Raw genomic sequence first — 72089 nt, forward strand, 5'->3', positions numbered from 1 at the left:
ATGCCTTCATCTGCTCATGCTGGATCTTCTTTAACCGTAGTAGTAAGACTTGCATGCGTTGTGTGTTCCAGCATTTGCTTCTTCCCGGATAGGATCACGAAGTGTTGATGTGAGATACGACGAGTTCTCCGACAAGTGCTTCTGCAGCTTTTCACAGGCGAGCCCTCTCTCTTCACCTATGTCCTATTTCACTTGTTTACCATAATAATCCTATATGTATAATTCCTTACTCTCGCCTTTCTCTTTCTCTTTTGCTTCCTCCCTTTTGTCGGCAACCGATGGCCCGACTTCGACAGGTACAAGATGACGACGTTATCAAGGTTACCCTTCCGGCTTGGCCTGGGCAGGGTTATGGACGCCACTGGTTATCTTTCAGGACTCTTAGTCCAATTTGTATCTTGTACGTACTCGGACGTAATTGATCTTCTGTATGATTCGGATCTTTGTATTGTATATTTGTATCTTGACTCGTTGGAGTCGATGTTGTAATATATGTATCTTGTGGGCTCTATTGTAATCATGTTGTAATGTTACCACTCGTGTTAATTCCTCTGGCATCACGTGTGTGATTCGTCGCGCACGTCGTGTCGGAGGGCGTCTCTGAATCGATATCGTTCGGATTTCGGCGGGATCGCTGAAATCCTCAGGATACCGGTTTGGGGGCGTCACATTTTTCTTTTTGTTGAGTCTTGGAAGTTATTACCTCTGTAATAACCTCTGCTTATCATTTTATTTCGTTTTTCTGTCAAAAATAGCCTCTAATATGAAGAAAGTAAGATTTGGGGAAGTTGTTGTCCTGAAAACAGATTCTGTGCTGTCACCATACGAATTCGTAAAAATAGCCAGAGCTGAATTTTGAACTGCAATTTTTTATGCATATGCACCGTGTTATTATCTAACTTTATTTAGTTGACCACTTTTCTAGATGAGAAACAGAAGATTTTCGGAAATTCGATCTTTACCTGTTGTTCTGTTTTGACAAATTTCTGCATTATTTGCATTTGCCTCTTAAATCTCTTTATTTTTTTCGTTTTTTTATCAAAGAGATTATTGAAGAGTTTCTTCAGTAGCTAATGCTTTAATAGGTGTTTGATATATGTTAGAACTGAACCCAAGTGGATTTTTTTATATTTTGATTGTACTAATGCTGCTAATAGAGAATTGTGTGAAGTTTTGTATGAAGGAAATTTTCAAGTGTAGGGAGAAAAAAATGATGTGATGAGATGAAGAGTGGACAAAAGCTCAAGCTTGGGATGCCCCTGCACATTTGACCATCTGGGAGAGAGAATCAGAAGTAAATTGCAAGGGATTGAGAGGATGGTTTCCTGTGCTGGACGCGAGGTGTTCTTGAAGGCAGTTATTCAGTCTAAACCAACCTTCAGTATGTGCTGCTTTCATCTAACGAAGAAAGTGTGCAAACAATTGGCTTCCTATATGGAAAAATATTGGTGGAGCAGTTCGATCAATCGTCGATCTATGCACTGGATCTCATGGGATCTGATGACGGCATCAAAGGGCAGAGGAGGAATGGGCTTTCGAAATCTCGAGATGTTTAATGTTTCCTTACTAGGCAAACATGGCTGGCGGTTTATTACATAACCTGAATCGCTGTGCGCGCGAGTTATGAAGACAAAGTACTTCCCAGACACTGATTTCAAGCATGCTACAGTACCAAGCAGGTCATCAGCGACTTGGCTAGCAATAGTGGCTGGGAGATAAGCTTTATACACTGGTCTTATCAAGCGGATTGGTGATGGGTTATCAGTGAATATATGGATAGATAGTTGGATTCCTGGCATCCGAACAATGACTCCTTCAGCGCAGATCGGTGATGAGGAGGTACATGGAGTTTCTGATCACATTGACACGGAAAACTGGTCATGGCTGGTGGATCTGATTAGAAGAAACTTCACCGCACCTGGGGGAGATGCAATATTGAACATACCTCTGAGGCAGGGTGGGTTGAAGATTTTTGGGCTTGGGGACCTGAGAAAACTGGCATCTACACTGTCAAATCGGCGTACCGATCTCTAATGACGCAAAACGAGTACATTACTCTAGCGGAAGGGGCGGGCATGGAAACTTCATTGACCGAAGCACAGATGTGGAACAAACTATGGAAACTACATGTCATCCCAAAGGTTAGGGTGTTTTGGTGGCGCATGTTGCATGGAATTTTTCCTGTCGAGAGAACACTTCAACACCGACACATTACACCTTTAGGCCGATGCAAGGTGTGCCTTGATGCTAATGAAGATATGATGCACACTCTTATTAATTGCGCTCATGCAAAAAGATTCTGAAATGAAGCGATACAATGGCTTGATATCAAGCTCCCAAGGCTTCATTCAGCGACCTGGGCCCGGGATATTCTCTGTGACCCTATGTTTTCTGAGAAGGATCGTCCTAAGCTAATCACTGTGATGTGGGCTATTTGAAATTCTCGGAACAATATTGTTCATGACAAGGGGAACTTGAACCCGGTGCAGCCGATGAAGAACATTCGTGAGACGCTAGCCTTGCTTGATGTTACGAGCAGCCATGCGAGTATTTTACCAGGGCATGGGTGGGACCTCCAGAGGATGATTATGTGAAGATTAATACAGATGCAGACATATCGCTGGAGGCGTTTAAGGGTGGAGCGAGAGGAGTTGCAAGATCTTCTACCGACTTCATTGGAGCTTGGAGCAAACCATACCCGGGAATCACAGATCCTATGATTGCTGAGGCATTAGCTCTTCGGGATGGTGTGATATTCGCCAAGTTTCGAGGTTTTTCGCGAGTGGTGATAGAAGTGGTCTGCTTGGAGGTTGTTAACCTTTGGGACTCGCGCGCGGTTTCTCGCTCTGTTGCAACGCCTACCTTTCTATAGATCGAAGGGCTAGCCTCGATTTTTTACATCTTTTATTATTCATCATGTAAGGCTGGTGCCAACGCAGGCGTGAGGACGGGCGGTAGCGGCGGCGTCGGGGCGAGAGGCGGGCGGTAGTGGGGCGAGACGAGATGGCGGGGCGGTGGCGCGGGCGCCCGGCGGTAGCGCCCGCTATCGCCCGGCTGCCGCCCCGCGCTGGGGGCGATAGCGGGGCGAGAGGGAGGCGAGAGGGAGGCGGCAGCGTTGGCGGGGCGGGGCGAGAGCGCTGGGGGCGAGAGGGTGGCGAGAGGCGGGCGAGAGAGAGGCGACTGGCGGGCGAGATGCGGGCGAGAGCGGGCGAGAGGCGGGCGAGATGCGGGCGATATGCGGGCGAGAGGCGGGCGAGAGCGGGCGAGAGGCGGGCGAGATGGTGTAACGGCTAGCTGACGTGGCGCGATCTGAAAAAGAAATGGTGATGTGGAGGAGAGAGAAGTGAGAGCTGACACTATAGCCTGTGCACTGGCACCGTAGGGTGAGAGTGGGGTGAGAGTGGGGTGAGAGTGAGGGAAAAAGCTGACGTGGCGGGTGAGAGTGGAGTGATGCATTGGCACCAGCCTAAGTAGGGCAGCCAATATGCCGGCCCATCTGTGTGCAGAGCATGCATGCAGGCAGGAGGGGACGTGCGTATGGATGAACCTCGTTCCTAGTCTTCTCACTACCAGTCTTAGGCTGGTGCCATTGCAGGCGATAGGCGGGGCGATATCGCCCGGCGCGGGGCGGGCGGCGGGCGGGACGCGGGCGGGACGAGAGCGGCAGGCGACGGCGGGGCGCCGGCGGTATCGCCCGCTCCCGCCCGGCTACCGCCCGCGTTGGGGGCGAGAGCGAGGCGGGAGCGAGGCGAGAGGCGGGCGGCAGCGCTGGCGGGGTGGGGCGATAGCAGGGGCGGGCTAGAGTGTGGTCGAGAGCGGGCGTTAGGCGGGCGTTAGGCGGGCGGTAGGCGGGCTAGAGGCGGGCGAGAGCGGGCGAGAGAGGGGCGATAGTGTGTAACGGCTAGCTGACGTGGCGAGAAATGCTGATGTCGAGGAGAGAGAAAAGCTGATGTGGAGGAGAGAGAGGTGAGAGCTGGCACTATAGCCTGTGCATTGGCACCGTGGGGTGAGAGTGGGGTGAGAGTGGGGTGAGAGTGAGGAAAAAAGCTGACGTGGCAGGCGATAGCGTGGTGATGCATTGGCACCAGCCTTATGGCTGCCAGTGAAGGAGTTGTTATCTCTGAATAAAGCCTTGAGATTTCCACGCAAAAAAAGTTGCTAGTTTGTAACATACTGTAAGTTTTTTTACGTGACTGTAACATACTCTAAGCTGTAAATCCTGATTCGATGCTACTCCCTCAGTCCCGGTTTTCTTGGTTGTAAGTTTAACCATGATAATATAAAATATATATTGTTAGTACGCTTAGATGTTCTACTTTCTAATGATGTAATTTTTGTGTTGTATAGCTATTTGATGAGGACATCCCTACTACAACACTACCTCCGTCATTGATAGATGAAGATGAACCTGCTGTGAAGCTCAAGTCCAATGAAGTTCGGATTGGACCTATTACAAGGGCTCGTGCGAAGCTACTTAAACAACAGGTGAACTTGTTGCTAAACGGTACTTTGATTGATGAGAACTTTATACTGCCTAAGTCCTATTACTTATGTATCATCAGGTATCAAGAGGAGACGAGCATCGCACGAGGAGGAGAGGAGCAGCTGGACATGAAGATATCTCATGGACGCGCGAGGGAGGAGCGGGAGGCATGCGCGAGAGGAGAAGAAGACGTCCAGGCCGGTCCAGCACCCGGTCCGACCGGCCGCCAGACCGGCCCACCCGGTCACAGACCCGGTCGACCGGGCGCCAAACCGGACGCGATTTATCGTACCGGATTAAAACCGGAAATCCTCGCAGAAATCCGGTTGTCGCCCGGTTGACCGGACCACAGACCGGCCCACCCGGTTGCCGCCCGGTTGACCGGACCCCAGACCGGCCGATCCGGTCCCTGGTCCGGTTGACCGGATTCCAGACCGGACCAGTCCGAGTCTGTCTCGACCAGATCTATTCTGGGTCGGTTATTTTCGTACTTTTTCGACCTGAGGTCGTCTTGGACGCCTATATAAGTTCCCAGGACGCCCCCCTAGCTGTTGGAGACCAAGTTTAAGATAAACCCTAGTTCTTAGTTGTTTGCTTATGCAAAACTATTGAATCCCTACACCATATTGCTTGATATTGTGTAGATCCTGAAAAAGTCTTGTGTGATCTGCTGTTCCATTGGGAATTAGACGGTTGCAACTTACCGCTTCGTGGTCGGCGGCTACGTGCGCAAGTGTGTGGAGTTGCGAATATCTTGCAGGGTTGAGAGCTGTTGCATTGGCGACAGGGACCAATCGAGAGATCTCGTTGCGTCATACAAGTTATCTTCCACTTCATCGTCGTGTTTCGCCGCTGCTATCACCCGTGATCATCATCACCACCGTTGCTTACTGAGAAGATCGGGCCACCCCCATATCACTATTATTATGTTGGGTCAAATTAACAACCTAAGATTACCTAGTACTAGTTCTTCTTTGGATGCCTAGACTAGTTCTTGTTCTTGATGCCTAGGCGCACATCCCATCGCCCATTAACTTTTTTTTTTGAACAAGAGATAGACCCCGAAGGGTTTAGGAACATCCATTCAGAAAACGTGGCAGGTTACATATTTGCAGGCCGGCCCCTTTACATCACTTGCACAGAAGAAACCTAAATTTGAACATAAGGCCTGCCAAAGTGCAAAAAACACCCTAGGACTAAAAATAGAAAAGCGATCAAGTCCCTGGGAGCCTCTGCCACCAGACGCCGGCGTCCTCAAGGCGTCGCCGCCGAGGAACTGGGCGCAGACGCCCGAACACCCCTCTCCGGCGTAGATCCTTCGCCGCCGGACACCTGGCCACCACCGGGGACGCACCACTTGATGGCGACAAGATGCCGAGCTCCAGCCACGAGGATGAAGAAGAGCCTCCTTACCGGAGGTTGTCGATTGATGGCCGCCCTTCCGGCCGAAGAAAGCAGAGGCAGAGCTGCCCCTAGCTGTGTAGCTCGAGTCGATGACGATTCGCCGTCGCCACCGAATAAGGAACCGCCGGAGAACAAGAAACACCTTATCCCCACACCTCCCCTCGCCACCACGGCAGGACAGAGGCAGAGAAGGAAAGGAGCTCCTCCTTCTCAGCACGGCCCCAGCAGGACCACCGGCTTTATTGACGAAGATGGTGCTCCTCCTCCTCGCCAGCACCTCCAGCCACTGGAAGAACCAACCAGAGAAGAGGAACCCTAGCCTGAACTCGATCTGGCCGAACAGATCGAGCCCCCATCTCCCTACCGGCATCACGCCAAGATCCACAGGGGTAAACAAAGAAACAAGGAGGGAAGAGGACCTAGACTACACCTAAACTACTCCGGCGCACCACCTCCACCGTCTCCGGCCGGCTACTCCGGCAGAGAGGCTTCGGATCGGCCCGGTTGAGGAAGGGGAGCAACCAGTTACTGTAATGAGAGGAGAGCTGGTGGGGGGGGGAATGGGGGGTGAACTTTGGAGTTTGGATGACTAGATGAGCACCCCATTAACTTTTTGTCCATTCGGTACGAGACCGAAGACCGAACCGAATCCTCAGAGGACCGAATCCTCAGTTTCGTTATTTACCATTGACCAATCGGTGTTCCTTCCTTGCTACCCGAAATTTCTTGTACACCGAAGTAACGAACCGAACGTCCAGCCTATAGCCCTATATAAATATCATAATTTTCTTGTAAAAAGAACTTCAACCTCATTTGGTTTCTTCGAAGAAAGTGACTTCAAAATTTGTATAGGGCTGAATGTTGGGTATTTGATTGCTAGGTGAAGACGCCCTAACAAAATGTGTCTTCCCATTTTTTTGGTAGTGCTCTCCCAAATATTTCATCTTATAGAAAACCGCTCAAGGAATTAGTGACTCGATTAATGTAAAATTTTGCAAGGGTTCAATCTAAATGAATTTTGCAAGGAAACATTTTCCAAAACGAAGTAGTAGAAAAATCGTATGAGGTATGTTACATATTTTTTGGTTGTGTTACAAGAAAAACATTTAAATTTTTGCTACGGAGTTATGTGTTGCCATACATGTCATAAAAACATAGAACTTTTTCCATGAGATTAGCTTAAGGAAATCCTTCTATGAAATTGTATACAAGGTAGATCATAGGAAATGTTTATATGGTTTCAAATATTATAATCCAAACAAGCTCCAAAGGAAATACAAAATCTAAGGAATGTGATTCCAAAATTACTTTAAACCAAGGAAAAAATTGCTAGGAGGACACAGTTGTCCGGCGTTTGCTAAAACACACCGTTCGATTTACCAGGTATCACATTACAATTTTATGACACAGTTGATAGACACCGTGTCTTTGCCATGTATCTTCAATTTTATGACACATTTGACAGAACACACCGGCGTTTGCTAAAACACACCGTTCGATTTACCGGGTATCACATTACAATTTTATGACACAGTTGATAGACACCGTGTCTTTGCCAGGTATCTTCAATTTTATGACACATTTGACAGAACACACCGCATGGCTAAATATAGAATGTTTGCACTTTTGCCTAGGATGACTATGCTATGACGGGTTTTGAAGATAATGTGTCAAACTTTTCCATTTTAGCCATGTGGTATGTTCTAACAAATGTGACACAAAATTATAATGATACCTGATAAAGATAAATCGGGCGGGCCCGTGATTTGGCAAATGCTAGAAAATAACAAATTTTCCTTTAAACCAAAGGAGCCCAATTCATCACGAAAAGGAAAAAAAGAACTAATTCCGAGCCATCAAATCAAACGTGCTTGAATGGCTCGCATGGTTTGGTTCCAACAAACTTGTATTTTCATATCGATTTTGCTTGACATATATATCAGCACATATATACTACAGTACCTAAATATATTACGAAGTATTAATAACCGCCCGTTATTTATATCACACAAATGACGACATGGCTTGTATTTGGTGATCACCGAAGATTCATGATGAATTTGTATACTACTACGCGATGGACTTGAGGTCCTTCCTGAAATGCGCGATCTGGACGTTCTCGACGGCGAGCTTCTTGAAGTTGCTGTTCTTTCGGGTGCTCAAGAACTCGCCCCAGTTGTACGCGTCGTACCTGGGCGGGTTCTCGTCGCTCACCAGCTCCTCCAGCGGCTCGATCATGGCGCCGCTGCCGGGGTGTAAGAAGTAAGGCATGGAGAACCTTTCCTTCTCGGAATTCACCGACACCCTGTGCTCCGCGCTCTCGTACCTGTCGTTGCTCCACACTTGGACGATGTCGCCGACGTTGATGATGAAAGAATCCGGGACAGGCCTGACGCGCACCCACTCGCCGTCGGACCGGCGCCGGACGTCGAGCCCGCCGACGTCGTCCTGGTAGAGGACGGTGAGCGCGCCGGCGTCCTTGTGGCGGCCGACGCCGAGCGCGAGGTCGGGGCTCGGGCAGGGCGGGTAGTGGTTGAGCCGGATGAAGGTGGTCTGGTCGTCCTTGAAGAAGCCCTTGAGCCGGTCCGGTCTCAGCCCCAGGCTCCGCGCGATCAGCTCCATCAGGTCCAAGGCCAGCTGCTCCATCGCATTGCCGTACTCCTCCAGCGCCTCTCTGCACGCTCAAATTCGCATCGAGATTAATTAGCATCTGATTCGTATGCACGTAGACATGTCATGGTTGCATAATTAAACTGGTGATCTACCTGAACCCGGGCAGGTCCTGCGGCCACTTGTTCTCGAACACGAGCTCGCCGTCGGCCACGGCGGCTGGCGGCGGAGGATTGCGGGGGACGAGGTCGAACACCTCCTTCCAGTCCCTGACGTTCTTGGTGTGCTCCGACTCGTAGTAGCCGAGCGGCGCCGCCTCGTCCCTCCGTACAGAGGCCTTCTGCTCCGGCGTCATCGCGAAGAACGCCCTCTGCGCCTCGAGCCGTCGAGCGCACGCGCCATCGTATCGTCAGGCACGCCGTGGCGCACCACGACGAAGAACCCCCACTCACGGCTCGCCTTGCCCACCTCGGCCGCCAGCGCTTCCACGCTGGCCTCGTCGCCGCCGGCTAGAGGGGAGATGTCGATCACCGGGATGCCGGCAGCCTCGGCGAGGGTCGCCTTGGGACGGTGCTGCACGAAGGCCTGGTCCATTGGAGAGGCCGCCCATGGCGATCGAAGTCAGGAACACGATGATCGAAACGAGTTCTGGGTATCACGTTCTGATCAGTGGTGGCGACTGGCGAGTGTGTTGTGGCGTATGTGCCCGGGTGACGAGAGGATTAAGAAGGTGCGTTAGGTTCGGTTGGATTCAACGAATCTGGACGGGTTTCAGGTGCGTTTGGCTGCATCTTCGGTGCTGGGGTGGCGTGTGATTGTCCGGTACAGGAGGAGAGAGTGAAGCAGATCTCCCGGTTTGGGCGTAGTGGCTGTTCTGTTCGGTGCGTTCTAGAGGAGAAGTCTAATGAACAGATTGACGTCAATTAAATCCGGATAGAGGTAGTATGTTTGTGACGTCGCGGTCCTCTGGCCTTGAACTTCAGCACACGGGACACGGGAGCAGTACTACTACATGGTAGTAGCAAGGTTTCAAATTTCAGTTTCAGAAAAATTTCAGCCATTGCTGAAGTCACTGATTCGGTTTTTGTTAGCCAAAGGGCTGAAATTTATCTTAAAATTAATGGACGTGGCTAGGGAGCATCCAGGTGCCAGTTTGCTCATCTAAACACTCACCTATATAAGGAAAGATTTCAATGTCTAGAAAAGGAAATTGGAAATTTGATGACAAATCACGTAAATCACCTAAAATCCTCACGTGTGCATTTAATTCCATAAGAAGAAAAATTAAAAAGTCATAACTCGTAAACCGTGTATCGGAATTGCAATCCGTTTTCGCCGTTAGGCCTTTCGCGGCGAGATCTTCGAAACTAGATCCTATTTGTACATGTTTCGACAATTTTTTTTTTTTGAAAAGCAACTATGTTGATGTGAAAAACCCACTCTCGTGTTGTAGCAAAACAATTTTGTACAAAAGTTGCTTACACTATATTTCTGTATAATTTATAGCCAACTTAGCTTTTAGATACTTACTGAGCAACAACTCTGCCAACAATTTCATAATAATGAGACTTGCAACATTGCAATACTAGTTTCTCATCATAGTTTCTAGTGTCGTGAGTAACTAGATAACTTAATAGCAACGAAAATACAACTTCGTAACCAAATAGTGCATAACTTAGGTGCGGTGGTAGACAACTTAGATATGGTGAAACTATATTGGACAATAAATACAACTTAATCATAGTTGGTATACAAAATAACACGAGTGTGTATTCAACTTAACAACAGTTGGTATACAACTTAATATTAGTGGATATACAACTTAGAAATATGGAGATGCAACCTAGCACATGTGTGAAGTAATAATTTACTGGTTGATGCACTCCACAAAGACACCTTAGACACAGAGATAGATAAGTTCGCAATAATGGTACTCAATTTCACCATAAATGCTGATAGCCAACTTAATGCTAGCTAGACAATAAATACAATTAAACCTTAGTTGGACAATGGACAAATAAAGAAGTCGTCTAAACGGATTAAATAGAGACAAAAATGCAATTGTGTATGTTACATCTACAGCTATGTTGGACAACATGCAAGTTAATCTTAATGGGTATATAACTTAATAATATAAGGTATGCAACTCAACCCTAATGGATATACAATTTAATAATAGTGAGTTACAACTTAACGCTAATGGGTATACAACTTAGCAATAGTTAGAAATTCAACTCATAGTATTAAGACTTGCAACATTACACTACTACTTGCCCACCATAGTTTCTAGGATCATTAGTAACCAGACAACTTAGTAGCAACAAAAGATACAACTTAATAGCAAAACAATAGACAACTTCGGGGCTGTTGTATGCAACTCCACGAAGAAAGTACGCAACTTAACAATATTGGGTATACAATTTAGAAACAGTTGGTATGCCGGAAATTCAATTCGGCTCCCGGGTGCGTATGCTCCCTCTACTAAAAATATATATTTCAAAACGTCGAAAAATTTGGACAAAAAATTCTACATGTACATCTTCATAATATACGTGCGTTCGTCAAGTTTCACGAAAAATCAATATTTTGTGTGGTCTATATAAAAAAGAGAAAGTTTATCTTGTGAAAAGCATTATTTTTAGCACTGAATTTTGTCTTTTTTTACACACGTCACATGATAAGTCGATTTTTTTATGAAACGACTTTGTGAGCATGTAACACGTGAAGATGTACGTGCGAACTTTTAGTTTCAATTTTTTCTAAAATTTAAAATGTATGTAAGATGCATTTCAAAATATAGAGAGCATATGAACCCATGTTCCTATAATTGGTATGCACCTTAGTACACATGTGAAGCAACAATATACCGCCTACAAACACGACTTATTGAATATGGGAGTGAACAATTTATTATGTGCAAGATACAACTTAGCGCATTTGTAGAACAAGAAATATTGCAAATAAAATACAACTTTCTCATGTGTCAAGACAATAATACTGTCTGCGAATACAACCTAGCATAGCAACATTTTTACAAGCATTCACTCTCAGATTCAGTAGCTGCTAGCGCTGTTTTTGTGGTAGAAAAATCAGACATGTGCTAAATAAGGGTGTTTTGTCAATCGATTGCTAGACTTAGCTGAGGATATGACCGAAGGAAGAGAGAGATCTAGCTCGGCAGCTCGCAGAGGATAAGGCGAACGCATTCAGTTAAGGATGCGCATCCAATTCGATTCGTTCTGCGAGGAGAGATGTTGTGGCAGGAATCCTCCCCCGTACGTGCGTCTGCGTACCCACCGCCGCTCCTACCCAACTTGATGCGCGCGTCCGGCCTCCCTGCCCCCAACATCCAAGCGCCGCCTGGACAAAGCAGCAGAAGGCGGGGTAACACGGGGGCGGCCATCTCTGGAGCTGAGCACTCTAGGTGCGGTGGCAGAACTCGGACTAGGCAAGCTGAGCCCTTGGCGGCGTGTTAGGGAGACCGGGGTGGCGCACGGTCGGCAGGCTGGCGGCGGCATCGCGAGATGGGCAGGCCATCGGCGGGATCGCTAGCGTACGTGGAGTGGAGTGGAGTCCGGCGGTTAAGGAATGGGGATGGAGCAGAACATGGAGAGAGGGGCATGTGGGTCCAATTGTCAGGCCTAGATGCGCAAATGTCGGGACGACGCTCGTGCGCGGCGCGATCGAGGGTGACCAAATCGCATCGGACGGTTACAAATTGGATGCTCGTTTTGCCAGATAGCATCCAAAGCACTTTTTAGCATTTGGGAAATTAATTTACATTCGAAAATTTGAATTTATGTGAAATTTCTGAAATATTTTGACCGAAAGGTGGCTATTTCAGGGTCAACCGAAATTACTGAATTTTATAAAAAGTATGATGAAATCTCAATGAATTCGATTTCCATGCATGGCAAAGCACGCATGGAACACTTGAATTCGATCATTTTTCGCTGCGAAAACCGCTGGAATATCAGCTATAGGCCTACATCTCTGTATATTCATCTTATATTTCATTCTTCTTCTTCTTCTTCTTCTTTCTTGCAAGGAGTCCTATTACTCATGTCGTTCTTAACAACTTCACAGGAAGTTGCACGTGAGCAGATAATCAGCCACAAGTGATCCAGATGAGTGATCGAGGATGGCGTCAGGAGTTGCGACGTCCATTTTCGCGACCCCAGTTACAAATGACCTGAATGATGCAGGTGGGCGCAAATCAATCAAAGTGCAGCTCATCAGGGCCGCTCGCCATCAACCCATCGCCAACCGCTCTAGCGTATTCAGGGCCGCTCGTATGGGCCCACAGAAGCTTGGTCTGCTTTCGATGCTTTCGATCACCGTTATTCTCAAAAAAAAAAAAGAAAAAAAAACTGGGACTGGATGGTCCAAGAATGTTGATTTCTATCTGACGCCCCTTGCGTCCCATATCGCGGAGACGCGTACACGTCTAGGATGCGTTTGGTAGGCTGCATGCTTCTTGGTTCGCATCGACTCAGCTTTTTCGGCCCTTTTGGTTTCCTGGTCGATGCCGCGTTCTTGCATGCCCTGGAGGAACGCCCGGTTCGGCTGTTTTTAACGAGCCACTCATGTTTCCGCAGAAGTGGAGAACGCCGCGTCCTCGCAGAGCCACCGCGGGAGATGGCGGGAGCTCGCGCGGGACGGCGAAATCTCGACGCCATGAATTCGGTCACCGCGCTTGAATTTTTGCCACCGTATATAGGGGCTGCTCTCTCACCGGCAAATCCAAATCCCCCATTCCCCCCATTTCGAGCTCATCCAGCATCCTCGATCTAGCGACATGGCCAACTCTACCTCACCCGCATGGTCGGCGAGGCTTGCGGCGGCGACGGCGGCTGTGGCGGCGGCTAGTGGCCGCGGAGGATGGTCGTCTTCTTCGTGTGCGTCGATGACTTTGGTTGTGGTAAGGTTCTGCAAACCCTAGCCTTAGATCTAGATCTTATGGGTACACAACCGGGGTCTGAACGAATCCATTGTAGGACATTCCTTCGATGCCGGTGGAGGTTTTCCAGGTTCCATCTGACTCTACGACGGGGACGGTGGTGCTGCCTCCATCTTCCACTGGGACGGTGGTGCTGGTTGCATCTCCGCCAGGGTCCCCTGCTTCCCCTACCTCGGTGCTGCGTGTGGCTCCTTCGACTGTAAGGCCGATCTTACCTACCTCGCTGTTCTTTCATGTGGTACTGGTAGTTCATAGATCTGCTAGTGCTTAAGGATTTTCATTTGGTAGTTCATTGATCTGCTAGTGTTTGTCATGTAGGCGATCATACCTTTGGGTTCTCCTGATCTGTCTGCGGCAAGTGTGAATGCTCAGCCATCTCTGATAGCAAGCAAACCAGTCATGGTTTGGAAACCTGAGCTATCAGAGTTTGTGCTGAACCGTCTGGTTCAGCTCGTCCGTAGCGGCGTCTGCTTCAACATGGGATTCAAGGAGGAGCAGATGAAGAAGGTAGCCACGAATGTTCTTGCATTCGCCGGCGTACATGTCACCACTCTTCAGCTGTACAACCACATCAGAAACTGGAGGACGAAGTGGAGCGTCATCACGAAGATGAAATCCGATCGCATTCTGAACTGGAGCGAAGCTGGTTGCTGCTTCTACGGCGGTGATGAAGGGGCGGCGGACGAGTACATCCTGGTACAAATCCTCATTGAGCTCCTGCATAGATCTGAAAGTATATACATGTCAATGTCTTCCGCACTAACATGTGTTCCTTGTCGATGCAGCGGTACCCAAAGCACCGTCAGTACGTCGGCACCCCGATCACCAACTACGCTCAGATGAAGACGATCTTCACTCCCCGGTTCGTCTGCAAGGCGCAGCTGTTCCAGCCTAAGTTGCTGGTCAGGGCTATTGACTTCATTGCAGACAATGAAGCCGAGTATGCCGCCTACCGTAAGCTCCAGCCACCGGAGAGGAGGAGCTGGCTTAGGACCTGGCTCCGCAACCAGTTTCCTGCTTAGTGCTTCTGCTTCTTTCTCATGATCCGCTGATTTTGGGAGGTGATCTTGTATCCCTCCATTAGCTAGGACTTGCTACAACCTGATCCCCGGTTTGTAACGATGAACTTGTTCGAGGTGGTATATACTAACCCCTCGTGACGAACCTGTGATGCATCACGAAGTAGTTGCTTCGTTCGTGATGCATCGCCCACTAAGTACTAGTTGTTGTGTATTATCAGCACCTTTTCCGATGAACCGAATCTCATGTGTGATGTTATTTAGTACTGGGTAACCTCAACACTCAAAGTGAAGGCATTACCATAATACTGAGCTATCTGCAACCAAACAGACTGTGGGCTGCATGACATGGGAAGAATGGGCTGGAAACGGGCAACCAAACGATAGGGCCTAAGTTCCTTCTCCGGCGCGCAAAAGGCCACATAGGCTACCAAACGACCCGCCAAAAGTGGCCCATGGCCCATTTGCAACGCGCAATGCCCTCCATCTCGCTGGCACAGGCATGCAGGTTTTCGGCCCAGGCAACCAAACGCGCCCCTAGAGTGCTTAGCCCTGCTATGGTAGTTTATTTTTGTAATGGACGTTCTATTACTTTCTCCGATCTATATTACTTGATGCTAGTATAGACGTATCTAGACATATTTTTATAGATATATCTATTTTATCATCAACTAATATGAATCGGAAGAAGTACTTAAAAAGTTTAAGCATTACATTTGATTTCTACATTGTGAGTTGAGATTTTTTTCAATAAAGAGAGCTTCATTACTTAAAAGGTCTTAAGCATTATACCTGGCCTCTGCATAACTAAGATGTGCACAAACGTTAAAATCTAAATCTAACAAAAGATAAATTAAAAATACACATTACAAATATCCAACTGTATGTGCGTCTCAGGTGTGATTGAGGCCCCATCCGAAGATTACGCTGTCACCCATGTTAGATAGAAATATCCTTCGTTGTGTTCTCCAACCATGTAGACACATCCATAAATATGTTGTGATTGTCCACACACTGTAGAGACTACCATGAACGCAAAAAAAATTGTGCACCAGTAGATAACCTGCATGAGAAAAGATTTTTTATCATTAAAACCGTGTCATTTCTACATAACCATAACGATCAAATAGCGGCAAGCGCTCACACCCTAATAAGCATTTTAAACCTATTATCCACACCATCTAGTCAATTGCTGAATTTATTTGCAATGCTATGTGGCGAGTATAAGGTAGACCTATTTGGATGACCAACCATATAGATCTAACAAATTTACACAGGAAGAATAAGTGTTTGATAGTCTCGTCATGGTGATGGAATACACACTTTCTACTTCATGCCAACTGCATTTCACAAGGTTGTCGTTAGTGAGGATTGCCTGCAAGATACCACACGAAAACCTTAGTGTTTAGTGGAATCTTCATTTTCCAAATTTTATTATGATTATCAACTGGCATGCCTATCTGACTGGATTAAAGTTGTGTACATGTTATCTACAGAGAATTTTTCAGCCTCATGTAGATTCCATTGAAATTCGTCGGTCCCTAGCGTTAATTGGACAAGGGCCAAATACTGGAGCAAGCATTCCATGATGCCAGCCTGTAGCCATCAAGATCTCTTAAAAATTCGTGAGGCGAGGGTAGTGAGCATCGGAGAAGACGGGTACGAGACACTAGAGACGCCGACCGCACTCGCCGGAGATGGGGATGGTGTGGATTACCGCAATGTCGCCCGCGGAGGCAAGGACTAGAGGGCCTCACCATAGCTAGCAACAACGTGACCTGTCGTGATGGCAGAACTAAGGTGACAAAAAGACTAAGGAGTGCATGGTGGGGTGCACGGAGCTGGCCCGTGAGGAAGTTTTAGAGTACATGGTGCAGAGGGGGTGCCTCAAGCAAGGCGAGGTGATGAGGCATGGTGGGAGTATTGCCGGCTGCAGTTGGTGAGAGTAGTCTGTTAGGCAGGCAACAGTGGGAGATAGGGCAAACGTAATGGAGCCAACATTAGGGAAGATGACTACAACGACGGTGGCGTTGTTGTTAGGCACAACTCACCATGGTCTTCTCTACATCAAAAGTCGGCAAGCAAGAACAAGGATTGCCCGAGACTATCCTTTTGAAATAAGTGTGGGGATCATGTTTCAGAGGGGCACGACTATGAACTCGGTCTGTAGTCATTTTTCCGCTCGATGGAAATTTTCCTGAGCAGACGAGCTCCAATTCTGAATATCAACATTGAAACAAAGTGTAGGTCCGCAACATGCCAAGTAATATGGGATTTTTTTTCATATCCCTCAACCCTACTAGCATAAATGGGTGGTCCTCCAGAGTATTTCGGAGAACCTAGTTTGTACTCGTGTGCAAATGTGGATATGATATTTGACTATAACCCATAAACAACTTAGCACAACATTAGTAAAAAAGATAACTCAAAACAAAAACTATGAGCTCGAGAGCTGGGAGCAAGACCCTCTCCCCGAAGTTAGTGGCTATGCGAAACCAGTACTAGTGGCAGGGCCGGCCCTAGGGGGGGGCAGGCAGTGCCATCGCCCCAGGCCCCAAAAATCAAGGGGCCCCAACCCAGGTATACTACTGTGTATATTACTAGTACATACTATATGTGTATTTGAAGGTTTGTACGTGTAACGTGCACAGGCCCTGAGCGTGCAGCAAAGAAAGGCCTTTGGGCCATACAAGAGGAAACCCATCAGGACTCACGGCAGCCACCGAGCCACGCAGGGATTCCAGAGAAAACGAAGCCATCGATCGCGCCGCACACGAAAAGGAAACGAAGCGATCGATCCTGATCCCCGGACGCGTCAGTTCGTCTTCGACCCCTGCCCAGTCCTTGTCGCCTCGGCTTCGACTGCCCAGTCCAAGCCGCCGATGATCCGATCCTCCGAATCTCCGCTAGCACACAAACCTTGATAGCAGCGAGAGTGCGAGACACAGGATAGCAAATTAGCAATTCGCGAGCAGCGCAGAGCCTCTTTCAGTCTTCAGACTTCAGTTCATTGTCCAGACCAATCAGCGAGACACGGACACGGTAAGAATTTGTGAGTTCGCAACTTAGAGATGATTTTTGTTTTCTCCTCAATTGTCCCTAATTCTGAATTTTTAATTATCAGTTCGCGGTTTGTCGTCTCGTCAGTTTCAGTTTCCGGGGCCGTCGCCATAATACGCGCATACATACATCGCCGATTTAACCGATCTGAGGTATATTATTATACTCTACCTTCCTATACATGATGCATAGTTTTTCCCATTCAGAATTTGATTTGGTTTCTTTTTCAGTAGTGTTTGTTATCATGTCTTCCTTGTCGAGAAAGCGCCCAGATGGTAACACTAAAAGGAAAAGAGCAAAACAAGTGGCGGCCTTGATACAATCACAGAGGGGAGATATTCACAAATTTTTTAAATCTAATACTGGTGCTTCAATAAACCCGAATGATGAGTTGGCGATAGTTGCCGTCGAGGAAGAGGCAGGGGCAAGTGGCTCTTATGAGCAAGAGGAAAATATTGACACCAAAATTGGCGATAGCAATGTAAGTGGCTCTGAGAATGCAGCTAATTCGACAGATCCTAGTGTTGATGAACAACCATTTTATACTTCTGATATTTATGATCCAAGAAATTGGGATAATCTTGATAACAGAGCAAGAGACATATTAGCTGAGAAAGGACCTTCGAGAGAGGAACCAATGGAGTACCCTCGAGACAACGCATCTAGACATTTTTCAGAAAATTCAGAATGAGTTGATATCTCTTTTGGCTTCGGACATCACACGTTCTATCATAAAGGTTGTTAAGGATGCCAAGTATTTCTCTATTATCCTTGATTGTACTCCAGATGTCAGTCATCAAGAACAAATGACTTTATTAGTCCGATGTGTTAATTTATCTGATGGCAAGATAAAAATTGAGGAGTATTTTTTGGGGTTCTTGAAGGTGGATGACACTTCTGGCTTGGGGCTTTTTAAGGTACTGCTTGAATCTATGGAATCATTTGGCCTAAATATTGAAGATATAAGGGGCCAAGGCTATGACAATGGCTCTAATATGAAAGGTAAAGACAAAGGGGTACAATCTAGGTTACTTCAGATGAATCGAAGAGCACTGTATATGCCATGTGCTTGCCATAGTCTCAATCTCACTCTGTGTGATATGGCAAAATCATGTGGGAAAGCTGTTTCATTTTTTGGAATTGTTCAAAGCATATACGTATTATTTGCTAGCTCTACAAAAAGGTGGAATGTCTTGCTTAAACATGTTCCCAGTTTAACTGTGAAATCATTGTCCAATACTCGGTGGGAGAGTCGAATCAAAAGTGTCACAGCAATAAGATTTCAAGCGACTGAGTTAAGGGCAGCTTTGTTGGAGTTACGTCATGCTTCTGACGTCGAGGCCAAGGATAAAACTGATGCAAAAAATTGTTTTGATGCGCTTGGCCGCTTTGAGTTTCTTGTTGGTATGTTTATTTGGCATGATATTCTGTTTGCAGTAAATAAAGTTAGTAAGATGTTGCAATCACCATCCATGTGCATTGAGTCTACTTTGAAGCAAATAGAAGCCGTACAAGAATTTTTTGAGAACTATAGAAATGTGGGGTTTTCTTCAAGCTTGAACAGTGCCAAAGAAATTGCAAATCAAATGGGTGTAGATGCATTTTTTCCAGTAAAACGTCGTGCTACAAGGAAGAATCAGTTTGATGAAAGTAATACCCATGAAGAAATTGTAGAAGCTGAGAAGGCTTTTCAAGTTAAATATTTTTATGTTGTGGTTGATATGGCTGTAACTTCTTTGAAGGACAGATTCAAAGAACTCATGGTGTTTAAAGATGTATTTGGTTTTTTATTGAGCTCGCGCACCATGAAGTCATTAAGTGACAGTGAACTTGAAGGAAGTTGCAGAAAATTTGCACAAACTTTCTCTCTGGAGGGTGGTTCATGTGATGTTGAGGTATATGATCTTATTTCTGAATTAAAGATGATGAGATTCACATTGCCAGATGGCGTGAAGTCTGCTATGGAGATTTTTGAGCATGTCAGAGAAGTTGATTGTTATCCTAATATCTCCATTGCTTACCGCATCATGTTTACTGTGCCCGTGACTGTCGCATCAGCTGAAAGAAGCTTTTCAAAGTTGAAATTATTGAAGAACTATTTGAGATCAACAATGACTCAACAGAGGTTAAACGGTTTGGCAACATTATGCATCGAGAAGAAATTATTAGATGACATCGACATCGACCCCATCATAAGTGAATTTGCATCAAGGAATGCTAGAAGGAAATTTTAAGGTACTATGTATAAAATATTTGATATGCTAGTGCTTCTGGATACATTTAAGTGATATTGAGAATATTATTTTTTGCGTATATCTATAAATATTATTATGATAGCTATATTAAGGGTCCCAATTTTTAGCCTCGCCCTAGGTCCCAAAAACCCCAGGACCGGCCCTGACTAGTGGAGAAGTGTAGCGGCGAATTCTAGGAAGAGCGGGTGTACCAAGAGGAACACATGCGTCTCCTCAGGGACATCGCGGAGGTAGACACTGGTTCAAACAATTTCAACCAATTTAAACTGTCGTTGCCTATTCGACAATACCACGGAGGAGGTATCCTCACGAGGGGGAGAAGAAGTAGGGGCCATAAGGCGGAGAGCACTCGGGACGGTGGTACGCGATTTACCCAGCTTCGGAACACCTGCTCGATGACAGGGCCTACTGCTGCTTGTCTGGAATTATCTGGGCGCTTTCGCGTTGTTACAATGGTTGTGGTTGTGCCTCTAGGGCTCCCGGGATCCGGCTTATAAAGGCGCACGGATCTAGGGTTTACATGGAGAGTCCTAGCCGGATTACAGGTTGCCTAACTACGGTACAATGTCTTGCCGTGTACGTCAAGGATTCGCCTTCCATCTACGTCGTACTGGATCCGGGTCCCTCATGGGCCTTCACGGATCCGGCTTCCTCCGAAGGTCGGTTAGGATCCGGCTTCCCTATCCTGGGCTGGACTTCATCCTTCATGATCAACAGCAACTGGGCCGCCCGATGGGCCACATGCCACATCACCGTCTATGGGCCACCCGGGCTTGCCGGATCTAGGCACTGTCGATGGTACACCCATGAAGTATACCCACAACAGTAGCCCCCAGAGTTCTCCGAGATTCACCTCTTGTTTCCGCCTTGCTAACGCTTCATGTCTTCCGGCAATCTTGGTAACACGGAGAAACTTGAAGAACTCCAACTTCATATTTTTTTCTTTCCCAACTCTTGGTCGGAAAATACCCTTATCCCGCGGGACTTCATCCATCGACATTATTATTACAACACGTCTCCGGATTACTTCCCTGCTGAGATAACGGTCAACAACTAAATTCTTACCCGGAACCTCGAAGGGTTCAAACGGTTCCGCCAATTTTGGCGCCATTCTCGGGCGATTTGAGCGGTAACTTATCCTTAGCCATTTTTACCACTTAGGGTTTTTGACACGTGTCAACCATCCAACGGCGCGACGCTTGCGTTCCGTCCACAGGATGCGGAGCACGAATCTCCTCCCTTCAGCCTATAAATATCCGCCGTTTAACCCTAAATCACCCCATTCGCCCCCTTTTCACCTCTCAGCACAGCGCCGCCTCCGAGCTCCTCCTCCGCCGCACCGGAGTCCGCCGGAAGTTCACCGGAGCACCATCGCCGCCACGTGGTGTTCTTCGTGTTCTTAAGTCCGACGAGCCACCGCAGCGAAACCTCACCGCCGGCAACCCCGACCACCGCGGAAGCCATTCCGGTAAGCCCTCAAGCTTTTGCCTTCTCACCGTAGTATGTAGGGATGACTAGGGTATTTAACATGGGATCCGACTAAGTTTTAACCAACTCGCATTTTCTTCGTAGATGTCTTCTTCTACTCCGCCTCCCTCGTCCGAGCCGATCATGGCGACTCCAATCTCCTCCGCCCCTCCTCCCCTTGTCCCAGTTCATCTGGAGCCTCAACAAGATCCCGACAAGAATATTGAGGGATCATCAGCCAACCCGGAGGAAACTGCGGGTGCTGAACAAATGGAAAAGAAGGTGGAGGAGGCAGCCACCAAGAAATCAAAGGCTCGCACGCGAGATAGCGAGGCCAAAGGAAAATGGTGGCCCTGCTTCACCACGGAGACCGAACTCCGCAACCTCGAGGCGGACGGTTTTCTGAAACCCGGATCCTGGCGTACGATCCCAGGCGCCCTGTGTCCTGCTCCCGAAGCCGGAGAGTGGGTGGTGACCAAGGCGCTCGTTGAGCGTGGCTTCTCTCTCCCGCCCAGCGATTTCTTCTCGGAAATCCTGAAGGCGTACGAGCTTCAACCTCACCACATTACTCCGAACAGCATCTTGGCCATCAGCAACCACGTAACGCTGTGTGAAGGCCACCTCCTGATAACCCCGGAACTTCCCCTCTTCCAGTACTACTTCTCCGTCAAAAAGGAGAAAGTTTCACAGACTTCCACGCTTGCCACCTGCGGTGGCGTCACCTTCAAGCTCCGCCCCGGGCGCGTGTACCCGCACACAGATCGCCATGAATCTGCGCGGTACTGGTCCGGCAACTTCTTCTACCTGAAGGACGTGACTGATCCGGCTTCCCCAAAGGTGCTGCCAGATTACAAGGACGGCCCCCCAGCGAGACCCCGGCCTGGACTCAATGTCCCCATCTATCCGAGTCACCTCAATTGACTCGGGCAATTAGGCGGATCTGCAAGCTAACGGACGAGGGCTTGTCGGGGAAAGACCTCACTATGTCCTGGTTTACTAAGCGGATCCAGTCCCTACAACATCGGGACCGCCTGCTATTCCAGTACACGGGGCGCGACGATATCATGCGCGCCTCTAAAGACAACCTCTCCGCCGATGCCTTGGACAGGCGGCTCCGGGTGCTGATCAAAATTCCACGTGATCTCAAGATCCATGTGTGCAATATGGACATTCACACTAACGGCTCCGGGACCGCGGTATGTTTCCTTGACTCAACTGGTGATTCCTTTTTCAGTCTTTGCTAAATTTGTCTAAGTGTTGGCTGGGTAACTTAGCTCGAGGCCCTCGAGGAGAACGATCTCGGAACTCTCCGCCGAGTCCCTCACGCGGGCAACACCGACCCAGAGGTCGCGTCCGACGCGGAAGTCCCCGAAGCTGCGCATCCCTCTAAAAGGAAAAGGGGTACTTCTTCCAGCCCAGCCGCTAAACGTGTCCGCGAAGCGCCTAGCACCTAGCACCGCGGCTACCCGAAAGGCGGAGGCGGAGAAGAAGCGCCTCAAACTCATCGATACCAGCAACCGAGCTCAACCCAACATCCACCAGTTTTTCAGATCATCCGGGTAAGCGCTTGATTTCCGCCTGAAAATTCTTTTGCTACTGTGAATCAGCATATGCTAAATGTTATGCCTCTTTTATTTTGCAACAAAAGCTCCGGAAGCCAGCCTCCCAAGATTCCCAAGAAGAAAGCGAAGCCATCTCCGGCTTCTGTGCCCGTCACACCGGAAGTGGAGGTTCCGCCCAAGGCCTCTTCCTCCGCCAAGCCGGATCCCAAGGATTTCATCAACCTTGATGATCTCCCGGAGGAACCAACTGCCGAATCCGGCAAAGGCGATTCCGGCAAGGGCGCGTCTTCGCCAGCACCTCCGCCTGAATAGCCTACTGTTACCTCAGCTGAAGCTCTGGCTGATGAAGTTGAGAAGAAGTTATCCCTAAGTCGTGCCACTGGCACACCCCAGACTCACCCTCATCTCTTTCCGGTTATGCAAAAGGTCCCCCTCTCACAACGCCACGCGGAGATTTCCGCCATGATGAACCAAGTGTGGGGGCCTGCGAACACGGAAGAGCAAGAACTGAATGACCTAGAAAGTGATCTCAAGATTTTCTTCGCCAAGCACAAGAACATGCGCCAGGTAACACTAGCCCCCAAGCATTGGGTTGGACATTTTTCCGAGTAACATGTGTGAGCCAATGCTTTTAAATGCGCACCTTAGCGGAAATTTAGAATTTTCTCAATCTAAGGATTTAAACTTCTCGCCAGCCCCCAGAACTTTGAATTTCCGGCTAACTACTGCCTGCTTCTCAGAACACGCGGAAACTGCACGAAGATCTGCGCGTCCATGTGCTGGAGCAAATGACAGAGATTGAAGGGCTGCGCCAGAACGCCGCGAATAGCCAGAAAGCTATATCAATCCTGGAGACCCGCATAAAAAATTACGAAGGTAAAAACTCCGGGTTGCTCGCGTGTCTTATCATGAACAAACATAGTGTATAATTGTGTGGATTTCCGCCTTACAGAAGAAATTGCCAAGTGCCCCTCCATCGACACCCTTTCCTCCAAGATCCAAGTTTTGGAGGCTGAGAATGAGTCTCTCAAGAACTTCCTGAAAGAATCCTCCGAGAAGGAAACCACGAAGAAGAAGGAACTCTTGGAGAAGCATGCTCGGGAAATGGCGGATCTTGCTGATAAGCTTAAAAAGAGCCAGCAAAGGGTCCAGACCTTGGTGGCGAAGAATAAGAGTCAAGAGGCGGAGGCAGAGGCTATTGACAAGATGATTTTCTGTAAGGACCTTTTTGTTTAACTCCGGCTTCCTCATACTTTGCTTTGTCCGCGGAAGAAACTGACCGTGATTTTCGCAGCGAGTCTTGGCTTCGAATGGACCAAAGATTCGACCCTCAAAAGGACTGAAGCGTATGATGAGGCGCGGAGTTCAATTGATGACCTCTTCGAGGCATGTCGCGGGGTTGCCAAAGCGTTGTCCCTGAAGAGAGCCAAAACCACGGTGATCGACACCATGTCCAAGCTGATGCGGCAGGTGCCGGAATTCATCAAGGATTGGCAGGAGTCTTCCGCCCGCGGAGTTGCTTCCCTTGTGTTGGCGACGTGCAAAGTGCACTTCCCAACCATGAAATTTGCGGATGTTGCGCGCGGAACTCCCAAGGGCACCAACATGAGAACCATTCTCGCGGAGACCCAAGGATATGATCGGCTGTTTGTTGGACGAGTTAACCACTCATTCTGGTATAACAAGCACGATCTTCCCGAGGGTTTCTCTGACGCGGAGGATGAAGAAGAAGAAGGTGCTGAGGAAGGCTCCGGGTCAAGCGCTGATCATTCCGAGGAGGGCTCCGGCGACGACTCTGGCGATGGCTCTGCCTACATTGCTTCTGATGAGGATCAATCCTCCGAGTGAACCCTGTCGAACAATCAAACATATGTATCATTTTGGCCCCGGAGTGGGTTTGTAATATAACTTAAATTCTTAAGTAGCTAGGGACGAAACACTTATGCATGTGGGCGGAAGAAACTTATCCTGCTATCCATTTAAACTTTATTTGCATGTTTCGTTTGTTGAAAGCAAGTGCTGGTTTTATGTTTTCCGGCTTACTCATTTGAACTTCCACGAGCCGGAAAACCTTTAGCCGGAGACGCTCGCCAGCGGTGACGAAGCCCAATGGCGATCCGTCAATAACCGCGGAAACAAGCCCCCAGCGTAGGTGCCGGAAATCGCTACCAGGAATCCATGAGTTCGCAACAAAAAACATTTCCGCCAGAAAACTTAAGCTCACGTCCTAAGGGACGATTTTGAAAATCACAACTGTCATACACACCTAGGCGGAAATATCCAGCTCTGCGGTTTTAGTCGGAAAACATACACGATCTAAAAATGAACAAGTAAAGGAGGTAAAAGACTCAAAGAGTGAACCAAATGCTTTATTTCATTGATCATGTATAACTATTACAGAGTATGTAACTCGAAAAAATTTCTAAGTGTGGAAAGGACGTAGCTGTGCAATATTCCAGGGACGATCTGTCTCGTCATAGATGTCACCCGGATCCTCTCGCTTGCATTTCCGGTACCAATTAGCAGGTCTATCCTTTAGCTCCCGGAAATCAACAAGGTAGTACGATCCGTTATGAAGCACTTTGCTAATGACAAAGGGTCCTTCCCATGGAGATTGCAACTTGTGATCTTTCACCTGGCGAAGGCGGAGGACCAAGTCTCCTGCCATGAACGAGCGGTTCCGAACTCGACGGCTGTGATAGCGTCGGAGTTTCTGCTGGTAGATGGTGGAACGTTGGTCAGCTAGGTTCCGAGCTTCTTCGATCAGGTCCACAGATAGCTGTCTGGCCTCGTCAGCAGTTTCTTCATTGTAGGCAGAGACTCACGATGAATCGTGGATGATGTCGGAGGGGAGCATGGCTTCGGATCCGTATACCAGAAAAAACGGAGTAAATCCAGTTGACCTGTTGGGGGTAGTTCGTAAACTCCACAGAACAGAGTCTAACTCATCGGCCCAAGCTCCAGCTGCGCGTCGCAGTGGTTCTTCAAGGCGTGGTTTAATTCCGGATAGTATGAGGCCGTTAGCTCTTTCAACCTGACCATTGGATTGTGGATGAGCCACAGATGCGAGGTCAAGCCGGATCCCCATGTCATGGCAATAATCCTTCAATTCTCCTTGTGTGAAATTCGTGCCGTTGTCTGTGATTATGCTGTGTGGGATGCCGTATCTCACAACGAGGCTGCAGACGAGTTTTAGTGCCGTAGCACCGTCGGCTTTTCTCACTGGCTTTGCCTCGATCCACTTACTGAACTTGTCAACAGCGACCAGGAGGTACTCAAAACCGCCAGGAGATGATTTCTTTAACTTTCCAACCATATCGAGCCCCCAGACCGCAAATGGCCAGGTGATAGGGATGGTCTTTAGCTCTTGGGCTGGAGCGTTTGGTTGAGTAGCATAGTACTGACAACCTCGGCAAGTTTTTACCAGTTTATCAGCATCTTCTTTAGCTGTGAGCCAGTAAAATCCGAGCCGAAAAGCTTTTGCAACGAGGGACCTGGGGGCGGCATGATGCCCGCAATCCCCTAGATGGATTTCCCTGAGGATTTCAATGCCGTCTTGATTGGAGACGCATTTAAGAAACACCCCAGTTGCACTTCGTTTGTAGAGCTGTCCATCAACAATTGTGTAGGATCTTGCTCGCCTGATGATCTATCGTGCGAGGACCTCGTCCTCTGGCAACTTTTGATCAATGAGGTAGTCCAGGAACGGCTGTGTCCAGGACGGAATGATAGCCATCACTTCCCTAGCCGGAGATACTGCCAGGTCCGAGTTTTCCGGGTTAGCGCCCTTCACCGAAGGTATCCGTAAGTGCTCAAGGAAAATGCCAGGCGGGATTGGTTTCCTACCGGATCCGAGCTTGGATAGCATATCTGCCGCTGTGTTATCGTCTCTCCTGACGTACTTGACTTCGTATCCGAGGAAGCATTTGGCGATCTCGTCAACTTCGTCTCTGTAAGCCGCCATGACGGAGTTTCTGGCGTTCCAGGTTCCGGCTACTTGTTGTGCCACCAGGTCGGAATCTCCACAGCAAATAATGTGCTTGATCCCAATTTCCTTGGCGATGCGCAGACCGTGTAGTAGAGCCTCGTATTCCGCCATGTTATTTGTAGCTTCGAAGTGAATCTGCAAAACGTACTGCAGTTCTTCTCCGGTAGGGGACTTCAGGGTGACTCCGGCTCCTGAGCCTTGATGCTGCTTGGATCCGTCGAAGTGCATGACCCATGTTTCAGGTTCCGGCTCCAGATTTGCATCCGGAGCTTCTATCCAATCTGCGACAAAGTCCGCCAAGATCTGGGATTTAATCGCAGTCCTGGCTTTGTAATTGATGTCGAAGGCAGATAATTTGATGCCCCATTTTGCTGTGCGTCCAGTTGCGTCAGCGTTGTTAAGTATTGTTGACAGTGGAGCTTTGCTCACGACCATTACTGGATGCTCTTGGAAGTAGTGCCTCAACTTCCTGCTACCTAGGAATACGCCGTAGGCTAGCTTTTGAAAGTGAGGGTATCTTTGTTTGGATTCCGTCAGTACCTCGCTGATATAATAGACTGGTCTTTGGACTCCATACTTATGACCTTCTTCCTTTCGCTCCACCACGATGACGAGACTGATGACTTTGTTGGAGGCTGCCAGGTAAAGGAGCATAGGCTCTGACTCTTCTGGAGCTGCTAGGATAGGTGGGGAGGTGAGTATTTCCTTCAACCCTTTGAGAGCTGCATCGGCCGCTTCGTCCCAGACAAAATTGTCTGTTTTCTTTAGCAGCTTGTACAGAGGTAGCGCCTTCTCGCCAAGACGGCTAACAAACCTACTGATTACTGCAACACAACCAGTTAGTCGTTGCACATCTTTCAGACAAGTTGGCATTTTTATGCACAGAATTGCCTTGATTTTTTCCGGGTTAACTTCAATGCCTCTATGAGAGACAATGAAGCCAAGGAGTTTTCCGGCTGGAACGCCAAAGACGCACTTCAGCGGATTCAACATCATCTTGTACCGTCGGAGGTTCTCAAAGGTTTCTGTGAGATCGCTGATCAAGTCGGATCCTTTTTGGGTCCTGACCGCGATGTCGTCGACGTAAGCGTGTACGTTCCGGCCAATTTGGTCCTTCAAGCACCGCTGCATCGTACGCTGGTAGGTGGCACCTACATTTTTCAAACCAAAAGGCATGGTGACATAGCAGTAAGTGCCAAACGGGGTGATGAACGAGGTCGCCTTTTGGTCGGACTTCTTCATCCGGATCTGATGACACCCGGAATATGCGTCAAGAAAACACAGAAGTTCCGCCCCTGCCGTCGAATCAATGACTTGGTCAATGCGCAGCAAGGGGAACAGATCCTTCGGACAATGCTTATTCAAGCCGGAGTAATCGATGCACATTCTTAGTATTTCAGAATTCTTTTTGGGTACAAGGACGGGGTTTGCGACCCAATCAGTATGGATAACTTCTACTACAAAACCTGCCTCTAGTAACTTTGCTAATTCCATTCCTATGGCGCGGCGCTTCTTATCTCCAAAGCGTCGCATATCTTGCTTCACCGGTTTAGCCCCCGGATTTATGTTAAGGTAGTGCTCGGCGAGTTCCCTAGGTACTCCGGACATGTCAGAAGGCTGCCATGCGAAGATGTCCATGTTAGCGCGGAGGAACTCGACGAGCGCGTCTTCCTATTTGGGGTCCATGTTGGCTCCGACCGAGACCTGTTTAGTGGAATCTCCTTTCTTGAAGTCGATTTTCTTGGTCACTATCGCGGCCTTGAACGAGGTTTTCTGTTCGGAGACTTGCTTCTTGGTGGTGTGCATCTCTGTTGGATCCACCGCGGCTCTGTAGCCTCGCAGCTCCTCTCCAGATATCATAGACTCTGCGAAGGCGGCTTCGCCTATCTCGCACTCCCGAGCCTTCTGGTAGTCTCCGGATACGGTGATCATACCGTTAGGACCCGGAATCTTGAGCTTGTTGTAGATGTAGCACGCTCTTGCGTGAAACTTGTGGTAGCCGGGCCTGCCGAAGATGACGTGGTAGGAGCTCTTGAAGGGCACGACTTCAAACGTGATCATCTCTTCGCGGAAATTATGGATATCGCCGAAGGCCACGGGAAGTCTGATGCTGCCAAGGGAATTCGCCTTTTTACCCAGAACTACATCTTGAAATTCAGTGGTGCTGTGCTTGAGCCTCCAGAGTCTCCAGGTACATGATGTTCAAGCTAGCTCCGCCGTCCATGAGGCACTTGGAGAAGTCATATCCGTCGATGCGGGGACTCACAACCAAGGCGTAGCACTCTTTCGGAATGATAGCAGGGTGATCCTGCCTATCAAACGTACACGGAGTTTCGGACCACCTGACATACTGCGGCACAGCCGGAACTGTGGCGTTCAGGATCCGGGTAGCTGATTTGCTGGCGCGGACTGTTGGGGTTCTGAGAAAGGTGTGGTATGCGCCCACGCTCTTTTTGCCGAAGGGGTTGGGTTTAGCTATGGATCCTTCCTTGGGATCCGGCGAAGCGTCGTCCTCGTCCATCGCCTCGGAACTGTCTTCCTCCTTGTCCTTGTTCTTGCCATTGCCTCCTTTGCCGCGTGGGCGGTGCTTGCAGGCTCGTTTGTATCCTGCTTCCGGGTCGGATTTTAGATCGTTGACCCACTTGCAGTTGCGATTGGTATGAGTGGACTTTCCCGTAGCCGGATCCAGATGGGCTAGGCAGGGCATGTCTCTGTACTCCCCGTAGGTTTGGGGAGCGCGGGTTCCGGCAGCGGTGACCTCGTCACCATGTTGCTGGCCCCTGCCGGCTCCGCCTCCACGGCCGCGGCCTCTTCCGCCTCCTTGACCTCCGCGTTGGAAAGCCATGGCGACCATGTCGGATCCGCCACTTTTTTGGTCATCGGGGGGATTCTTCCACTTGCTGCCGCTGCTGTTACCGTTATCACGGTTCTTCTTTTGCTGATGAAGGGGTATTGCTGTCGCTGCGAGATCTCCGCCTGCGTCGTCATCGGCGGCAGTATGATCACTGGCAATGGAGATCATGTCATTCAAAGTCAGTTTGTTTGCGTTAGCCAAGCAAGTGAGCTTGTGCCGCAGCAGTCCTCCCCTCTGCAATCCACCTATAAAGGCGTGCATAGCTGTGGTGTTATCAACGTTCTCACACTCGTTCCTGGTTGCTAGCCATCGGGTGAGGAAGTTTCTTGATGTTTCACCCTTCTTCTGGATACAGGCCTGCAGGTCGCTTGTCGTAGCAGGTCTTTTGTAGGTGCCTCTGAAGTGCTTTTCGAAGGCGTTCTTCAGGTCGAACCAGCAAAAGATGGAGTTCTTCTCGAGGTCGCTGAGCCAGATCCGGGCTGGACCTACAAGGTACAACTGAAGCATGCGGCAGGCGATATTAGGGGTTCCTCCGGCGAAGGTTACTGCATTGTAATCATCCTCGATCCAGGTATCCGGCCTTTCCGTGCCATCATAGTTCTTCAGGTTTCGAGGTAGCTTGAGGTTCATCCTTGGCTTTGGTTCATCTTGAATCATCATGCCAAAGCACTTTGGGCCGATGTAGTCAGATCTGTATTCATTGAGACGTTCCCGCGCGTCACGCGAGCCATTGTGGGGGGTTTTTGAGCGCGAGCGAGATCTTCGGCCACCGCCTCCGCCTCCACTTCCGCCTACACCGCTGGGTGGTGGGGAGGGAGATCTGCGAGGGGGTCGATACGACCTCTTGCTTACGCCTTCAGATTCTCCCCTTCCTTCGCGGTGCAGACTCCGGCTTCGATGGCTACCTGCACGGCGGTGGTGGTCGCCTTCGTCGTTCCGGCTTCTGCGAGGCTCCGGGTCGCGCTCATCGTTCCTGCTCCGACGTGGCTCCGGCGTACGCTCCCTGGTCCTGTTCCTCTGAGGGGCCACGTTGTCGCGGATATTGATTCCTCCAGGCCCGTGGGGCCTGGGGTTTCCGGCTGGACTACGACAGTGAGTAGGCGGAGGACGCGGGTACCCGTTGGGCGGAGGTGATGGATTTCGGTACTTGTCTCTACCAGCGTACATCGCATCCTTTCCCTTCCTCGGATCTGACGGAGGTGTGTTTGACGGTATAGGGATTGGATTTGGGTGTTCTCTGGTTCTCCTTCTGCGCTCCTAGGATCCGGTGCGCGATTCGTCGTCGCGGTTTTTGCTTTTTGAGGTCTCCTTTTGCGCAGTGGATATGCAAAGGTCTGGATTGGACTCCAGCTTGCGCGAAGTGTCTGCCTTGCTTTGCTGCTGTACCGCTGAAGCGACGAGGGTGCGGAGGTATTTGATGTCGATCTCCTCGTTCTTCTTGTTCAGGATCTCCGCAGCCTTCTGCATGTTCTCCTTTGGAGTTGTGAGCGACTGTAGATTGGAGGGAGTTGCGAAAGTGATCTTGCGGGGGCCAATGGCCTCCCGCTGGATTTTGTCAGCTTCCTTTATCTTGGCCTCCCAATGCTCTCGGAGTTGTTTGGCCTTCTGCAAGGATTCGACAGCTTCCTGCTCGCGCTGACGGAAGTTTTCCATTACCTCTCGAGCTTCTTGCCTTTCTTCCAACATCGCAGCTGCGGTGGTGGAGATTTTCTTGGCAGTAGCCAGCATCTCCCTTCTTGCTGCTTCTAGAGCTACTGGATCTGCGGCTTCTTCTGGGGTGATAGGCTTATTCAGGACTTCTGTGTGAATTAGGGATCCAATGCCTGCTTGCTCCACGAGCTCTTCCGGGGATAGGTAATATTTTTCTCCGGAAAAGTTGTCTTCTCCAGATTCCGACGCAGCGCGGCGACGAGGTCGCGATGGCGGAGTATCCGAATTGGACATTATCGGGAGGGCTGCAGCAGCAGGAGTTTCTTCTTCAGCGTCTTCGCCTAACCCAGTTATGGTTGCTAGGACCTGCTTGGGCGGGGCAGATTCCGCATCCTCTTCCTTTTCACCTTCCAGGTCTTTCAAAGCTTGGTCAAATTCTTCCGTGTTCATGGATGAAGTATAGTTGGAAGCTGGACTGAGGTTGCCTAGGATTGACTCTTCAACGTCTCCGGCCTCCTCTTGCTGATCCGGTGCGCTGCTATCTCCGGCAGCCTCATGCTGTTCCGGGGCGTCGTCGGTTCCGGCATCATCAACCTGCATGGGTCCTGCGTCTTCCGGAGGAGGAGCGGTTCCAGCGGTATGTGCGAGGTAGTGCACGAAGTGACACCTTTGCTTTTCCAACACCTGGGAGACCCAGGCAGATCTGCATTGGTCTTCCACCGTTGTTTCCTGCTCAGGGGCGGATTGGGTGGGTTTTGAATTTTCCAGATCCAAGGCGGAAACTTCCCTAGAGAGTTCCGGCATCTCAGATCGGATCTTCGTGACTGCGTCCTGCTCAGCGGCGGTCGCGTCAGCGTTACTTACCAGGGCGTTTCCGTCGGAGTCGACGGTTTCGCCGATGAAGATGTGTATGCCGCCAACTGGGACGATGGAGAGCTTGGTGGGGTTGGTCCTAGCCGGAATCCAGCACTCGTCCTGAGGGACGATCGGAAAGTTTCCGGCGTAAAGGACGCGCCCCACAGCGATGGAGTCGTCGTAGCTTCCCATGGCGGAACCCTCCCGGTTCCGGCCTCCAGACGCCGCTGGCCCCACGGTGGGCGCCAACTGTCGTTGCCTATTCGACAATACCACGGAGGAGGTATCCTCACGAGGGGGAGAAGAAGTAGGGACCATAGGGCGGAGAGCACTCGGGACGGTGGTACGCTATTTACCCAGCTTCGGAACACCTGCTCGATGACAGGGCCTACTGCTACTTGTCTGGAACTATCTGGGCGCTTTCGCGTTGTTACAATGGTTGTGGTTGTTCCTCTAGGGCTCCCGGGATCCGGCTTATAAAGGCGCACGGATCTAGGGTTTACATGGAGAGTCCTAGCAGGATTACAGGTTGCCTAACTACGGTACAATGTCTTGCCGTGTACGTCAAGGATCCGCCTTCCATCTACGTCGTACTGGATCCGGGTCCCTCATGGGCCTTCACGGATCCGGCTTCCTCCGAAGGTCGGTTAGGATCCGGCTTCCCTATCCTGGGCTGGACTTCATCCTTCATGATCAACAACAACTGGGTCGCCCGATGGGCCACATGCCACATCACCGTCTATGGGCCACCCGGGCTTGCCGGATCTAGGCACTGTCGATGGTACACCCATGAAGTATACCCACAACACAAACCTATGACACCATGCAAAACCGAAGAGGGGCAGGACTCCGGCCGGGCATAACCGAACCGAAACCGAAAACCGAAGCCGAAAAAACCTAACTGCACCAAAAAATTCGGTTTTATCAGTTTTCAGTTAAGATTACAGTTAGCAGAATCACTAACCATTTAACCTTCGGTTTTTTCGGTTTTAAACCGAATAACCGCGGTTTTAACCGAAAAAACCGACCTAAACCAGCCCAGGCCGGCAGGCCCAGCCGCCCAGGCACGGAGATGCCCAATTGCCCAGGCCCAGCACTCTCTTCGTCTCGTCTCGTGTCGCGGACGGTCTTCGGCTCTTCGCCTCGGCCTCGCTCGCACAGTAGCACCACGCAACGAACGAGGGTGAGCAGAAGGGGGCGGCGCCGAACCGTAATTCTGCTGGCGGCGCCCATACCTCCGGCCGACCGGCGACGCGGACGTCGACAGCAAGCCCCCACTGCTCCGCCGGATCCTCCCCTCCCCATTCTCTCCGGTCTCCGCCATCTCCACGGCCACGGGGACCCCCATACTCGGCGTCCCGATCCTCTCCGGCCGACCGGCGACGCCCAAGTCGACAGCAAGCCTCCGCGGGTCCGCCGGATCCTCCCGTCCCCATCCTCTCCGGCCTCCACCATCTCCACGGCCACGGGGACCCCCATACTCGGCGTCCCCATCCTCTCCGGTCTTCCTCTGGTCGTCCCGTACTCGGCCGGCCACGGCTCGACGGCTCCACCATCTCCTCCGCCACGGCCACGGCTCGACGGCTCCACCATCCCCACGGCTCACTGCTCAAGCCTCAAGCGGTCAGGCCTCAGGTAACCACTCCGCACAGTACTAACTTTTTATTTTCTTAGCAGTTAGCACTCCTATAATTTAGAGATTTCAGAGATTGTCATGTCATGTATCATATTATGAGAGAAATTTCTTGTGTTGATTTAGATGTCCGAGACCGAGAGTCATAGCATGGCACACTTGGATGTTGATCTTGGTTTTGAAGGTGATGGCTCCGGCACTGGTACCGGCATTGGATCTGGTCCTACAAATTCGACCCCAGTCAGCAGTGTCAAGAAACAAATGAACAAACGTAGCAAGATATGGCAGCACTTCACTGTCCATGAAAATGATCCAAATCGTGCCATTTGTAACTATTGCGGTTCAAATCTGGGCTGCAAATCTTCAAGTGCAGGTAATTCTATTCCTTCGGGAGGTACAAGTTGTAGGTATGAGTAGTCGAAAAGTAAAGGTAGCTTGCTATGGAAATTATTTCACCAGTCACTTGTTCATACTCAACTCAACCTATCCATGCAATATCTTGCTGCGGACAAAATAGTTGTCCACTTCTTTTCACTGACAAAGAATGCAACAAAATGCGTATGGTGTGAGGTTAACATGGCCTTAGAATATGATTAGTTTGCCTTGTCTTAGTTACTGTGGGAGTTGAATTATTGAATTGTTTCACATGGAACTCCTTTGTCTTTAGAGACCAAATATATGGTCTGCCTTTTAGCCGATGGAGAGTATAAACGTGTGAATTCTGACCAAATACATATGTCCTTTTCATAACGTTAACAAAAGTGGAGAATTTCCTGAAATATGTCTCTCTGCCCTCTTGCCTTTTGCCGTCCCGGCTTAAGGGAATCATACTGTGTATTGATGTTGTTATTGGTAATTGCTTATTAGTCCTTTTGTAGGCTGTTCTTTCTCTAATACTGCTTCATTATCTTCAAGTGCAGGTACTTCTTCCCTCATAAACCATATGAAATCTTGCAAGAAGAATCCTAGCAAGCTTGGTGGCCATCAAACAGAGCTTATGTACCAACCTAGTGCTGATGGTAATTCTATTCCTTCGGGAGGTACTTGGCAATACAATGAGAAAGAAATTAGGGAAGCATTTGCTCGCATGATAGTAGTCGATGAGCTGCCATTCATATTTTCAGAAAAAGAAGGTTTTAGGTTCTTCATGTCCAAAGCTTGTCCTAGGTTCATTGTTCCATCTAGAACAACTATGTATAGAGATGTTATGGCTCTTTACAATTCTGAGAAAGCTAAGCTCAAAAAATATTTCATTGATTCCCGTCAAACTGTTTGCCTCACCACTGATTGTTGGACATCGTCAAAGGCTCAAGGATACATGGTTCTTACTGCACATTACATCACCCCTGAGTGGAATCTTCAAAAAAAAAACTTAGCTTTGTGTTGGTAGATGGCCACAAAGGGGAGGAAATTGGGAAATCATTAGATAAACTACTAATGGAGTGGGGCATTGATAAAGTGTGCACTATTACCGTAGATAATGCTTCTTCCAATGATACTTGCTTAAATTACATGAAGAGTTCTTTGACAAATAGGGATGGTGCAAATAGCAAAACTGAATTGGACAAGTACCTATCCGAGGATCCAGAAGAGCAATCTCCTGAATTTGATGTTCTCTGTTGGTGGAAGTGCAACTCTGCTCGTTTTCCCGTCCTTTCAAAACTGGCACGTGACATACTAGCAATCCCCATCTCAACTGTTGCTTCTGAATCAGCTTTCAGTACTAGTGGTCGTATTCTAGATGACTTCAGAAGCTCTTTGACCCCGATGACACTACAAGCCTTGATATGTACACAAGACTGGTTGCGCCGTAAGCGTATCAATATTGAGGCTGATCTTGCTGAATTGACCAAGCTAGAGGAAGGTAAAAACGGTGTGCATTTCTATTGTTTATGGATTATACAACCTTCCATACTAATTCTATTCCTGGTGTTGTAATGTAGATTTTGGAGGCCTCCAAGTGGATGATGATGAGATAATACCTCTTGATTGATCCTCCTGTGTGGAGACGTAGAGTAACTGTTGGCGAAAATCCAAGACCATGGTGTATCCGTGTATGCTAGTTGCTAGCTGTAGCTAGTTGCCTGTTTGAGTTGGCGAAAATCCAAGACCATGCTGTAGCTAGTTGCATGTTTGAGTTTGCCCCATGGACCAGATGATGTACTGATCTGCTATGGTGCTATTTTCCTGTTCAAGTTGCCTGTTCAAGTTTGCCCCATGGTGTATACTGCTAGTTGTAGCTACCCTGTAGCTGCTAATCTGCTATGGTGCTATTTTCTATGTATTGATGTTATGTACTGAATCATTGTATCTGTGATACTGTGATGTATCTGTAATTCTGTTTCACTGTATGTTTGCTAGACTTGTTCTCTTGCTTTTGCTTCATTGCTTCTTACTTGTTCATCATATATTATTATCCTGTGAATTTATGAGTTTGCACAATATTTGTGAATATATCTCTCCTGTTATATTTTGGCATGAAACAAAAAGGTCATGCCAAAATTTTCACTTGACCGAATGCACCATAGAAAAAGACATGCCAAAAGTTGTGTCCTGTTCAAAAATTCGCGACAACTTTGGTTAATTTGGTTATTACCGAAACCGAACCGGATGTTATTGGTTATTACCGAAACCGAATCGTATTCTCGTACAAAACCGTATTTACCGAAGTATTGAAATCATATTTACCGAAACCCCGTATAAACCGAACCGATTTAACCGAATGCGCAGCCGGAGGCAGGACACATCCGGGGGGTGGTGCCACATCTCATTCCGGGAGGCATGACACACCTTCGATACGCGGATGACAATATGATCTTGATCGAGCCATTTACTATGGGAGTAGCAAACCTCAAACTGATCCTACTTTGCTTCGAGAACATGTCGGGTCTCAAGATAAAGCTTGCGAAAAGCGAAGTAGTTGTGAGAGGGGTCACAGAAAAGGAACAACGAAGGGTCGCCGAGGGGCTTAACTGCCAACTGGGGAGTCTACCGATGAAATACTTGGGGCTTTCAGTTTCTGACAAGACCTTATCAGTTGCGGATTGGCACTTCTTAACAAAAAGGGGGGTCATAGGGTTGACCCATGGCAAGGTCTGTTTCTAGCATCGGTAGGGAGGTTAGAACTGACGAACTCGTGTCTCGAGTTTTCCAATGTTTGCGATGGGACTCTACTTACTCCATGACGCGACGCACGACGCCATGAATAAGTCGAGGGCTCGCTTATTTTGGGTAGGAGTGGGTACCAAACAAAAATACCATATGGTGGATTGGGCCACTGTGTGTATGCCCAAAGCATTTGGGGGTTTGGGGATCCTCAATTCCAAACACACGAACATTGCCCTGATGCTGAAATGGGTGTGGAAATTGTATCAGGATGGGGAGGGTTTATGGACGGACCTTCTTAGAGCAAAGTACGTGGGGATCAGGATTTGTTCTCCCCGTTGGTCCCCACGCGGGGATCCTAGTTTTGGAACTCCATTCAAAAGCTGAAGTGGTATTTCAAGATGGGGGAAACACCCGGTCCAAGACGGGAACAGAACTTACTTCTGGATGGACTGGTGGACAGGGACGGGTCCGCTCAATGTGAGCTTCCCACTACTGCTTAATTACATGCTGCGATAACCCGTATGCGACGGTCGCGGGAATGAGATCGCTGGAGGGATGGCACATTAGGTTCAGGAGAACCTTTGGCTTGGCAGAGACGGTCGAATGGAACAACCTGTGTAGGATTTTTGACCTTCACCCCTTTAGCCAGGGGAGAGATAAGGTATCTTTGGAATTAGAGGCTTCGGGGGAGTACTCGGTGAACTCCCTTTATTTCAGGCTCTCCCTGGGTGCAACAGTTACACACTTTGATGACGTGTGGAAAACGAGGATGCCTCCCAAAATCAAGATTTTCCTATGGCAATTGCTTCGTGGACAGCTGCCGGCCGGTGACCAGCAGGTTAAACGGGGGGCCCCTCCGATGGGAGCTGTGCTTTATGTGTAGAGGGAGGACTGTAACCATATCTTCTTCGACTGTCACTTAGCCAAGTTTATGTGGGCAGGTGTAAGGGAAATTCAAAACTGCAATTGGAATCCGGCAGGGGCCAAACAATTGCTAGGGATCGTCCATGGACTGTCGTGTTGGGGGCTTTCCGTAGGCTATTGTGGTTCACGTTTGCGGCCCAAAGCTGGACGTATGGAATGTTAGAAAATAAGCTAGCCATAGAAGGGAAAATGATAAATAACCCGGCTGACGTGTTGTTACAAATGTCCATCATATGCAGAGATGGAGGGTTCTGGTCAGACCGACGGATCTGACCGACGGATAGGGGGCTTTTGGACGCAACAACTCTAGAGATCAGGAGGCTCCAGGCGTGGACGAGGGATGGGGGATGATGACAACACTGCATTCATGAAGTTGTGTGTGTGTTGTAATCCTGTTGTTCGGTGATGTTGTTGTTGTCTCTTTAGTGTTTTCTGTATGACGATATCATGTTGTGGTGGGTTTCGAACCTGATGTAAAACCTGATGCTTATGGTGGTTGGCTTTATATATAAAGCTGGGCCGAGTGGCATTATGTTTTAAAAAAAACGGGACGAGGGTGCGGTGCAGGTCATGTCATCGGTTTAGCCGGGTTGGAACAAAATCATGCACAAGGTTAGTCATCGGGATTGCTTGTGCCCCATCGATTTGCTCGTCTATATATAATAATTTGTTGGTAAACCTTCGTGCTAAGCTCTCTAGAACGATAAGGAAATAAGATTCCTCCATGACCTAACTTTTAAGTGGGTACAACTCGAGTTGCTCTGCGTCGCCCCCGCGGCGATAGGGGCGACCCCTTCTCCTCCTCCACCTCAGGCCTCCTCTCATCCCCCTTGTTGCCGCCGTAGGCGAAAGCTGACAGGAAAATCCCGCGCGGTGCCGCCGGCAGCGGCTTTCCTCCTCCCGCGCCTGGTTAGGGCCTCACGGGTAGGTTCTCTCTAGCGGCAGTGAGGTCGCTTGCACTTGTATAGGCCGAGGCTTGCGCTTGGCGGCTCCGGTGACCGGTGACGTGACCCGGCTGGGCCGGATTCCTGACCCCCTGTCCCGTACTTGCAGTTACTGTTCTTGGCAGGGTCAGGGGCATCACACGTGTCTCTCTTGAGTTTTCTCCGGCCTGAGAGAACATGGGGTGATTAGCTGGTAGGGCGGCGCTTCACTGGCATGGTGGCGACTCGCTGCCACCTGCTGCTTGATTCCCTCTAGACAGTTGTGACGACCATGGGGATGGTGCGTCTCGGATATGATCCGACTGGACTGGGCTGGTTGCATTGGGTTTGGCCTGCAGGGACGCTAGAGCGCAATGGTGTGTCTGCGAAAGCACCGCAAGGCCTAGGCCACTTCCGGCAACGACAACGTCTACAGATGCCATTCACCTGCTTGGAGGCGTGGCCATGACACACATCCTGCTGCTAGTTGCCCTTCCTTGGGCACTGTCTATTGTTGGAGATATGCCCAAGAGGCAATAATAAAGTGGTTATTATAATATATCTTTGTGTTTATGATAAATGTTTGCATACCATGCTATAATTGTATTAACCGAAACATTGATACATGTGTGTTATGTAAACAACAAGGAGTCCCTAGTAAGCCTCTTGTATAACTAGCTTGTTGATTAATAGATGATCATGGTTTCGTGATCATGAACATTGGATGTTATTAATAACAAGGTTATGTCATTGGATGAATGATATAATGGACACACACCCAAATGAGCGTAGCATAAGATCAAGTCATTAAGTTCAACTTGCTATAAGCTTTCGATACATAGTTACCTAGTCCTTCGACCATGAGATCATGTAAATCACTTACACTGGAAGGATGCTTTGATTACATCAAACGCCATTGCATAAATGGGTGGTTATAAAGATGGGATTAAGTATTCGGAAAGTGTGAGTTGAGGCATATGGATCAAGAGTGAGATTTGTCCATCCCGATGATAGATAGATATACTCTGGGCCCTCTCGGTGGAATGTCGTCTGATTAGCTTGCAAGCATGTGACTAGGTCACAAGAGATGACATGCCACGGTACGAGTAAAGAATACTTGATAGTAACGAGGTTGAACTAGGTATGGAGATACCGATGATCGAACCTCGGACAAGTAAAGTATCACGTGACAAAGGGAATCGGTATCGTATGTAAATGGTTCAATCGATCACTAAGTTATCATTGAATATGTGGGAGCCATTATGGATCTCCAGATCCCGCTATTGGTTATTGCTCGGAGAGGAGTCTCGACCATGTCTGCATAGTTCACGAACAGTAGGGTGACGCGCTTAAGGTTCGATGTCGCATAAGTAGATTCAGAATATGAGATGGAGACCGAAGTTTGTTCGGAGTCTCGGATGGGATCCAGGACATCACGAGGAGGTCCGGAATGGTCCGGAGAATAAGATTCTTATAAGGGAACTTGATTTCTAGGATTCGGAAAAGTTCGGGATTTTTTCGGTGAAAGACCGGGAAGGTTCTAGAAGGGTCCGGGGGTCCCACCAGTGGGCCCACGACCCTAGTAGGCCTAGAATGGGCCGAGGGGATGCACCCTAGCCTAATGGGCCAGGGTCACATGCCCCCCAAGGCCCAGCCGGCCAACCCCTTAGGGTTTCCCCAAAACCCTAGGGGGGATCAACTTGGGGGGGGGAGAGATCCCCCTCCCCCTTGTGGCCGCCGGCCCTAGATGGTTTTGGGGTGCAGGGGGTCCACCCCAACCGACCTCCCCCCTATATAAAGAGGGGAGGGGGCAGGGGGCGCAGCCCACCTTTGAGACCAAGCTCTGGCCGCCCCCTCTTTCTCCACCATAGTCTGCTCCGGCTTAGGCGAAGCCCTGCAGCTTTTCTCCTCCACCACCACCACCACTCCATCGTGCTGCTGGGATTCCAAGGAGATCTACCACACCTACGCTGCCCGCTGGAACGGGGAGAGGATGGGCTTCATCGACACCGTACGCACGACCGAGTACGGAAGTGCTGCCGGATTGCAGCACGGACGATCGACTACATCAAGAACGACATCTAATCTCGTAGGCTTTGGAATCTTCGAGGGTTAGTCTCATAATCTTCTCGTTGCTTCGATCTTGGTAGATTATATCTTGCTTCTTCCTAGATTGGATATTGGTTTTTGTTCATGTTCACGGTAGAATTTTTTTATTTTCCATGCAACGAACCTTTCAGTGGTATCAGAGCCGTGTCTATGCATAGATCTGTTGCACGAGTAGAACACAATGGTTTTGTGGGCGTTGATGCTTTTGTTGTTCTTAGTTAGTGTACTTTTCATCTTGTGGGATGGTGGGATGAAGCGGCCCGGGCTAACTTTACATGACCGCGTCTCATGACACTTGCTCCACGCTTGACATGCAACTTGTATTGCATACGTGGCTTTGCGGGTGTCTGTCTCTTCCACCATAGTGAAGATTCAATATACTCTTTCTATTTACAACACTAGTATCACCGTTGTGGTTCATGTTCGTAGGTAGATTGGAACTCACTCGAAAACCCTAAACCACGTAAAATATGCAAACCAAATTAGAGGCGTCTAACTTGTTTTTGCAGGGTTTGGTGATGTGATATGGCCATGTGATGATGATTATATTTGATGTATGAGATGTTCATTATTGTATTATGGCAACCGGCAGGAGCCTAATGGTTGTCTTTAATTTTTGTTAAAGACCTGCGTGTCTATTCATCATGTAATAGCTTTATTTCAAGTAGTTGTTATAGTAGCTATAAGTGATGGGCAACCATGAAGCGACGCCACTGACCTTGACGCCATGCTGGTGATGATGGAGATCATGTCCGTGCTTTGGAGATGGAGATCAAAAGCACAAGAAGAAAGGCCATATCATATCACACATTATGAATTGCATGTGATGTTAATCCTTTATGCATCTTATTTTGCTTAGATCGCGACGGTAGCATTATAAGATGATCCCTCTCACTAAATATCAAGATAATAAAGTGTTCATCCTTAGTATGCACCATTGCTAAGACTTGTCGTTTCGAATCATCACATGATGATCGGGTGTGATAGATTCTACATGTGCCTACAACAGGTGCAAGCCAGATTTGCACACGTGGATACTAAGGTTGCCTTGACGAGCCTAGCATGTACAGACATGGTCTCGGAACAGGGGATGCCGAAAGGTAGATCATAAGTCATATGAATGATATGATGAACACTTTGAGTGTTTGCCTTTGAAGCTACATCTTTTCTCGTGAAGATCGGACTTGGTGTAGTGGATTTGGTTCGTGTGATCACTAAGACAATGCGAGGGATGTTGTTTTGAGTGGGAGTTCACTGTTGGAGATATGCCCAAGAGGCAATAATAAAGTGGTTATTATATATCTTTATGTTTATGATAAATGTTTACATACCATGCTATAATTGTATTAACCGAAACATTGATACATGCGTGTTATGTGAACAACAAGGAGTCCCTAGTAAGCCTCTTGTATAACTAGCTTGTTGATTAATAGATGATCATAGTTTCATGATCATGAACATTGGATGTTATTAATAACAAGGTTATGTCATTAGATGAATGATATAATGGACACACCCAATTAAGCGTAGCATAAGATCACGTCATTAAGTTCAATTTGCTATAAGCTTTCAATACATAGTTACCTAGTCCTTCGACCATGAGATCATGTAAATCACTTATACCGGAAGGGTACTTTGATTACATCAAACGCCACTGCGTAAATGGGTGGTTATAAAGGTGGGATTAGGTATTCGGAAAGTATGAGTTGAGGCATATGGATCAAGAGTGGGATATTGTCCATCCCGATGACGGATAGATATACTCTGGGCCCTCTCGGTGGAATGTCGTCTAATTAGCTTGAAAGCATATGAATGGTTCATAAGAGATGACATGCCACGGTACGAGTAAAGAGTACTTGTCGGAGACGAGGTTGAACAAGGTATGGAGATACCGATGATCAAACCTCGGACAAGTAAAATATCGCGTGACAAAGGGAATCGGTATCGTATGTAAATGGTTCAATCGATCACTAAGTTATCGTTGAATGTGTGGGAGCCATCTTGGATCTCCAGATCCCGCTATTGGTTATTGGTCAGAGAAGAGTCTCGACCATGTCTACATAGTTCACGAACCGTAGGGTGACACACTTAAGGTTTGATGTCGTTTTAAGTAGATATGGAATATGGAATGGAGTTCGAATGTTTTTTCGGAGTCTCGGATGGGATCCAGGACATCATGAGGATGTCCGGAATGGTCCGGAGAATAAGATTCATATATAGGAAGCCATTTTCTAAGTTTGAAAATGATCCGGTGTATTTATGGAAGGTTCTAGAAGGTTCTAGAAAAGTTCGGAACAAATCATCGCGGAAGGTGGAGTCCCGGAGGGACTCCACCAACCTTGGCCGGCCAGCCAAAGGGGGGAGGAGTCCCAGGTGGACTCCACCTAAGGGGGCCGGCCACCCCACCAAGGAAAGGGGGGAGTCCCACCTTGAGTAGGTTTCGTCCAATTGGCAGTTTTTGAATTGGGGTCTTATTCGAAAACTTTGGGCAAACCCTTGGGGTTCCACCTATATAATGAGGGGGAGAGGGAGGGGGGCCGGACAAACCAGCACCACCTTGGCCTCACCCCTCAAGGCACCCAGGCCGGCGCCACCCTCTCCCAAATCCTAGCCGCCTCCCTCCTCCACCTCTCCCGCATAGCTTTGGTGAAGCCCTGCCGGAGATCTCCACCACCACGGCCACCACGCCGTCGTGATGTCAGGATTCCGAGGAGGATCTACTACTTCCCCTGCCCGCTAGAACGGGGAGAAGGACGTCGTCATCAACACCGAACGTGTGACCGAGTACGGAGGTGCTGCCCGACTGTGGCACCGTCAAGATCTTCTACGCGCTTTTGAAAGCGGCAAGTGATCATCTTCTGCAACAACGAGATCTAATCTCGTAGGCTTTGGAAATCTTCGAGGGTTAGTCTCATGATCTTCTCGTTGCTCCCATCTTCTAGATTGCATCTTGGCTTGGTTTTCGTTCTTGCGGTAGGAATTTTTTTGTTTTCCATGCTACGAATCCCATCAGTGGTATCAGAGCCGTGTCTATGCATACATTGGTTGCACGAGTAGAACACAATGGTTTTGTGGGCGTTGATGCTTTTGTTGACTTTAGTTAGTGTACTTTGCATCTTGCGGCATGGTGGGATGAAGCGGCTCGGGCTAACTTTACATGACCGTGTTCATGAGATTTGCTCCACGCTCTACATGCAACTTGTATTGCATAAGTGGCTTTGCGGGTGTCTGTCTCTCCCACCATAGTGAAAATTCAATCTACTCTTTCTATTGACAACACTAGTATCACCGTTGTGGTTCATGTTCGTAGGTAGATAGGATCTTACTCGAAAACCCTAAACCACGTAAAATATGCAAACCAAATTAGAGCCGTCTAACTTGTTTTTGCAGGGTTTGGTGATGTGATATGGCCATAATGTGATGATGAATATGTATGAGATGATCATTATTGTATTGTGGCAACTAGCAGGAGCCTTATGGTTGTCTTCAAATTTCATGTTGTAGTATTATTTCAAAGTAGTTGTAATAGTTGCTACATGGGAGAACAACCATGAAGACGGCGCCATTGACCTTGACGCTTCGCCGACGACGATGGAGATCATTCCCTTTGATGATGGAGATCATGTCCGTGCTTTGGAGATGAAGATCAAAGGCGCAAAGACAAAAGGGCCATATCATATCACATATGAATTGCATGTGATGTTAATCCTTTTTATGCATCTTGTATTGCTTAGATCACGACGGTAGCATTATAAGATGATCCCTCTCACTAAAATATCAAGATAACAAAGTGTTCATCCTTCGTATGCACCGTTGCTAAGACTTGTCTTTTCGAAGCATCACGTGATGATCAGGTGTGATAGATTCTACATGTGCATACAACGGGTGCAAGCCAGTTTTGCACACGCGGATACTAAGGTTGCCTTGACGAGCCTAGCATGTACAGACATGGTCTCGGAACACGGGATACCGAAAGGTAGAGCATGAGTCATATGATTGATATGATGAACACTTTGAGTGTTCGCCTTTGAAGCTACATCTTTTCTCGTGATGATCGGATTTGGTGTAGTGGATTTGGTTCGTGTGATCACTAAGACAATGCGAGGGATATTGTTTTGAGTGGGAGTTCACCTAGTTAATTTAAGAATTAAAATTTGAACTCAATTTATCATAAACTTAGTCTAAACTTTTGCAAATATGCTGTAGATCATGGCGTCCCCCTCCATCAATTTTAATCAGTTCCTAGAGAAAGAAAAGCTTAGAAGCAATGGTAGCAACTTCACCGACTGGTTCCATCGTGTGAGGATTTTCCTCAATGGTGGAAATCTGCAATTTGTGCTCGAAGCACCGCTAGGTTCCCCACCACCTCCTGCAGTATCCGAGGACGAAAAGAATGTTTACGAGACTCGGGTAATTCGGTATTCTCAAGTTCAGTGTGCCATCCTGTGCAGCCTAGAGGCGGAGCTCCAAAAGCGTTTTGAGCACCACGACCCATATGAGATGGTCCATGAGCTAAAAGCTATCTTTGAAACTCATGCGGCCGTCGAAAGCTATGAGGCCTCGAAACACTTCTTTGGATGTATGATGGAAGAGGGCAGCTCCGTTAGTGAGCACGTGCTCGCTATGTCCGGGCACGCGAAGAAGCTCAGTGACTTGGGGATAGTCATTCCTAACCATCTGGGTATTCATCATGTCCTCCAATCACTGCCACCAAGTTACAAGAACTTCGTGATTAACTACAACATGCAGAACATGAACAAAGAGTTACCTGAACTCTTTTCCATGTTGAAATCTGCTGAGATCGAGATACAGAAAGAACACCAAGTGTTCATGGTCAACAAGACCACCAGTTTCAAGAAGCACGGAAAATCTAACAAAAGGGGCAACTCCAAGAAGGGTGGCAAGAAAGTTGCTGCGCCTCCTGAGAAGTCTAAGGCTGGCCCTAAACCTGATACTGAGTGCTATTACTGCAAGGAGAAGGGGCACTGGAAGCGGAATTGCCCCAAGTACATGGCTGATTTGAAGAGCGGCCTTGTCAAGAAGAAGAAAGGTATATTTGATATACATGTTATAGATGTCTATCTTACTGGTTCTCGTACTAGTGCATGGGTATTTGATACTGGTTCGGTTGCTCACATTTGTAACTCGAAACAGGAACTACGGAATAAACGAAGCCTAGCGAGGGACGATGTGACGATGCGCGTTGGAAACGGATCCAAGGTCGATGTTATCGCCATCGGCACGCTCCCTCTACATCTACCTTCGGGATTAGTTTTAAACCTCAATAATTGTTATTTGGTGCACATGCGTTGAGCATGAACATTATATTTGGATCTTTTTAATGCAAGACGGTTATTCATTTAATTCAGAGAATAATGGTTGTTCTATTTTTATGAATAATATCTTTTATGGTCATGCGCCTGAGACGAATGGTTTATTCTTGTTAAATCTCGATAGTAGTGATACACATGTTCATAACATTGATGCTAAGCGAATTAAATTAAATGATAATTCTACTTATATGTGGCACTGTCGTCTTGGTCATATTGGAGTGAAGCGCATGAAGAAACTCCATTCTGATGGACTTCTTGAGTCACTTGACTTTGAGTCATTTGATAGATGTGAAGCATGTCTAATGGGAAAAATAACTAGGACTCCATTCTCTGGTACAATGGAGCGAGCTACAAACTTATTAGAAATCATACATACCGATGTGTGCAGACCAATGAGTGTAGCATCACGCGGTGGTTATCGTTATGTTCTAACCTTCACGGATGATTTGAGTAGATATTGGGTATATATATTTCATGAAACATAAGTCCGAAACTTTCGAGAAGTTTAAGGAATTCCAAAGTGAAGTAGAAAATCAACGTAACAAGAAGATTAAGTTTCTGCGTTCTGATCGTGAAGGCAAATATCTGAGTTATGAGTTTGGCATGCATTTAAAGAAATGCGGAATACTTTCACAGTTGACACCACCGGGAACACCACAGCGCAATGGTGTGTCCGAACGTCGTAATCGAACTCTCTTAGATATGGTTCGTTCTATGATGTCTCTTACTGATTTGCCGTTATCGTTTTGGGGTTATGCATTAGAGATAGCCGCATTCACTTTAAATAGGGCACCATCTAAATCCGTTGAAATGACACCGTATGAATTGTGGTTTGGGAAGAAACCTAAGTTGTCGTTCCTTAAAGTTTGGGGTTGCGAAGCTTATGTAAAAAAGTTACAACCTGACAAGCTAGAACCCAAAGCGGAGAAATGTGTCTTCATAGGATACCCTAAAGAAACTATTGGGTATACTTTCTATCATAGATCCGAAGGCAAAATCTTTGTTGCTAAGAACGGATCCTTTCTTGAGAAGGAGTTTCTCACTAAAGAAGTGACTGGAAGAAAAGTAGAACTCGACGAGGTTATTGAACCTTCTCTCGTAGATCAGAGTAGCGCAGTACCGGAAGATGTTCCTGTGCAGCCTGCACCGATAGGAGAGGAAGCAAATGATAATGATCATGAAACTTCGAACGAGGTGGCTACTGAACCTCGCAGATCGACGAGGGAGCGTACCACTCCTGATTGGTATGATCCCTGTCTAAATGTCATGATTGTGGACAACAATGATGAAGACCCTGCGACGTATGAAGAAGCGATGATGAGCCCAGATTCCAACAAATGGCAAGAAGCCATGAAATCCGAAATGGGATCCATGTATGATAACAAAGTGTGGACTTTGGTAGAATTACCTGATAGCCGCAAGGCTGTCGAGAATAAATGGATCTTCAAGAGAAAAACAGATGCTGATGGTAATATCACTGTCTATAAAGCTCGACTTGTCGCAAAGGGTTTCCAACAAATTCAAGGAGTTGACTACCATGAGACTTTCTCACCTGTAGCGAAGCTAAAGTCTGTGAGGATTTTGTTAGCAATAGCTGCATTTTTCGATTATGAGATTTGGCAGATGGATGTCAAAACGGCATTCCTTAATGGTGACATTGAGGAAGAGCTGTATATGGTACAACCCAAGGGTTTTGTCGATCCTAAAAATGCTGACAAGGTATGCAAACTTCAGCGTTCCATTTATGGACTGAAGCAAGCATCCCGGAGTTGGAACCGACGCTTTGATAAGGTGATCAAAGACTTCGGGTTTATACAGTGTCATGGAGAGGCCTATATTTACAAGAAAGTGAGTGGGAGCTCTGTAGCATTCCTGATATTATATGTAGATGACATATTATTGTTTCGGAATGATATAGAACTATTGAGAAGTGTAAAAGGTTATTTGAATAAGTGTTTTTCAATGAAAGACCTTGGTGAAGCAGCGTACATTTTAGGTATCAAGATTTATAGAGATAGATCAAGACGCCTAATAGGGCTTTCACAGAGTACATACCTGGACAAGATTCTAAAGAAGTTTAGAATGGATGAAAGCAAGAAAGGGTTCTTGCCTATGTTGCCAGGTAAGGTCTTGAGTAAAACTCAAGGTCCGGCTACGGCAGAAGAAAGAGAGAGGATGAATCAGATCCCCTATGCCTCGGCAGTAGGCTCTATCATGTATGCCATGCTGAGTACTAGACCGGATATCGCACATGCTGTTAGTTTGACCAGAAGATATCAAAGTGATCCAGGAATGGAACACTGGACAACGGTTAATAATATCCTAAAGTACTTGAAAAGGACTAAGGATATGTTTCTTTGTTATGGAGGTGACCAAGAGCTCGTTGTAACCAGTTACACCGATGCAAGTTGGAACACTGATCCTGATGACTCTAAGTCTCAGTCTGGGTACGTGTTTATATTGAATGGTGCTGTAGTAAGCTGGAGTAGTTCCAAGCAGTGCACGGTGGCGAAGTCTTCAACTGAATCGGAATACATAGCGGCTTCAGAGGCTTCATCGGAAGCGGTATGGATGGAGAGGTTCATTGTTGAGCTTGGTGTGGTTCCTAGTGCATTGGACCCACTAGTCATCTATTGTGACAACATGTATGCCATCGCCAATGCACAAGAACCAAGGTCACACAAAAAGCTGAAGCATATCAAGCTGCGTTTTCATTCGATTCGCGAGTACATCGAAGATGGTGAAGTAAAGATTTGCAAATTACACACAGATCTGAATGTGGCAGATCCGTTGACTAAAGCTCTCCCTAGGGCAAAGCATGACCAACACCAGAATGCCATGGGTGTTAGGTACCTTACAATGTAATCTAGATTATTGACTCTAGTGCAAGTGGGAGACTATTGGAGATATGCCCAAGAGGCAATAATAAAGTGTTTATTATATATCTTTATGTTTATGATAAATGTTTACATACCATGCTATAATTGTATTAACCGAAACATTGATACATGTGTGTTATGTGAACAACAAGGAGTCCCTAGTAAGCCTCTTGTATAACTAGCTTGTTGATTAATAGATGATCATAGTTTCATGATCATGAACATTGGATGTTATTAATAACAAGGTTATGTCATTAGATGAATGATATAATGGACACACCCAATTAAGTGTAGCATAAGATCACGTCATTAAGTTCAATTTGCTATAAGCTTTCAATGCATAGTTACCTAGTCCTTCGACCATGAGATCATGTAAATCACTTATACCGGAAGGTTACTTTGATTACATCAAACGCCACTGCGTAAATGGGTGGTTATAAAGGTGGGATTAGGTATTCGGAAAGTATGAGTTGAGGCATATGGATCAAGAGTGGGATATTGTCCATCCCGATGACGGATAGATATACTCTGGGCCCTCTCGGTGGAATGTCGTCTAATTAGCTTGCATGCATATGAATGGTTAATAAGAGATGACATGCCACGGTACGAGTAAAGATTACTTGTCGGAGACGAGGTTGAACAAGGTATGGAGATACCGATGATCAAACCTCGGACAAGTAAAATATCACGTGACAAAGGGAATCGGTATCGTATGTAAATGGTTCAATCGATCACTAAGTTATCGTTGAATGTGTGGGAGCCATTATGGATATCCAGATCCCGCTATTGGTTATTGGTCGGAGAAGAGTCTCGACCATGTCTACATAGTTCACGAACCGTAGGGTGACACACTTAAGGTTTGATGTCGTTTTAAGTAGATATGGAATATGGAATGGAGTTCGAATGTTTGTTCGGAGTCTCGGATGGGATCCAGGACATCACGAGGAGGTCCGGAGAATAAGATTCATATATAGGAAGTCATTTTCTAAGTTTGAAAATGATCCGGTGTATTTATGGAAGGTTCTAGAAGGTTCTAGAAAAGTCCGGAAGAAATCACCGCGGAAGGTGGGACTCCACCAACCTTGGCCGGCCAGCCAAAGGGGGGAGGAGTCCCAGGTGGACTCCACCTAAGGGGGTCGGCCACCCCACCATGGAAAGTGGGGAGTCCCACCTTGAGTAGGTTTCGTCCAATTGGCAGTTTTTGAATTGGGGTCTTATTCGAAGACTTTGGGCAAACCCTTGGGGTTCCACCTATATAATGAGGGGGAGAGGGAGGGGGGCCGGACACACCAGCACCACCTTGGCCGCACCCCTCAAGGCACCCAGGTCGGCGCCCCCTCTCCCAAACCCTAGCCGCCTCCCTCCTCCACCTCTCCCGCATAGCTTTGGCGAAGCCTTGCTAGAGATCTCCACCACCACCGCCACCACGCCGTCGTGCTGTCGGGATTCCGAGGAGGATCTACTACTTCCGCTGCCCGCTGGAACGGGGAGAAGGACGTCGTCATCAACACCGAACGTGTGACCGAGTACGGAGGTGCTGCCCGACTGTGGCATCGTCAAGATCTTCTACGCGCTTTTGAAAGCGGCAAGTGATCATCTTCTGCAACAACGAGATCTAATCTCGTAGGCTTTGGAAATCTTCGAGGGTTAGTCTCATGATCTTCTCGTTGCTCCCATCTTCTAGATTGCATCTTGGCTTGGTTTTCGTTCTTGCGGTAGGAATTTTTTTGTTTTCTATGCTACGAATCCCATCATTCACCTAGTTAATTTAAGAAATAAAATTGAACTCTTTTTATCATAAACTTAGTCTAAACTCTTTGCAAATATGTTGTAGATCATGACGTCCCCCTCCATCAGTTTTAACCAGTTCCTAGAGAAAGAAAAGCTTAAAAGCAATGGTAGCAACTTCACCGACTGGTTCTGTCATGTGAGGATTTTCCTGAATGGTGGAAATCTGCAGTATGCGCTCGAAGCACCGCTAGGTTCCCCACCACCACCTGCAGTATCCGAGGATGTAAAAAATGTTTACGAGACTCGGGTTATTCGGTACTCTCAAGTTCAGTGTGCCATCCTGTGCAGCCTAGAGGCGGAGCTCCAAAAGCGTTTTGAGCACCACGATCCTTATGAGCTGGTCCATGAACTAAAAGCTATCTTTGAAACTCATGCGGCCGTGGAAAGCTATGAGGCCTCGAAACACTTCTTTGGCTGTATGATGGAAGAGGGTAGCTCCGTTAGTGAGCGTGCTCGCTATGTCTGGGCATGCGAAGAAGCTCAGTGACTTGGGGATAGTGATTCCTAACCAGCTGGGTATTCATCGTGTCCTCCAATCACTGCCACCAAGTTACAAGAACTTTGTGATGAACTACAACATGCAGAACATGAATAAAGAGTTACCTGAACTCTTCTCCATGCTGAAATCTACTGAGGTGGAGATACAGAAAGAACACCAAGTGTTGATGGTCAACAAGACCACCAGTTTCAAGAAGCAGGGCAAGCCTAATAACAAGGGAAACTTCAAGAAGGGCAGCAAGAAAGTTGTTGCGCCTCCTGAGAAGCCTAAGGCTGGCCCTAAGCCTGATACTGTGTGCTATGACTACAAGGAGAAGGGGCACTGGAAGAGTAATTGCTCCAAATACTTGGCTGATCTTAAGAGCGGCCTCATCAAGAAAAATAAAGGTATATTTGATATACATGTTATTGATGTCTATCTTACTGGTAATCGTAGTAGTGCCTGGGTATTTGATACTGGTTCGGTTGCTCACATTTGTAACTCGAAACAGGAACTGCGGAATAAACGAAGCCTGGCGAGGGACGAGGTAACGATGCGCGTTGGAAATGGATCCAAGGTCGATGTGATCGCCGTCAGCACACTCCCTCTACATCTACCTTCGGGATTAGTTTTAAACCTTAATAATTGTTATTTGGTGCCTGCGTTGAGCATGAACATTATATCTGGATCTTGTTTAATGCAAGATGGTTATTCGTTTAAGTCAGAGAATAATGGTTGTTCTATTTATATGAATAATATCTTTTATGGTCATGCGCCTGATATGAATGGTTTATTCTTGTTAAATCTCGATAGTAGTGATACACATGTTCATAACATTGATGCTAAGTGAATTAAATTGAATCATAATTCTACTTATATGTGGCACTGTCGTCTTGGTCATATTGGAGTGAAGCGAATGAAGAAACTTCATTCCGATGGACTTCTTGAGTCACTTGACTTTGAGTCACTTGATAGATGCGAAGCATGTCTAATGGGAAAAATGACTAAGACTCCATTTTCTGGTACAATGGAGCGAGCTACAGACTTGTTGGAAATCATACATACCGATGTGTGCGGACCAATGAGTGTAGCATCGCGTGGTGGTTATCGTTATGTTCTAACCTTCACAGATGATCTGAGTAGATATGGGTATATTTACTTTATGAAACATAAGTCCGAAACTTTCGAGAAGCTTAAGGAATTCCAAAGTGAAGTAGAAAATCAACGTAACAAGAAGATTAAGTTTCTGCGTTCTGATCGCGGAGGCGAATATCTGAGTTATGAGTTTGGCATGCATTTAAAGAAATGTGGAATACTTTCACAGTTGACACCGCCAGGAACACCACAGCGCAATGGTGTGTCCGAACGTCGTAATCGAACTCTCTTGGATATGGTTCGATCTATGATGTCTCTTACCGATTTTTCGTTATCGTTTTGGGGTTATGCATTAGAGACAGCTGCATTCACTTTAAATAGCGCACCATCTAAATCCGTTGAAACGACACCGTATGAATTATGGTTTGGAAAGAAACCTAAGCTATCGTTCCTTAAAGTTTGGGGTTGCGAAGCTTATGTAAAGAAGTTACAACCTGACAAGCTAGAACCCAAAGCGGAGAAATGCGTCTTCATAGGATACCCTAAAGAAACAATTGGGTACACTTTCTATCACAAATCCGAAGGCAAAATCTTTGTTGCCAAGAACGGATCCTTTCTTGAGAAGGATTTTCTCACTAAAGAAGTGACTGGAAGGAAAGTAGAACTCGACGAGGTTATTGAACCTTCTCTCATAGATCAGAGTAGCGCAGTGCCGAAAAATGTTCCTGTACAGCCAACACCGATAGGAGATGAAGCAAATGATGATGATCATGAAACTTCGAACGAGGAAGCTACTGAACCTCGCAGATCGACGAGGGAGCGTACCACTTCTGATTGGTATGATCCCTGTCTAAATGTCATGATTGTGGACAACAATGATGAAGACCCTGCGACGTATGAAGAAGCAATGATGAGCCCAGATTCCAACAAATGGCAAGAAGCCATGAAATCCGAAATGGGATCCATGTATGATAACCAAGTATGGACTTTGGTAGACTTACCTGATAGCCGCAAGGCTGTCGAGAATAAATGAATCTTCAAGAGAAAAACAAATGTTGATGGTAATATTACTGTCTATAAAGCTCGACTTGTTGCGAAGGGGTTCCGACAAATTCAAGGAGTTGACTACGATGAGACTTTCTCACCTGTAGCGAAGCCAAAGTCTGTGAGGATTTTGTTAGCAATAGCTGCATTTTTTGATTATGAGATTTGGCAGATGGATGTCAAAACGGCGTTCCTTAATGGTGACATTGAGGAAGAGTTGTATATGGTACAACTCAAAGGTTTTGTCGATCCTAAAAATGCTGACAAAGGAAGAAGCATCCATCCGGAACTTCCGCCCAGAGCGACCGAAACTTCCGGCCACCGGAACTTCTGCCCAAGTTCCGCCCTAGTTCCGAAAATGCGCCAAAACGCCCCTGGATGTTACAGCAAGGAAATCGGTCGTTTCCGGAATTAGACCGGAAGTTGGCCGGAAGTAAATCTGCTCCGACCGGAACTTCCGCCCCCCAGGACCGGAACTTCCGGCCAGATGCCCTGTGAAGAGAATCCAGCCGGAACTTCCGGCCAGGACGACCGGAACTTCCGCCTACTCGACTGTCAGCTCAAACAACACGTTTCTATAACTTACCCCTTCGCCCCACCAACTATAAATAGCCTTGTTGGCTCAGATCTGAGATTAGACTTGATGTGAAATTAAACATGAGCTTTGCTCTTGCCCCATGAGGGAAACCCTACCATAGATCTTAGATCTTGTATCACTCGATCTCCTTATCGAACCTTTGTGATCTCTTTGGTGACTTCTACCGATTGTTGGTCTTTTGCTTGCACTTCTACCGTTTGGTCTTTTGCTTGCACTTCTATCAACCTTCCGGTCTTTTCACCCTTCTATATCTCTCGGGTTCGATTCGTCGATCTCTTTGCGGGACTTCTACCGGAAGGTCTTTTCCTGCAACCTCTATCGAGTTGGTGGTTCGGGCCAACGAGGACAAACCGATTTGTGTGTGTGTGTGAGTTTGTATCCACGATTCCCCTTCGCGTTCTTCGTGTTCATCACGTTCTTCCACCTCCCCCACGAATTCCACCCAAATCCGTGAAGATCGGGCACACCCTTGGGCTTAGCCCTTATCAATTTGCATAGAAATTGAGAATAGAGCAACGAACTTATCAAAAGGATATATGCTCCCCCTAGACATGTGCACCCAGTAAAATTAGCATTTAAAAAATAAGCACATCATCTAGGATCAATGTACTCTAGCAATTTAGATTAACCAACAAGTGCAAGGGTAAGGGGTAAGCAAACAAATTCATCACTTGCACTTGAGAAGAGACAAAGCATATGTGAGTAAAGACAAGTGTTGAGTTTAGAGATCATACCACAAGTAGTCCACTTAGTCTTTACCATAGATAGATAGATAGATAGATAGATAGATAGATAGATAGATAGATAGATAGATAGATAGATAGATAGATAGATAGATAGATAGATAGATAGATAGATAATGTCTCATACATAAATAGATAACCCCTATGTCTCACACACATAGATAAGGTCCATATAGCATAATAGATAGTTCACAACAATAGATAACCACAAGTCACAAGCATAAAGAGTCAAAGAAATCGCAAGCTTGTGACTTCCCGTGCAAATCCCGAACCTAATAGAACTCTTCTCCCCCTTTGACATCAAGATGCCAAAAAGGTTGAAGAGCGATGCTATCGTCCCGAGAGACTCAAAGGAATTCCCCGCCAATATCGGAGTCGACATCGTAGGAGGGTCTATCTTCACCATCAGACCACTGGCTATCATGAGCAGAAATCCACTGAGGCTTCAGAATGATGTTCTCTTCAGATCCTGGAGGAGAAACTTCCACACCAAGCTTTCTCATGATGCTCTTCTGACGGCGCCCAACTTTCTTCTCGGCCACATAGGAGTCATACATACGCTCCTGAATATCCAGCTGGAGACAGGAGGTCTTCTTTACCTTGATCTTCAGCTTGGTGTACCAAGAAGGCTCGAGCATAGGGTCATATGTGGAGTCGGCCGGAAGCCCCCCAAGGGCCATATGAGCAATAAATCCATCGATCCTGCGAGCAGGAGCAGTGGAAGGGTCTGAAGGACCTGCTGTGGGAGCTGCTGTGGCTGTAGGAGCTGTTGTGGTTGAGGCAGAAGCTGGGAGCCCATGATCTTTGATAAGGAGGTTCTTGCGAGGATGCTCGGTAAGTGGGGAAATGGGTTCAAGAATTGCACCATCAAATGTCTGATGCCACACCTCAGAAATGAGCTTCATGATAACAGGAGCAAATGAAGGAGACCTCTTTTCCACCATCCGTAGATAAATCTGGTTCCACAAGCAATCCATGACATCCATCTGCACACCCTTGCCCCTCCGGAGGTGTGTTTGAAGCAACAAGTCAATGACAAAGGAGTGTATCTCATCAACATTACCCACTTTGACGGCAACGGTCTCACGGTAGATGCAAAGCATGATATCATAGACGGGTTGAAGACCGGAAGTGAATCCAAGCTTGCATCTACCAGGCATATAGAGTGGCTCAAGAACATCCTTGGTGCTTGCATTAGTTTCTTCGTGAAACCTCCAACCACTAGAGTGGTCCTCACAATTTCCGGAATGGGGTAACCAAGTGACATAGGCATCCCCAATGGGCCTGCCGAAGAAGGTACTCGGGGTTTACCGAAGGCCCATAATTCGAAGAATATGAAGCCCAGAAGCCCAATTAATTGTCAATATGGAAAGATAGAATTGTATTAGGAATAAAGACTTGTAACCAATACGGGACGCACTCGAAGAGTCTCCCGGAGTTTGTAACTTGTGTAATACGAAACCCTCGGCTCCGCCTCCTATATAAGGGGGAGTCGAGGGACGAAGAGAGGATCGATTCATTGTCAACACAACCCTAGCTTTTTAGCAGTCGAGTACTTTTCCGGCTGAAACCCTCGAGATCTACTTGCCCTCTACTTCCACGAAAACCCTAGTCTACAACTTGTAGGAGTTGACAAGTTAATACCTTGTCAATTGGCGCCGTCTGTGAGAATTAGAGATGACAAGGAGCTGATCTCGATGGCACGTTCAACATCGTCGACATCTTCGGTGGCAAGCAATGCGATGGACGGAGGTACACAGATCAAAACTAGTTTCGTTGATTTTGTTCCTCACCCTCCCGCCCGTTTGGATGCATATGCCTATCTGGAAGAGCCAATGGAGATGAAGTTCGGGAGCTTCTACTTTTGTGTCGGGAGAGAAGGATCACATTGTTTGGCGGCACCGATCCGTTTGGGACCGCTAGCGTGTGGTTCTGATTCCTCGAGATCATCATCGCCAACCAAGTCGAGCGGCGGCAAAACTTCGTCGACAAGCAGCATCAAGCTCGCCGCCATTGGGGATCTCGCCAAACTTTTCGGCGGGATGTCGTTTGGGTCGTTCACGGACTCCGATCTGGACAGCGTTTCAGAAAGCGTCGATAGCTTCAGCTTCATCGACAAATCTACCCTTATTCGGGAGGTCTTCGCCGATCGTTCCGATGGTGTCACCGACCCTGTCGTCGTGGTGAACAGACAGATGCCATAGGATGGCTAAGATTGGGGCCGAATGTGCGCTAGAGGATTCGGGGGAGGGTTTCCGGAAGGGTAGCCGGTTGCTTTCCTATGAAGAACTTGGCCTTGGCCAGAGGTAGAAGAAGAAGAACACACCAACTACTTCTCCCTCAGATCTTTCTATTCACTGATCACAAGAGATTACAGGTTTCTGGTTACACGCAATAGCTCAAGAGCCCTATGAGACGTACCCGCATAAGGGTGTGCCCCCTCTCCTTATATAGGGGAGAGGGTGGCTTACAGGGGAAGAAACCCTAGGAAACCCTAATGGCATCTTTGAACAGACAAACTACTTTACAAAGCCACTTTAGCTACTGGTGACGCCGGTATCTCTTTAATCAGGGCAGCCGACATCATCCGGTACCTTTTACGTCACCTTCTGCTTTTGGCGTCAGGGCTTCGTTTAAAGCTGAAGTGCTTCGCTCATCCTTGTCCTCTAGCTCTGAGAGAATCTTTGACCAGCCTTGCCGACGTGCTACAGTGTAGCCTGTACCGGTACGCCGGTACCTTCTTAGCCGGTTCCGGTATACCCCTCCTGGGATACCGGCATGATTCACTTTGCCTAAAACCAATTCTCTTTATCCGGAATAACCTTTAAACCGGTACCTTGATGGCCCAAACCATCCGGTTTGGCATGCCTTTGGCATACCGGGGGTCATCCCCCCAACATTAGTCCCCGAAGCTGGTATAGTCCGGTGGATCCTATCCTACGGACCATGCCAGGTTCCCAAACATTCAAGATACCGGTTTAAACCTTCCGGTAACCAGTTCAAACCTTCCGGCGTCTCTGCCGAACCCATCTCACCGTACCGATCTTTTCCGGTAGCTCTGTCATTAAACTCCCCTCGGCGAACTCGGGAATATCTCGGGAACAGTGCCTCTCAGAGACATGCGCACTGCTCCTGACGCGCCATGCCAAGTTCCCCTTCCAAACGTACCGGATTAATACTTCCGGTTTCAAGTTAAACCTCCCGGCTTCTTTGCCGGTCTCTCATTAGGTATAGTCCAGCGGATTCTATCCGATGGACCATGCCAGGCTCTCATCCCAAGCGTACCGGATTAATACTTCCGGTTTCAAGTTAGACCTCCCGGCCTCTTTGCCGGACTCATACTAGTATAACGCTCTCGACAGAGCCTTCTGGTACCTTTTTCCGGTTGCTTTGCCGTTGAAACCTTCTCGTCGAAGTCGAGAATATCTCGGAAGTTGTGCCTGTCAGAGACATGCGCACTGTTTCACTTCGTCTCTGCGCGCGCCATGCTAGGTTCCCATTCCAAACGTACCGGATTAATCCTTCCAGTTTCCATTTAAACTCATCCGGCTCCTTACCGAACCCACTTAGCTAAACAACCATCATCAAACATCTCCGGCTTCTTTCTGCCGGTTTCTTGGTATTTAATGCTTGTCTCGACAAAGTCGAGAATACCCCGAAACTTGTGCCTGTCAGAGACATGCGCACTGTACCTGGCGCGCCAGCGTCGGGCCTCAAATCCTCTGTCTCCCGCGCGCAGTTAATGCGGCGCACCGGATCCATGTGGCCCTTCCGGAACTTGGGCCGCCGGTTCCGGCAGTGACGACAACGATTGTGTTGTGCGTGAGGTATTTACCTCACTTGTTTTATCTTGTGCTATCTTTGTGACGCCGGTTTCAGCTGACCGGGGCACGTGACTCCCATCGATGCCGAAGTCGAGGATCCTCCGGCCTCCAAAGCGCGTAAGGCTCTGGCTTCCGATGCCGGCAGCAGCGACGCTCCGGCTGCCAAGCGCTGGAAGGTATCGAGTTCCATTCCCTCAGGCTGGAAGAGGAAGAACCAGGCGGCGGTCTCCTCCGGGTAAACCTCATCATCACAGCCTTCCGGTTTAGTGGTGCCATCGTATGTTTGTGTCTCGGGGCAACTGAAAGTTGCGCATTGGTGGTTCTTCCCCCATGATCCGGGGGCCAAAGCACCTTGGGCCTGGCGGTCCCTCTACTCAATCATCTCGGATAAATAGACCCTATCTAGCCTGTGCCTCGCATCCCGGTCTGGCAGGCATCTTTCTCCGACACGCTCCCCCAATGGGTTCCGGTAAGCTCGTTCCATTCCGGAATCGGCTTCATCATACCGGTTTGGCACCGTGACATTACCCCTTGCGTACCTTGGCGGCCTTTTGACATTCCTCTGGGCGCGCGATAATTTTGCCCGGTCTCGCCTCTTCCGGCATCATTTTTTCCGGCATAGCCATTTTTGGCATACCTCGCCCCTTGGCTTTTTCTACCGGCATCATGTTGCCCGGCTTGTTGCTTTCCGGCCAGAACCGGACCATACACAGTCATCTGCTGTGCATTTGCATCTCTTTCTTTTCTCCTGTCCGGATAAGGGGACGAGGCCTGCCCGTGCGACTTGCTTCCGGCATTTCTTGCCGAACGCACGGATTGAGACGCCGCTTTGTTATTGCGTGCCATCTCTGCATTTTGTGCCTCAATTGTATCAAGTAGCTCTTTTACCCTAGCCTGCTGTTTCACCCGAAGCTGGTGCGGGTCAGCGGTACTAGCCGATGGGCCGTACCAGATTCACTCAAACTCCATACCGGATTAGTTATTCCGGTATCTATTTTTACCGCTCCGAACATCGTCTGCGTTTTTCCAACGCAGGACCGCACCTACCCGGAACATTCATAACTTATCTGGTATTTTATGCCGGTTTTCACATGAAATCCGATGTATATACTCACAGTCCCCGAGTTTCGGGTTAAGCACGCAGTACCTGGCGCGAAACTTGCCAATGGTTAGCTCTTGTTCTCATCTCTTCTTTTACCGGCATCTTTTTCATACCGGCCTAGCCTTCTTGGGCTTTTGTCACTTACCGGCCTAGCCTTCTTGGGCTTTTGTCACTTACCGGAGTACGCTGAGAAATGGAATCGGGCGGATTTGTCTCCAGCGACCCGCGGCCTGGGCAAGGACAAGCTTCCGGTCGTCGATCCTTCCGGCCTGCGGACTACAGCGCAGCACCTCAGCCGGTTCAGGCGCGCGGTCAAGGAGTTTGACACCGCGTGGCACGATGCCAGCGGCAACGTGGCAGTAAGTTGCACAAACCTCAAAGTTCTTTAAATTGATGCCGGTCTTCAATCTTCCAGTTTATATGTATATCCTCCCAGTCCCCGAGTTTCGGGTTGAGAACGCAGTTCTTAGCGCGAAACTTGCTTGGAAACAAAAAACCGGCATAGCCAGTCCCCGAGTTTCGGGTTGAGAACGCAGTTCTTAGCACGAAACTTGCTTGAAACAAAACGCCCGCATAGCCAGTCCCCGAGTTTCGGGTTGAGCACACAGTTCTTAGCGCGAAACTTGCTAATGGTCAACTCTTGTTCTTATCTCCTTTTACCAGCATACCGGTTTAGCCTTCTTGGGCGTTTACCGGATTAAGATTTTGCCATCCTGGGCATGTTTGGCATTTTGCCCTCTTGGGCTTGTCACATACCGGCGTATAGCCTTCTTGGCGTATACCGGATTGAAATTCTGCCATCTTGGCATGTTTGACATTTTGCCCTCTTGGGCTTGTCACATACCGGTGTATAGCCTTCTTGGCGTATACCGGTTTGAAATTTTTGCCATCTTGGCATGTTTGACATTTTGCCCTCTTGGGCTTGTCACATACCGGTGTATAGCCTTCTTGGCGTATACCGGATTGAAATTTTGCCATCTTGGCATGTTTGACGTTTTGCCCTCTTGGGCTTGTCACATACCGGTGTATAGCCTTCTTGGCGTATACCGGATTGAAATTTTTGCCATCTTGGCATGTTTGACATTTTGCCCTCTTGGGCTTTGTCACATACCGGTGTATAGCCTTCTTGGCGTATACCGGATTGGAATGCTGCCATCTTGGCATGTTTGACATTTTGCCCTCTTGGGCTTTGTCACATACCGGTGTATAGCCTTCTTGGCGTATACCGGATTGAAATTTTTTCCATCTTGGCATGTTTGACATTTTGCCCTCTTGGGCTTTGTCACATACCGGTGTATAGCCTTCTTGGCGTATACCGGATTGGAATGCTGCCATCTTGGCATGTTTGACATTTTGCCCTCTTGGGCTTTGTCACATACCGGTGTATAGCCTTCTTGGCGTATACCGGATTGAAATCTTGCCATCTTGGCATGTTTGACATTTTGCCCTCTTGGGCTTTGTCACATACCGGTGTATACCGGATGGAATTTTGCCATCTTGGCATTTTTGACATTTTGCCCTCTTGGGCTTTGTCACATACCGGTGTATACCGGATGGAATTTTGCCATCTTGGCACGTTTGACATATAACCTTCGCGGTTTATGCCAGAATGATATTCGGTGAGCCATGGTGGTTGGCCATCCCAAACCTGCAGTGACCTGATATGGTAGTCAATACCGCGTTGTCTGTGATACGACGTAGCTGACTTTGGCATGATACTTTGGCCAACCGGAATAGATAGCGATCTGAGATATTAGATGGTGCCATGATAAGCGGCGATCTGGGAGATTAGATAGTGCCGTGATAAATGGCGATCTGAGAGATTAGATAGTGCCGTGATAAATGGCGATCTGAGAGATTAGATAGTGCCGTGATAAATGGCGATCTGAGAAAACTAGTCGCAGCGATGAACGGTAACAATGAATTATCATCCGGAAATAGTTATGCCTGAAGACAAGGTTAGTCAACGCATATACATCATAAATACTTAACCTTAGTAGCAGCTTTACGCATATGAATGCCGGCCCGGCTTTGTTCGAGCCTTGCTGCACCTGGGCAAGCCCCAGAAACACCTGCTACTGCCACTCAAGCCCCGGAGAGCTCATCTCCACTTTACCCGTGATAACTTTGTTCCTGTCTCATAAAAAACAACCTCGTGAAATTTCCCCGGTATGCCGGGTGGGAGAATGTATGCTACTTAAGTCTTTGGTGGTGCTACTCTTAACTTTAACCGGTGCGCCGGTAGGCTTGTACATTAAGCCGACATTTATGTGATTAAGACCCTTTCGGTTTGTTTTGGTTTTACTTCCACTTTCATGGTGAAGATTCCGGATTTGTTGCCGCATCCAATCTGATGCACACTTGGTTCTTTTGCTTTGGCTCTGCCTACCTCTCTGGGTTTTTTGGCGTATGAGTTCCAAAGTTCTTTTGCCAAGCAAGCATTTTCTTGAACTTAGAAACAATTCGAAATGTTTCACAAAAAACCGGTATGACCGGGGTTAGTTAAACTTTTCCGGATTGTTCGTTCCCACTCCCTCTTTTCGTGGTTCACGTGTTTAATTCCTACCGGTTTATCTTGCTTGCCATGAAGCCGGGTTGCGGACAGCAGCAGAGTCGAAGACTCCGGTAAGTTTGACACGCTACTAAACCGGAAAGAAAAAACGTTCACTAAGCAACCGGTAAACTGAAAAAATAAACATGTTACATGCAATTCCGGTAGAGGTAGTCCCCGAGATTCATTCGAGGTGCCGGCATTTTTTGTTCATAGCGAATAAGGTACGAAAAAGAACTCCTTACATTACCGGGGTTGATAGCGATGGGCGTGGCCAACGAGCCCACGGAGGCCTGTAGCAGGGTTGCCGCCGGTGGCGCGGTAGTGGTGCCGGGATGATCCCGTCGCGCTCCGTTGGAGGCTCTGCCATGCGCCCGAACTTGGCAGGCCCAGCACCCTCTTCAGCTGCCGCTTCGCCAGCGCCTCCTGTGCCGGCCATCATCGCCTCGACGCTGCCGGCGGCGCGGTCGGAACGCAACCCGCGAGTTGATGAAGATCTTGGCGAGTCCGGTGCCACCAACACCGGCGAGGGGTACTGGCGCTCCCAGACGGTGCCGAGGTAGACGCGGTGGCTGCCGAACTCGATGATGCTGCCGTTCTTGGCGAACTTACCGCCGTTGGCGAAGCAGCCAATGTTGTCGTTGATGAAGTCCGTCGAGAGGACGCGGTCGACGAGCGCAGTGACGACACGCTCGCCGGAGATGGTGAGGAGGCCCGCCCGAATATGAACTCCAGCAAGCGCAGCTGCGGGCCCCACGGTGGGCGCCAACTGTCGTCGTGGTGAACAGACAGATGCCATAGGATGGCTAAGATTGGGGCCGAATGTGCGCTAGAGGATTCGGGGGAGGGTTTCCGGAAGGGTAGCCGGTTGCTTTCCTATGAAGAACTTGGCCTTGGCCAGAGGTAGAAGAAGAAGAACACACCAACTACTTCTCCCTCAGATCTTTCTATTCACTGATCACAAGAGATTACAGGTTTCTGGTTACACGCAATAGCTCAAGAGCCCTATGAGACGTACCCGCATAAGGGTGTGCCCCCTCTCCTTATATAGGGGAGAGGGTGGCTTACAGGGGAAGAAACCCTAGGAAACCCTAATGGCATCTTTGAACAGACAAACTACTTTACAAAGCCACTTTAGCTACTGGTGACGCCGGTATCTCTTTAATCAGGGCAGCCGACATCATCCGGTACCTTTTACGTCACCTTCTGCTTTTGGCGTCAGGGCTTCGTTTAAAGCTGAAGTGCTTCGCTCATCCTTGTCCTCTAGCTCTGAGAGAATCTTTGACCAGCCTTGCCGACGTGCTACAGTGTAGCCTGTACCGGTACGCCGGTACCTTCTTAGCCGGTTCCGGTATACCCCTCATGGGATACCGGCATGATTCACTTTGCCTAAAACCAATTCTCTTTATCCGGAATAACCTTTAAACCGGTACCTTGATGGCCCAAACCATCCGGTTTGGCATGCCTTTGGCATACCGGGGGTCATCCCCCCAACAGACCCAGAGGATGATCACTCAAGGCCAACATACCATCAAGTCTACGTGATTGGCGAGTCAAGTCGTCCGGAGGATGAAACATCATAGGCTTTCGATGATTTGGGAAATCCATACATTGATCCCGCTGATCTTACGCGAGGTTTAGGAACCAAGTATGTCGGAACTTCACCACGCCTGAGGTTGCAACTTCCGCAAGCAGCTTGGGACAGAGCGACAACAGCCTTGAACGGTACAGATCCATTGACCACCACCGCTACGGTGGAGGAGTTGCAAGCATACCAATATAGGCTCGTGCGTGCTGGCCGAGTACTAGAGAAACAATGGGAGATACTTGAGAAGAGAAAAGCTGCAGCTTCCGCATCAAGCAGGCGAAGAGCTGAGCTGGGTCAACAATCAGGAACTTCGGGAGATAGTCACAGAGCAGCTCGTAATAGAGGAAGATCTCGGCTGCAGCATATACCTGAAGGCGAGAGGGAGCATCTGGTCCAAAACCTCGACATGTCCTTTATGTCGATAGACACAAGGGGAAACATTATTCCCAAAACACCGGAAGCTGGATATATGACGACTCAGGCTTACATACTAGCATCCAGGCCACCTCCCGGAGATCCAAGAGAAGCGTTGTACAATATGGCTATGGCAGGAGTTGGAGTCATGGGAACAGCGTTCGCGGGCACAAGTACACCTCCTGAAGGTGCTCCAAGGAAAAATAGTCCACGACCCACGGTGGTAGTGCAGGATCCTCCAAGAACGGGCGCTGCGAGAGACACAGCGACACAGGCGCGGGTCGATAGGGCGCGGCAAGAAAGGAGAGAACGTCGGCATTCACCAGAGGTAGATGAGGAGGATATGTGCGGGCTCCCTTGTTTCACTCGACGAGTTCGTAAAACTCGGGTCCCATCTGGGTTTAAATTGCCCGACAACTACAAAAAGTTCGATGGCCTACAAGATCCTGAGGACTGGTTAGTCGACTACCTAGAGACAGTAAAATTGATGGGTGGAACCAAAGCAACTGCCATGCAGAGCATCCAGGTACACTTAAGTGGAGCATCTCGGTCATGGATAAAAAAGCTACCGCCTGGATCCATCGACAGCTGGGAAACTTTCGAGGACATATTTGTGAAGAATTTCCTATCCACATGCAAGAAACCCGCATCATTAGAGAAACTGAGGGCCTGCAGGCAGAAGTATGATGAACCAATGAGGACGTATATCCAGAGGTGGAACATCATCAAAAACTCGGCAGAGAACATATCTGATGAAAGAGCAATAGATGTGTTTGTTGCTGGAATCCGAAGAAAGGACTTAGTCGAGGATTTGGAAGGACTAATCCAAAAACAATAGCAGCGCTCATGGAAATAGTGAATCGCTGGGCAGATGGAGAAGATGATGTTCACAACAAATGGCATAGGTCGCGTGAGGACGACTGCAGCCGAAATAATCAAAATAGACGACACTTTTCTCGGCAGTTTTCAGATTACGATGGTCCTGGCCAAATATCGGCTGGCTTCCGAATAACTGGTGGAGGTAATAATCGAGACAATTATCAGAGAAGTAACGAGCAGCGCAGCGATCAAAGGGACGATCCCCGTCCCAGCAGACAAAATAACGGGCAAAGATTCCAGAGGCCATATGTGTCACCCGAGGATCTCTTGAACGGACCATGCCAAATGCACTCCTTCCTCGATAATAATGGGAAGAGGCAGTCAGGGCACCTGCAGAAGGACTGCCGGACTTTCCTAGCACTGCATAGATATGCAAGGCATACCAATGTGCAGGCAGCAAATAGGAACCCCCAGGGACCAAGGAGTGAGATTCACCTTCCACCTCCACCCGCAATCACGGACGAAAATCGACACCAGTTGCAATTGGCGGCAGCTCCAACTAATGGTCCTTATATCGACACCAATGGGGCAGTCTCGATGATTCAGAAGGGCAGGCCCTCCAATAGAACTCAAAAAGTGATTTTGCGACAAGTTTTCATGGCAGAAAAGATGCCTCCACCAACAATCGAGTATCTGAATTGGTCGGGGCAGGACATCGGCTTCACTATAGCGGATCACCCGCAGCAAGTTCCACGACCAGGGCAATCAGCCTTGATCCTACCGGCGGTGATTGCAGGATTCGACGTTTCACGGGTATTCATAGATGGAGGCAGCACTTTAAACCTCATGTATGAAGACACATTGAGGAAGATCAACATATCCTTGGCGAATTAAACACCAACTGACACACGTTTCCATGGTATCACACCGGATAAGCCAAGTTATCCATTGGGAAAGATCAATCTCGACGTTCAGTTTGGAACCCGAGAGAATTACAGAAGAGAGAAGCAGGAGTTCGAAGTTGTGGATTTCCCGTCACAGTACCATGCTTTGTTAGGACGACCCGCTTATGCCAGATTTATGGCGGTACCACATTACACATATTTGTTGTGGAGACTCCCTGGACCCAAGGGCCCAATCACAGTAAAAGGCAGTTTCACGCTAGCAGATAAGTGCGACAAGGATTTTCATCGGCTGTCAGAAACTTTCGGGATGCAAGCAGAATATATGGCGTCAAGATTAACAACTGATTATGATGTGCTGCCTGACGGAGGAAGGCCACTGAAGGAGCCAACCTTTGATACCACCAAAAACTCGAAAGAAGTACAGATTCACCCGACAGATCCCAAGAAGACGACGGCTATCGCAACAAACATGGATATCGCATAGGAAAGCGCGCTCGTCGAGTTCCTCCGCGAGCGCTGGGAAATCTTCGCATGGTGTCCAACTGACATGCCAGGAGTACCCAGGGAACTTGCCGAGCACCCTCTTAACTTAGATCCAATGGCTAGGCCAATCAAACAACCTTTGCGGCGTTTTTCGGAACCAAACCACAAAGCTATGATGTCGGAAATTAATCGACTTCGAGAAGCAAACTTCATCAAGGAGCTGCACACAGAGGCCACATGGGTCGCGAACCCAGTTATGTTCCCGAAAAAAAACACTGACATTGTAATATCCCAGGTTTAGAGACGATCGAGGGGTAGATTTTAGAAAGGGATGTGCATTGCATCGTAAAATCTGGGGAAATTTCGCGCTTTTAAAAGAAAACTGCATCGAAGGGGGACAAGTTTCTCTCTCGACACCTTACAGGGTTAGGGTTTCGAGAGTGCGATAGACTTGGACCTAACTTCACTCAATTAGGGTTTTTGAGAAGAGAGGGGAATAGTGCATCTCAAATTTAAGTTGCATGATTGAATTCAACTAAGTATGTTTGAATTTCAAAATTCAAACATCACTTGATCATGTCATAATTCAAATTAAGATCATTTATTAAATAAATAGAAATACAAGTGTATAAATAATACATCAAATATATTTAAAGCTCATTAAGGAAAACTTGAGCTTTATTGATTCACACACAAGATACATTGTCAATTACAATATCCAGATTGAATTATAAATATTTCAACACATTTCTGAAATGAATAGATGAAATAAGAAAAAGGGAAAAATTACAAGGAAAATAAATATCCTAATCTACACAAGTTAATCTTCAAGAACTTCTTATTCAACATGAATTTGAGATGATCTTGATCATTTCTTGATCCCTGCACACACACAAATCAAACATGGTGTTATGCCAAGTGGCATTGCCACTTGGCAGGTTAGCAAAAACAATGGAATGGAGGGGATATGATCAAAGATCAGCCGAGCTGATCCATTCCAGAGCCCAAGTACCAAGCACACACACACAGGCAGCTCACACTGCATGTGTGCATGCTAAACAGCACACCAGGAGTGCTGCATGCACTCCACACACACACAGCCAGGGGAGAAGCACCAGCACAGCATGGCTATCGACTAGAGAGGCATGGAGAGGGCCAGTATAAAGACTTTACACCAGCAAACCCTAGCCATTCCATCGACAGGACTTCACAGGTTAAGAACACCAAGAACAGATAGAACAGGAAGAACACCAAACTTTCCTAACTAGCCAACCATCCTAAACAGCTCCACTGGAACTGTTGTAGAACAAGACACAAGCAAGAAATCAAGCACAAGCTAGCCAGGAGGAGCAGGGCAAGCTCACACCACAACCCTGAAGCAAAACCTCTACAGCAACAAATAAATCTAGGAGCTGGAGTGAGGTATACAAAGATCAACCTGAGCAAAATCATGTTTTGCTCATAAATAAGCATGCCATGCATCACAGGAGCACAGAAGGGTAGAAACCCTGTTTGTGTCATCATCTGGCTATCTAGCCATTTGGTGCAAGCAAACATAGGGAAAGCCAAAAGGAAACTAACCCAAGGGAACACTGGTTATACCAAACTAGTGGTTTAACCAACGAAATCCAGCATGGATATGAGCCTATTTAGCTAGCCAACATCACTTAGCACCTATGACTATTACACCATCAGACAGATAGACAATCAAGTGTCTATTTATGTTTGTCAACATCAAAAGCCATTGTAAATCCAACCATGGATCAAACAGATAGCATGTGAGAGCCACAGCAAAGCCACAGAAGGGGAGCTACCCTTGGACAGCACCAAAGTGTTGTCAGGGCCACCTCAAACCCACAGCCAACACACTAAGCCACCACATCATCACCCAATAGGGTTCAGAAGTGAGCTAGGGTACCCAACCAGTGGTTGGCATCCATCTAGCTCTACCAAATCTATTGAAATGATCATTACTGCAAGGTAGTTCACATCATTTATCCATTTAATAAAGCAAAGTAATACAGATAAATGAATTACACAAGTAATCAAGGCACCAGCATCTTGCATATGATCCAAGGGATCACTGCAAGCATCAGCAGATGCTTGAGCAAGTACAAACCAACACCAAAGATGTGCCTATGAGCACCACTTTAGCACAAGAAGAAGCCCCAGTGAGGCATAAATTATAGAGCAAAAGCCAATCATCAAGCAATTGGAGATCATATGATCACCAAGGCTTGCTAGAGCATGCTGAGGCATGCTAGACTCAAGCCTAGCACCAATCCATGGATCATATAAATGACATAGCCACAGTTAAGCAACAATTGTATCACAGATAATCATACAAACAATTTTATGATTGTATCCAGAAGCACATCATCAAGGAATTGATGCATATAGACCACAGTTAAGCCAAGCAGAGCCTACCATGAGCCAGAACCCAATAATCATCACACAAACAGCACTGGCCCTTGCTAAAAGCAAGGATTACTCACAGTAATCAGGCCAGGAGCAAGAATCACAACTACACATGGATTCCCAGTAACAGGATAGCAACTAGCCCAGCATAGCAGAGCCAGAAGCACCACAGCAGTAATAGTAACTCACATGTGAGCATAGATATAGCAGCAGCAGTAGCAGCAGCAGTAGAACAACATAACAGAAATAAGCATGGCAGTACAGCAGCAGCAACCATGGCTAGAGCAAGGCAGGGCTAATCACACATCAGCAGCAGTCATAGCAAAGGCATAGGAAGGCCATGAACACAGCACAGCAGGAGCAAGTGCTGGTGTACTGGCAAGGCCAGCACACCAACGAGATGGATGCCAGGGCATCCAGAGGAAGGAGAAGAGGTAAAGCAGGCAAAAGAGAGAGGGAGGAGCACTTACCGGGGAGGAGATGGTCGACACGGCCATGGCGGCCACGGCGGCGCACACCAGGGCACACAGCGGCACCAGGCCTAGCCAAGCCAAGCCACGGCGACCACCACAACACCCCAGCGTAGCACCATGCGCCCAGAGGAGCACCAGGAGGAAGGTCCACGGCATCTCCAACGCGCGGCGGCGGCGAACGCCGAAACCCTAGGCGCACGGGAGGGTCGGTGGCGTGCAAACGAGTCCGGGGGCGTCAGATCGACGCGGATCACCATGTCCGCCGTCGAGAGGCGGTTCAGATGCGCACCATCTCGTTGCCGGCGACGGCCGGATGCGGCCGGATTTAATCGGCGATGGCGGAGGCGATTTCGGTGTCGCGAGAGCCAGAGAGGGGTTAGGGTTAGGACGAGACGAGGAAGACGACGCGACTGGGTCGGTTGGACCGAGCCCAACGGGCTGGTCCAACCTAACCAGTTCGGCCGCCTGACAGGTGGGCCCGAGGGGTATTTTTTGACTTTTCAAAAATACCAAATTAAGTGAAACTTCACTGAATTTTCATAAAATAAATATAGCTCTAAAAAAATAAATAAAAATATGAAAATCACTCAGCATAAAATTCTCTATCATAATAAAATACGAAATGGAATTTTTGAGACAATTCTAAATAAGGCATATTAAAATGCAAGGAATTAATCATTAAAAATTAAACCCTGTATTTTTAATGATAAAAATAAGTCCATAAATACTTTTGGACTTTAAAAACACCTTGACAACATTTCAAGGTAGTATTTTACCCTAAACAGAGTATCCCTAAATCATTCTTAGTAATTACCTCTTACATAAAATAATAAGCATCGGAAAGGGGGGGGAACAAACCCTAAAAATGGAAACCACTCATAATTGCTTCTTTAACCATTGCCCTTATCGGACAATGATGCTATTTTTCAGCAACAGAGGACAAGGGTCAGTCCACACCATCCAACTGCAACACCTTGCAGTCTTCAGGCAAGTTCATCGCTTGCTCATGTCATTTGAGTATTTTTACCAAATTACTTGCAAAGTACTATATTTATCACTCGTGCATAAAAGCAAAACCACTATTTTCATAACTATGAATATGACTATGTGGTTGGCAATGGAACCATGGATTGTGTTGACATGGTGGAGGTTTCATTGCAATGGGTTTATATCCATCTAGGATTAAACAACAAATGTCGTCCAGTGATTCTTGTGTCGTAATACCCGTGTTAACCATAAGATCTGGAGTGGGACGGAATAGTCAATTGTATTTCCACCTCTTGTACATCAACGGATGCGCTTTACCGTAGACACTTGTATTCCAAGGGGACAAGCGGTAGGCTGGGGAAGCCTTAAGTCCCCACGGCATTGTCCGTAGTACACTTGTAGCCCGAGGAGCAAGTTGTAGGGTGGGGGTCCCAATAAAGTCCCCACGGTATTGCGGTCTATGATGGGTTGCATCTACCGGCGAAGGAGTTTGGTTCGATCCCAGACTGTCGTCGTGGTCGGGGGCCGTCCTTAATTGGTATAAGAGCACCGGCGAGGACCCAGGGTCGGGGTATGAAACAAAGGGTGGGTGTGCAAGGTAGCGGAGGAATATGATTGGCTATGACCTTATACCGGGCCTCACACCAAAGGAAGTGTGGACGGGAAAGCTGCCCGGTTGGCACCAAGGTTAAGATCTCTTATGGGTAAAGCAACACACCTCTGCAGAGTGTAATGAATCGTGACCTGTCACTCCCTGTTCCGGGATATGGAACTGCGAACGCTGCCGGAAAGGAACTCCATGAAGTTCTAGTAAACCGGTGAAGGCTGACGGACATAGTTCTTCTGAATAAAAGCAACCTCTTGAAGAAATGATTATCAAAACCTGCATTGGTATTAGACTTTCTGGTCTGATATCGTAGATAGTGCATTAAACACCTCTTTTCTATAATGAACTTGTTGAGTACGCTCGTACTCATACCACTCTTAAATCCCCTGCTTAGATTGTCTGAATCGACTTGAGGAGGACAACGACAACCCCGAAGGAGCAGAAGACATCTGCTATGAGGAACTAGACCTCTCCGGAGGTATAGAAGGAGTTGACTATCTCATCATCTACGGAACCGGGGAGGGTTCCGGAGGAGAACAAGCGTAGACCTATCTAATAGTAGTAGTATCCGAGCAGTACAAACACTTAGTACTTAACTGCTCGTTAAGAATAAATGTATAACTTAGTAAGACTTCTATATTGTAAGTTGAGTCGGGTTCACCTCGAACCCAGGAGTATTCCTCTTAGGACCCAAGAGGAACTCCGAGATGATATGTATATATTGCTTGTAATAATAAATGAATGAGTTATGGACCTGCTATGTTCTGTTGTACTACTCTGAGGGATGTAATATTTGCGGATTGGTACTTCGTGAATGTCATATCAACGACTGGCATACTACAACATGCAGTGGTATGCAGGGTCACCACAGTTGGTATCAGAGCAAAAGCTTTGACCTTAGGTTGGAACCTAGTAAATGGGACGGAACGTTAGGAGTCAAATAGGATTAGTAAAGAATTCTCTAAAAATATGGTGTATATTCACTTGAGAATAAAACAATCATATCTTTTAGTGCGATATTACTATTATGATGCATTATTACTAATATTATACTCTTTCTTATCTACAGCCAACTATGGCAAGTCCACGTTCT

General features: G+C 47.7%; 1 protein-coding gene, 2 long non-coding RNA genes and 1 pseudogene across 3 annotated transcripts; 3 read left to right on the top strand and 1 right to left on the bottom strand.

Annotated features, from left to right (window-relative positions):
* Positions 1–7866: 7866 nt before the first annotated feature.
* LOC127321149 (jasmonate-induced oxygenase 2-like) lies at positions 7867–9091 on the bottom strand (annotated as a pseudogene).
* A 7919-nt stretch (positions 9092–17010) lies between these two features.
* On the top strand, positions 17011–18184 carry LOC127321154 (uncharacterized). Its single transcript, XR_007863888.2, has 3 exons — positions 17011–17518; positions 17601–17688; positions 17767–18184. It is a non-coding gene; the product is annotated as an uncharacterized lncRNA (long non-coding RNA).
* Positions 18185–19008: 824 nt separating this feature from the next.
* LOC127321141 (uncharacterized) lies at positions 19009–19770 on the top strand. Its single transcript, XM_051350166.1, has one exon. It carries the CDS (start codon positions 19009–19011, stop codon positions 19768–19770), a length of 762 nt encoding a protein of 253 aa, XP_051206126.1.
* Positions 19771–33896: 14126 nt separating this feature from the next.
* LOC127321155 (uncharacterized) lies at positions 33897–35083 on the top strand. Its single transcript, XR_007863889.2, has 2 exons — positions 33897–34173; positions 34721–35083. It is a non-coding gene; the product is annotated as an uncharacterized lncRNA (long non-coding RNA).
* The last annotated feature ends 37006 nt before the right edge of the window (positions 35084–72089 follow it).

Source organism: Lolium perenne, chromosome 3 (genome assembly GCF_019359855.2).
Source record: "Lolium perenne isolate Kyuss_39 chromosome 3, Kyuss_2.0, whole genome shotgun sequence".
In the NCBI taxonomy this organism is placed as follows: domain Eukaryota; kingdom Viridiplantae; phylum Streptophyta; class Magnoliopsida; order Poales; family Poaceae; genus Lolium; species Lolium perenne.

Bases quoted from the DNA above. Each gene is read 5' to 3' on its own strand.
- LOC127321141 (XM_051350166.1), top strand. From the start codon at position 19,009: ATGTGCATTGAGTCTACTTTGAAGCAAATAGAAGCCGTACAAGAATTT.